This window comes from Equus przewalskii, chromosome 12 (genome assembly GCF_037783145.1).
Source record: "Equus przewalskii isolate Varuska chromosome 12, EquPr2, whole genome shotgun sequence".
In the NCBI taxonomy this organism is placed as follows: Eukaryota; Metazoa; Chordata; class Mammalia; order Perissodactyla; family Equidae; genus Equus; species Equus przewalskii.
Window position 1 is genome coordinate 9,138,806 of NC_091842.1, and position 64,153 is coordinate 9,202,958.

General features: G+C 53.4%; 4 protein-coding genes across 6 annotated transcripts; 2 read left to right on the top strand and 2 right to left on the bottom strand.

Moving 5' to 3' along the window:
• Positions 1–9,195: 9,195 nt before the first annotated feature.
• Positions 9,196–16,883, top strand: SERPINE1 (serpin family E member 1). The gene is made up of 10 exons (XM_008507923.2): positions 9,196–9,350; positions 9,644–9,799; positions 10,458–10,729; positions 11,372–11,605; positions 12,140–12,334; positions 12,936–13,134; positions 14,178–14,278; positions 14,396–14,482; positions 14,830–14,913; positions 15,220–16,883. The coding sequence occupies exons 3-10, from the start codon at positions 10,459–10,461 to the stop codon at positions 15,255–15,257; spliced, it is 1,209 nt and encodes a 402-aa protein (XP_008506145.2). The 5' UTR covers positions 9,196–9,350; positions 9,644–9,799; position 10,458; the 3' UTR covers positions 15,258–16,883.
• A 7,909-nt stretch (positions 16,884–24,792) lies between these two features.
• On the top strand, positions 24,793–30,909 carry AP1S1 (adaptor related protein complex 1 subunit sigma 1). Its single transcript, XM_008507924.2, has 5 exons — positions 24,793–25,017; positions 26,853–27,031; positions 27,646–27,754; positions 28,739–28,876; positions 30,138–30,909. The coding sequence occupies exons 1-5, from the start codon at positions 24,817–24,819 to the stop codon at positions 30,183–30,185; spliced, it is 675 nt and encodes a 224-aa protein (XP_008506146.2). The 5' UTR covers positions 24,793–24,816; the 3' UTR covers positions 30,186–30,909.
• A 903-nt stretch (positions 30,910–31,812) lies between these two features.
• Positions 31,813–34,919, bottom strand: VGF (VGF nerve growth factor inducible). Of its 2 annotated transcripts, none has more exons than XM_070566346.1 (2): positions 34,704–34,919; positions 31,813–34,199 (listed from the first exon to the last, which is right to left on the bottom strand). In XM_070566346.1, exon 2 carries the CDS (start codon positions 34,177–34,179, stop codon positions 32,329–32,331), a length of 1,851 nt encoding a protein of 616 aa, XP_070422447.1. In that variant the 5' UTR covers positions 34,180–34,199; positions 34,704–34,919; the 3' UTR covers positions 31,813–32,328. The 2 variants fall into 2 exon arrangements, with proteins under 2 accessions (XP_070422447.1, XP_070422446.1); XM_070566345.1 differs by lacking the exon at positions 34,704–34,919 and adding an exon at positions 34,329–34,469.
• A 5,116-nt stretch (positions 34,920–40,035) lies between these two features.
• Positions 40,036–48,155, bottom strand: NAT16 (N-acetyltransferase 16 (putative)). 2 transcript variants are annotated; one of them, XM_070566348.1, is made up of 2 exons: positions 47,886–48,155; positions 40,036–44,108 (listed from the first exon to the last, which is right to left on the bottom strand). In XM_070566348.1, exon 2 carries the CDS (start codon positions 42,142–42,144, stop codon positions 41,653–41,655), a length of 492 nt encoding a protein of 163 aa, XP_070422449.1. In that variant the 5' UTR covers positions 42,145–44,108; positions 47,886–48,155; the 3' UTR covers positions 40,036–41,652. The 2 variants fall into 2 exon arrangements, with proteins under 2 accessions (XP_070422449.1, XP_070422450.1); XM_070566349.1 differs by lacking the exon at positions 47,886–48,155 and adding an exon at positions 47,018–47,322.
• Positions 48,156–64,153: the final 15,998 nt, after the last annotated feature.

Consider the following 64,153-nt stretch of genomic DNA (forward strand, 5'->3'; position numbering starts at 1 on the left):
AACTCCTTATCTTTATATACGCCTGTCTTTCTCCAGAACAGGGCCCTAAAACCCTCCTGGCCTGGAGTCCTATATCCCCCTGACCCCACGGCACCTTTACGTGCCCCACGGGCAGAAAACCCAATGAAAACGGCTCTCCAAGAATGCTTGCAGACGGCAATGCTGAGAACGAGCATCATTCTTCCAGGCCTGTCTCACAGGCCAGCTCCCCGGGGAGCCTTCCTGAACCTTCCACGGGTGGCTCTTTCAAGGCATTCCAGGCGTATTCTGGCTCCTCACGCCCTGAAGGTGAAGACCCTCTGTGCTCTGGACCAGCTTCTCCTCTCCTTTCTGCCTTCTCTACCCGTCTCAGAGTCGGGCCTAACATCCAAGGTCAGCAGAAAACCAGCCCGGAGACGTGAACAGGGCTCAGTGAGCAAATGGGTGAAAGGGCAGCCTGGCAAGTCCCCCTCCGCCTCCCATCTCCAGAGGCTGCAGCTCCCTGTCACTGAGTGACCCAGGCTCAGGGCCTCGGGAAGGCTGACCAGCCTCGGCCTGTCAGGTAGCCTCCTTCTAGTGTGATGAGAAGACCCTGCCTCCAACAGCCGCCCCAGGGCAGCAGGTGCCTCGAATTCCACGTCGTTCATTCATGTGGTCTGAGATCATTATCTCAATCCTAGAAGCACCTGAAAAACTAGTAAAACAAAACACCCCAGTAGCCTAGGATTCTGACTCAAGATTCAGATCATCAGAGGTGGGCCTGGGTCTCAGGACTTTTCAAAAGCTCCTGGTTGAGACTAATGTGCACCTGGGGCTGATGAACCACTGGACCATGTCACAGAACGTCACGATTCCAAAGCAGATGTAACTCGGGGGGTTAAAACAGGCGATCGTCAGGACCTGAATTGGAATCAGTTCCTCGCTTAGCAGCAGATTTGAGGAGAGGGGGGATAAGAGCTACGTCAGTCTGAAGCAGAGACGCAAGGAAGGGCAGGGGAGCAATGGGACACACGGTGAGGGAGGGGCCTGGACCTGTCCTGGGTTGGGGGGTTAGGGGACAGGCATGCAGGGGGGCAGATGGGGGACAGCTGAGCCACTGAAAAACAGAATGGAGGCTGTTTAAGAGCTGGGGGCACTGGAACTGGCTCCTCTTGTTGGCTGGGTGACCTTGAGCAACAGACCCAACCTATCTGTCAGTTTCGTCATCTGTACAGCGCTACTTGGACAGAATGACTAAGGCAAGGAGTGGCAAACTCGGCCTGGCAGGCAGCAGCTGCCCCGCATACCTTTGCCAACCGTACTGCTGCAGTTTGGGGCTGGGAGCTCTTCCTAAAACTCTAATGAAAAGGCATGCAGACCCCAATACCTTAGAAAAGAATGGATCTGCAGATCAGAATCCGCCTAAAGAAATTAACAGGGGCAGTCACAAACCCAGACGCTCGGCCTCCATCCCTCCTCCAGCCTCAGCAGCGTAGGGAGCTGGCATGGGGGTCCTGGGGCACTGCAGCCCTGTTGGGGGTGTTTCTTTCTGTCCCTTCCAGATGCAGGCTGCTTCTCCAGGACTGAGATTTGCCTCAGTTTTGCTCTCACAGGTTCCAGCTTCTGCAAATCCTGCCCTAGACCCTAGAGTTGTCTTTCTTGGTTTCCAGCAGCCAACTGGCCATTCGGGGGCTGTGGCTGTCCCAGCCTCAGCGTAGCTGGGCTTCTTTGCCAGATGTCACTTTGGCTCTGCTCTTGGCCTCCCTGTGATCCTCCTGACCTTGGCAGGGGACGCTGCTGTCCCCCCATAGGAGCTCATCTGCCTTAGAAGGTGAGAAAAGTGTAGGAGACCATTTCTCCCAGTTGTTCCAAAGCGGGACCCCAACCTCCAACCTTCCACTCCAGCATCCATACCTGGGAGACTGGTCACAGTGGGGCTTCCCCAGGCCGGGAGTTGTTTACCTGCTTGGCGCAGGAAGGCCCTGTCTCATTCTTGCCCCCCTTGTACCCTGGTGGGTGAGTCTGTCCCGTGTATATTGTTTTCTTTCCGGTGGAATTTCTGCTCCTGAGGACTCAGTGTTCCGCATTACTCCCGCTGCCGCTGCCATTTCTCACATTCCGGTTTCCTCCTGGCCAGACAGGACTGGCCACCAGCCAGGACTTCTGCCATTTGTGGAGAGGACAGGAGCTGTGGACAGCAAAAGGTGGAAGCAGGAAGTGGGAAGATGATGCTCCTCCTTGGTCTGAGTGTGTCCACCATGGACGGGGTGTCCACTATGGATGGGGTGTCCACCATGGACGGGGTGTCCACCATGGACGGGGTGTCCACCATGGATGGGGTGTCCACCATGGGTGGGCAAGTCCTGCCCCCTTCAGTGGGCTTTGTGGGCCCAGGGAGCAAGCTTGAAGTGGACACATGACAAGCTTCCACGCGGATGGGGACACACCCTACAACCTTGGACTTCACACTCCCAAATTGGTTTCTCCCTAGGTTTGATGCAAGACACTCCTGGGCTCTAAGAAAGGCAAGGAGCCCAGAGAGACAGGCCAAGACTGAGGCCAATCTCCAATGTGGTCACAGGGCTGGGGGGTGGGGAAGGGGGGGTGTTGGGCAGGACTGCCCAACCTGTGCCAAATCCCCTGCTCACCGCACTTTCTGTAGGGTCGTACGAGGTGGGGAGAAGGAAGAGGTGCAGAGGGGGCTGGATCACGCGTCCCTCTCCTGTCCTGGACCCTAGTCCACACGCCACTCTGCCCTGCCAGCCCCGGAGCCCTTTGTCAGGTCTGAACTGCTTCATATCTGCCATCTCAGCTCCCCTCACCCCACAGCCCCAGCCCCCTCCCCTGCTCCCTACCCCAAGGGAGAGCCGCAATGTGAATAACAGTTACTCGCTCCGCCTACATCAGCCCTTACTCACACAGCCCTATTAGTTCCTGACACAGATGGGTGGGGGGCATGTCATGGCCCCCCAGGCAAGAGACTCAGGAGGAGGCCATGCTAGAATTCTAGGTCCTGGGAGTAGAAGGCACAGCAGCCGTTGGCAGCCTGGAGCATCTGCTTTAGATCCAAGTTCATAACTGGGTAATAATGTCGTTGTCAGGCATCCGCACCAGGCCTGGTCGTGCCCTGCCAGCGCCAGACATGGGCCAGAGCCCTTGGTGGCCTCTCTAGCCCAGTGAGGGCCTTGCCTGGTGCACCTGCTGAGCCTTTGGCGTTCCTCACTTGAGGACCCAGTTAGCTAACCCCCTTCTAGCACCAGAGACCGCGTCTCTACCCTCAGGAAACCAGGGGAAACCAGAGAGGACACACAAGAGAAAAAAAAGATGCAACTCTTAGAGTCAACAGAAATCTACGCTCGTGTCTTTCTATGGAGAGATGCAGTTGGTCATTTCATCCGTGTCATCTTTTTAATCCTAACAACACTGTTACAGAAGTGGCATCGTTCTCCCCACTCTGCAGAAAACCGAAGCTCTGGGGAGTAAAAGAAGTTGCTCGGAGTTTCCTGCTAGTCCTCGGGCCACATCTGCGTCCTTTTGCAGAACGCATCTGGTTAGGACCCATGGTGTCTGTCTGACCGAGGCTCTAGGAAGGGAACATGATTTGCTCACGACCACCGGGGTAACTGATCCAGGACTGCCTGGTCCCAGTGGCACCCATCAGAGAACCCCGTGTCGAGAGCACACACATCTGGCTCAGGAAGCGGGTCTAGCTGAACACTTGGCAGGGAGGAAAGGGGAATCTCCTGGTGGCGGTGGGTCTCCTGGGGCTGCCTTTCCTAAGCAGGGTGGGCTCTCTGAGGTCAGGAGAAAGGGGCAACAGTGGGGATCCAGAGAGGGAAGGCAGGACTCGGAAGGGACCTACAGGGCAGGGGCAGTGGCACGGAGGATCAGGGTGTTCTGTAGAAAGGAGCGGGCACGAGAAACTGGGATGAGGAGGCTGGTGTGGGCAGAAGTGGAAACTCCCGTGTGGCCTCAGGCCTGCGCAGGAGGCAGAGGGTGCTGCTCAGGACAGCAACTACAGTGCAAGCTCCTTGAAGACGGGACCGTGCTCAGGCGCGACATCTCTGAATGTCACATCAAACCCATCCTGGAAGAGATCCAAAGAAGCTGCTCCATGAACAGCTGTGCTGGAGGATGAAAGGAAGGCAGCCGTCCCTGGGACCTCCCCAATCAGGAGGTCTGCTCCCCCTCCTTCTCACACTGCACCCACCCTCCCCACCCTTACAGCCACAAAACTCCACAGGGAGTCTGGGAAGGGTTCTAGGCCCCCATCGATCCAAGGAAGCCAGCAGCCTGACTGCGTTACTGCTCACCCAGCCAGATGAAGAAGCCCAGGGTGACTCAGAGAAGACATGCAGAGAGGGTCTGCTTCCATACGGTGAGGAAGTAAGGCAGAAGGAATGGCCAGTGACTCGGGATGTCCTTAGCTCTCCAGTGGCAAATTCCATCTGTGCTGTATCACCCAGGCTGCTTTGTCTCTCGGTCCTCCACCACCCACAGGTTCCCCCGACCCGGGGTCACCATCTCTCTGAGAATCTGCTTAGTAAAAAGTCGTGTCCAGATCCAGGATCCAGACTAGGACAAGAACGTCTATTTCCAGGAGATGGGAGCAGGATACACAAAGAGCAGAGACCTACAACATGAAAGCCCACAAGGAGAGCAGGACAGAGACAGCACACCACAGGCAGAAAGGAAAAAGATTGCTCTCTAGAGATGAAGACCTGTGGAGAGAGCCTGGGAGCGTTTTCCTCCCTTCCCCCACAGGGCTCTGTGCCTCCCTGCCCCACCCCATCTATATTGCCCTCTGTTTCTCTGCCTCTCCCTAATAACCCAGCACCCCCTTCCTCCAGGAAGCCTTCCTTCCACACCCTGATAGCTTAGGTCTTACAGCTTAGCATACAGATGGTTTTATGTTTTTATCTAATTATTGCATGTATGTTAATCTGCTCTCCCAGGAATCGTGTCCGTTCCTTCAGGGAGGGGAGAAGTGTATATTTCTCTGAATCACACCATTGGGCGTTGATTGTCAATAAATATTTGGACATTCTGGGGAGGTCAAGATGCACACAACTGCCAGGGTAAAATAAAACAGGATATGTCCAGAGAAAGTTGTAAAGGGAGATTCAGGAATGTAGAGAATGAGGAACGACTTCTGCAAAAGAGGAAAGAAGTGAATCAGAGTTAGAAAATCCACATATGTGGGCAAAGAGAAGTGGAAGGAGAGAGAGAATCCAGCCAGGGTGCCCGGGGGCCCTGCAGGCCTGCGCCGCCTCATTCTGGCTGACGCCGTCGGGCTCTGTGGTCATATCTACCCCAGAAATTGCACACTCCACCCTTCCCTGACAATCAAACTTCCCCTTGTGGCCACCCTGGACCCCGTTCACTACTTCCGCCTCTTTCTTCCAAGAGAGGAGGTTCATTCTTGCCGGGGGGCCATGCGGGCCTTTGGTGCTCATTGGACACTGACATTATGAGAGGCCCCCCAAGGGGATACTGTCCCCCTACCTCCCCTTGGAAATAAGGATAAATGAGACCTGGTGATGGATGGCCCAGTAAGTTTAAGGATAAGTACAGAAATGACTAAGTCAAGGGATGTGCTTTAAAGTGGTTAAAGCGTGATGAGGTTTTACAGGGAAATCAATGAGAGACAGGGGAGGTGAGTGGCAGACCGAAGTGTAGACCAAGCTCAGCTCAATTTCTACTGTTGGTGAAACAAGCCCCTGCTTCCTGGCAGGCTCCAGGGATCGGGACATGGACCGAACGTCGGTGGGGTCCATTGTGGGACTGTCCCGGCTCCTCCCTGGCTCTGCCCCAGCCAAGAGTGGCTGCCAGTTCGTGAGAGCCTAGAAAATACCAGACATTTACACACAATATTTCATTTAATCCTCTCAACAACCCTGAAGAACGGAAACCATTATCTACCTACCTATAAATTCCTGTGTATACAAATAAGAACACTAGGGCTCCCAAAGGTTAAATCTTGTCTACACACATAACCAGCTACGTGACAGACCCCTGACCAGGCCGGTCTGCCTGTTTTAATGAGCACTGTTCTCTCATTTGCAGTACGTCATTGTGTGGCCTCAGACGCATCACGTAGCCTCTCTGGGCCTCAGATCCCTTGCCTGCAAATTCAAAGGACTGGAGTAAATGGTTCTAGAGTTCTCCTGCTCTGAAACTCCGTGATATAATAGCAGAAAAAAGCAACCGTGGACAAGGGGGCTTTGTCAGGGGAGGCAGGTTTTAGTGTTACAGGAGTTTAAGGAGAGACGGCTGGCGGAGGCTGGAAAAGGCGGAAGGGAGGGGTCGTGGAGGTAGAGGAGGGGGAAGTCAGGATGGTGCCCCTGTGAGAGGGACCCTGGACAGGCTGTCCCAGGGCCGTGATCTTAAACGAGAAGAGGCTGCGGCACAGAGCACTCGCCCTAGCTCACACCCGAGAGAGGGGCAGAGCCAGCCCAGCCCAAACACAGGCTATTTTTGGTGTTGTGTTGTTTGGAGAGTCACCAGACCAGAAATAGTGCTGTGAGTGAGCAGGACCCCATCCTTCTCCAGCTCTCCCAGTGAAATCACTGACTCCCCCAGCTCTCCCAGTGAAATCACCAAGAATCAGGAGGCCGGGTCCAACATTCCAGGAGCCTGTGTAACTGATAGCAGGCCAGCACTCTCTTCCCCACAGGAAGCCGTGGAGCAGAGCATTTGACTGTAAAAGGGATTCTGGAAGAAGAGAGGAGAGGGAAAGAGGGACTGAGTCACAGAGAGCAGAAAAGAGAGAGAATGAGAAAATTGGGAGAGAGCTCACATGGCCAGACTAGGGAGCCGGAAGGGAAGGAATGTGAGAAGACACAGAAGAGAGCAAGAAGAGGGAGCCTCAGAGAGAGAAAGGGAGAGTGAAAAAGAGAGCGGCAGGCGGCTGTTGCTGGAGAGCAACCCAGAAGCAAAGAGGAAGAGCAGAGGGCAAGAGGGCAGCTGGAAGGCAGGAAGTGAAAGCTGGAAGCCACACGGAGACCCAAACTGAACGAGGGTTCCGGGGGTGCAGGCGGGGCTGGGGGACAGTCACGGAAAGCGTGAGTCTGGTCTAGTCACAAACCACCTGTGGAGGTGCAGATGGAAACATCTTCTCAGTTAGCTGCAACTGGAACTTCCCCCAGAAACCCACGGCGCTGTAACTCATCCTCTTATCTCTGACCCTCCCGGAATCAGAGGTCCAGCTATTTCAACAGCAGGGACTTTTCTCTTTCTGTCCATTTGACCCCTTACAAAAGAGCCCAAGCTTGAAAGAGGTGATTAGGTCAAGGCTGTTAGTTTGGGGTTCAGGGGAAGGAGACAAAGTGACAGCCCCTTGAGTCAGGCCAGCTTCTGAGAAGGGCATTGTAGGGGGATCTGCTGGGGGACAGCAGGCCATTGACCTGCGCCCTGGTGTGTGGAAGGCCTCCAGAGGACAGACAAGGCGGACGTGAGGCCGTTTCTTGGAAAGGAGGGACAGGGACTGAGGTCAAGTCTGCGTTTAGATCATCTAGCGTCCCCAGCTCATCAGAAAGTCAAAGGAAGGGTCAGAAACACGTGCCTGGGCCCCAGTTACACTAGGCTGTGCCTCAGTTTCGAATACACACCCCCCAGATGCCTACAAGTCCGCTCCAGTTTGGGAAAAGACCCCTTAGTTAGTCAGCCCTTCTGTTTCCGAAGTAAAGAACCCCCCAGGCCCACCACCCCCAACAGGACACAGAGCCTCCTGTGCCCGAGAACCAAGTGTCTTTCTGGAATGGCCTCAGGATCATCCATCATGGCCAGGAGTGGGGACGGAATTGGTCACTGCCCTGGCAGGGCCCAGGCCGTCCACAGAAAACAGCAGGGGCTTTTACAGCTGAGGCCTGGCAAGGAGGGGGACAGCGGCTCCTGGAATAGCCATGGAGGAGGGGAAGGAGGCCGCTGAAGTGGCTGGAGAGGCTGCCCAGCAGGGTGCCTCGAAGAAGCCACTTTCACCCCATCTCCACCGGCTGCCCCTCCAACTCGGGGCTGGGCATTCTGAAACCGGACTCCCATATCCCTGTCCCCCTCTGACCCCCAAGGTGGAGGGCAAGGCATTGGGGGCACTTCTGGGGGTAGGAGATGGATGGATTGGGGGATGTACTCTGTCCTCTCCACCTGAGAGAAGTCAGGGGTCAGTGCCTTCTCCCCACGACTAATGCTCTCTCAGGGACTCCAAACCACAGCTAGGAAAAGGACAAGGACATAAACAAGAAGAGTCGCATGGGAACAGTCCCATAAGGGTCGGTGATCTGAACTTTCCAACCCAGGTTTCCCCCCTTTCCTAGACACCCCACACCCACACCTGACTCCCGGGGGCAACTGAGACAGCACAGGCGGAGGCAGAGAAAACTCAAAACAGCCATCCAGCTGTGGTTGCCCTTGGTATCTGTTTACTGAAAAAATCCAAAACAAATATCCCGACACTTCCACCCACTTAAACTTCCTGTGATTCTGCCCTCAGCTGTCTCCATGGTTACTCCCAGCCGAAACCCACCACCAACACAGAGCAAGACAGCGTGTGGACCCCCGGGTCAAGTGCACCATCCCCCTCCCACCGCAGGACCCCTCTGGCAGCACCTCAGTCACCACTCTGTCCGCAACATCCTGGCCACACGGCCAAGGGTGCCTGACCCTGCCAAGCCCCCAAGTGCACTGGTCTGGTCCCACACACTCGCCCCTAGCCGATTTCTACCCTCTACAGAATTCCTGGGTCACTCTTCCACTGCTAAGCAAAATGCCCTAGAAGCATATCCCACAAGCCCACCATGAATTGACACCCTCACTCCTATCCCTACTCCCGCCGCTACCGCCCTCCGAGTGTCTGCGTCTGCAGGAAAAGGATAAGGCATAATTGTCCCCATCATAGCCTCGGCTCAGAGAAATGAAACTTACACATGGGCCCTTGATTCCTTGCCAAGGCTTTGCCCTGGTCCCTTTCAGCCTCCAGCACCCCACCCAGCACACCTCAAACCCCAGCCAGACAGGGCTGTTGACACCAAAGAGAGGCCTGGGGGCACCTCAAGAGTCTGGACACGTGGGGGAGTCAGCCCCGCATCATCTGAGGACGGGCAGGCACTTGACAGGGAAGAGGGAAAGACGGAAGGGGAGCCCTCTGCCAGGCCCCTGTCCTAGACAGTCAAACCCAGACAATCACAGGGCATGCTCCCTGCCCTCTGGCCACTGGGATGTGGCCAAGAGGAGGGAGGGATGTTCTTCGTCGCTTGGCCAGCGCACGGGGTAGACGGCGCTGGTGGACAAAAGTCCACACGATCGCTAGCTTCTTTGACAACTCCACGGTGATCCGTTTCTCCAAAGGAAAAGGAGAAAATGTGAACTGTTCTTCCCCAAGCTGAACACTGGGAAAGGTAATCCCAAACACTGGGCATTTGGGGCCGTCTGGCACTGCCAGGGGTCAAGCTGGCATAGCAGGGAGGGACACAGGCAGAGTGGGGGGAAATCGGGGAAACCCCTGGGCCAAGACAATAGGTGTTTGCCCAATTGTCCTTGAGCCCTCTCACACGTACACACAGAGCAGCACGCACACACACAGGCCTCAGGGAGGTGCTGAGGGGCCCGGCTGTTCAGACTTCCAGAGCCAGAAAGTGGGTGGGGCTGAACCATGAGTTCATCTATTTCCTGCCCACATCTGGTATAAAAGGGAGGCAGCAGCGTCCCAAGGAGCACAGCTACATCTGGCTGCAGGACCGGGAGCACCGCCAGGAGCCACACCTCCTCCTCCTCCAGCAGCCAGATCGCCACAATCGCCAGAGCAGCAGGACAGACCTCCAGTCACAAGGCACCTTGAGAACTTCAGGTAAGAGGAAAGCAAACTTTCTCCAACTCTCGCCTTGGAGGAAGGCGGAGAGCGCCTCTCGGCAGCATCTCCTGCGCCCTAGATCCCCACTTCTCCCCTGCTTTCCCTCCACGGGGGAGACCTGCAGCGTTGAGTTGACTTCATCATAGCAAGGATCACGGAGGGAGCAGGGAAGGAGGTCAGGCCCCACCAACTACCCCGCCACCAGGAACAAGGGCCTCGACTGCTCAGTCACTCTCCATCAAGATCCTCCCCCCTTTCCCGCCTCAGGAAAGGGATTTTTCAGGCCTGCTAAGTTGAATGAAACAACAGCTGTGAAAGCATTATAAGAGAATTTAAGCATCACGCAAGTCAGAGATGTTACTATAATTTAGCCTTTCATCTCCTGGAGGGGAAGGGAGACATACTGGAGGGTGGTGCCAGCAGTTTCCAAGATTCCCAAAGGCGGAAACTCGCTTAAGATGCCCTGGCACTGAGACAGAGGGGGAAAGCCTCAGAATCTGAACTCATCATGCTCTTAATGAATTTTGCCCTCGTGTTCATTTATCACCTGCCAGTGACAGGCGAGCCTGGCCCCTGGCTGGGATGCCATCTCCTCTCCCCGCTTGCCAGTCTTCCAGAACTATTCCCTCACGAGTTCCTTTTTCATTTGCTCCAGGATGGGGATGTCTCCAGTCTTCGCCTGCCTAGCCCTGGGCCTGGCCCTCATCTTTGGTGAAGGGTCCGCTTCCTACAATCCCGAGTCCCAGGCGGCCCATCTGGCCACAGACTTTGGAGTGAAGGTGTTTCGGCAGGTGGTGGAGGCCTCCCAGGACCACAACGTGGTTTTCTCACCTTACGGGGTGGCCTCGGTGCTGGCCATGTTGCAGCTGACAACGGGAGGAGAGACTCGGAAGCAGATCCAAGAGGCAATGCAGTTCAAGATTGACGGTGAGAGTTGGCGTGGGGGCGGGGAGGCGGGGAATCTTCACAGGACAGGGGTCTACCCAACCAGGGGCCGGGGAAGGGCTGACTCCAGCTTAACGGAGCCAACTCCTGTACCACCACGCCTCAGGGACCACCGCCTCTTCTCCCCGCCACACCCCATGTCACTGGGCCCTTGACTAGTCCCAAGCATACAGGCCAATGGGTCTGGTGTAATACAGCCTTGCCTTACCACTTACTGACCGTGTAACCTTATCCCCTCTGAACCTCAGTTTCCTCGTCTACAAAATGGGGACAACCAAGGTACCTACCACGCAGGGCTGCTGGAAGGACTCAATAGAATTCCACGTGTGTAATGCTTGGTAGCTATTATTATTATAAGAAAAAGTTTAGGATTTGTGACTTGTAAACAGAGAAAAATATTCTAACGCAAAGAAAGGGTTAGGACCTGAGATTTTTGAGGAAAAAAGAGGGAAATGCAGAAGAGATTGAGGTTTGGGACAAAATCTCCCTCCAGAGAGCCCAGGGAGAGCAGAAGAGCCCCAAACACGTGGGCAGGGTTGGGCCTCTCATGGAGGAAGTCGGCCGGGCCGGGAGACCCTGGCTCAACATGAGCCTAACGTGTCCTTTCCTCCTGTCTTGGCACAGAGAAGGGCATGGCGCCCGCCCTCCGCCAACTGTACAAGGAGCTCATGGGCCCGTGGAACAAGGACGAGATCACCACCGCCGACGCCATCTTTGTCCAGCGGGATCTGAAGCTGGTCAAGGGATTCATGCCCCGCTTCTTCAAGCTGTTCCACACCACAGTCAAGCAGGTGGACTTTTCAGAGGTGGAGAGAGCCAGGTTCATCATCAATGACTGGGTGAAGAAATACACAAAAGGTGAGCAGGCAGGGAACGGAGGCCAGTCCCAAGGGCCTGCCGAGAAAGGGGACTTACAAGTCCCAAATATCCCAACCTCTCCCCTGCGGCATCCTCTTCTCCATAGACAGAAGGTCAAGTGCTTTAAGCATCAAACTGTCATATTTTTCACAGTTAGGCCTCCTCATGAACCAACTGTAAAGATATACCTAAAAAGTGTTGAGAGATTTTACAACAGTAGGAACCATGACATAGAACACACACAGTCCTTCAAGACTGCAGCTTAGGGAGCAATGTAACAGAAGATTTAAGTTTCCGGGTCTGATCCTGGACGGGATCCCAGGGCCAAGAAACGGTGCTGAGCTGGAAGGCTGTCTGAGACCCCTAGGAAGACAGAACAGGTTGAAAGCAGGTAGAGAGTTCACTAAACCCAGAGTCTGTCTTCTGACTAGATCCCTTCACCAGACACACACCCATTTGAGGACAGGGAGCTAAAGGGCACCATCTAGAGGATTCCAAAATATCTAGCCTCCTGATCACCTGGCTTTCCCACAGGCATGATCAGCGACTTACTTGACGAAGGGGCCGTGGACGAGCTGACGCGCCTGGTGCTGGTGAATGCCCTCTACTTCAACGGCCAGTGGAAGACACCCTTCCCAGAGTCGGGCACCCACCACCGCCTCTTCCACAAGTCCGACGGCAGCACCGCCTCTGTGTCCATGATGGCTCAGACCAACAAGTTCAACTATGGTAAGAGCAAGACCCCCTTCCCCAAGTCCCACAACTATGGCCCCTCATCCCCGAGGTGTTCCCCTCTCAGGGAGGGGAACCCTAGAACGCACCCCAGCTTTGACAAAGACCTCCCAAGTAGGAGACTCTGGGATAGTTGGAGCAGCAGAAAGCAGCTTTATTTCATGCAAGATGAAGCTGAAATCCAGAAATTCCCTCAGGCCCACATTTGACCACATGACTCCTGTCTCTTGTCCTCAGGTGTTTCTCGTGTCATTACTTGAGGCCCACGAATCCTGCTAGGGGAAGGGCTATGGGGAAGTCGAGATTCAGGAGACGAGGACTGGAATGAATTAGCGGCTGGGAGTGGGGAGTGAAGGTAGAGAAGGCCAAAACGAGACAGAGAAACCACAAGACACTGTGAATTGGCAAAAGAGAAGAGAAATGGGAATAAAAACATTGAACAGAGGAGCAGTGGGTGGGGGAGCCTCAAAAGCCAGGATGGAGAGCTGGCTTCCAGAAGGAGTGGAGGGGACAGGAGGACTAGATGAAAACCCAGCGCTGGGTCAGAATCAATAAGAGCTGAAGCCATTTGCAATGCGCCATCTTGGTGTCTCCACAGCTGAGTTTACCACCCCTGACGGCCATTACTACGACATCCTGGAATTGCCCTACCACGGGGACACCCTCAGCATGTTCATTGCCGCTCCCTATGAAAAAGAGGTGCCTCTCTCTGCCCTCACCAACATTCTGGATGCCCAGCTCATCAGCCAGTGGAAAAGGAGTATGACCAGAGTGGTCCGCCTCCTGGTTCTGCCCAAGTAAGCCACTCTTGCTCTCATCACTCTGTTCAAGATCCTAAGCCCCTCTGTTTCCCCCTCCCCTCTCTCCTGAATGCACCACCCCCATATTGAGTTTCCCACATGTGACGTATGCAGGGCAGGGAAGTGTGTGGGAGGCTGATGGGAAACACCCTGGCCTGGGTTTGATTAGATTCCTCTCATCCACCCTCCTCCGGTGTCTGCTGGAGGGCGGCGGGGAGCTTTTCTAGACCATGCCCCACATTTCCAACACTCAGAATATCCAGCAAAAGCCACCAAAAGAAGAGCCAGAGGAATGATGGAAGTGGGGGGCTAAAGCGGTCTACACCTTTTTATGAACGCCCTCCACTCCCACCCCTACCGCCTCAAGTCACAATGGAGACAATAGGGATCACGTCTGCAGACGGAGCAGCTTTAGCTGGGCTTCCAGCAAAGCAGATTTTTAAATCCTTCTGCAGAAGCAAAGAGGGTGGAATCGGCTGAGGTTGAGTAATTCCAGAATTGTAGGGAAGCCTCCTACCACACGTCCCCCAAATTTCCAGATGCGGTAATGCCAGGCTCTGGGAAAGATGAGAATTCCATTGGTTAGCGTGCTCTCTCTCTCTCTCTCTCAAATATCGAGGTAATTAGTGGTGCCCTGATGGGAAGCAGAGAGCCCCAAAGCCAAGGCCACTTGAGTCCTCCTCAGGAACACAGAAACACAGTGTACAGACCGGATTTTGTTCAAACACCCTTGCAAGAGAATTTGCCCTTGGTCTCCCAGCCAGACTGGCTAAATTTATGCTGCAACTACTGCCTTATTTGAGGAAAGTAATTAGTCATAGGTTTGAGGGGGTGGGGAGATTGCAAAAAGATGTTCATTGATGTTAGAAACCTCCAGCAAGGAGAGCGACCTGCAAACAGATCTGAAAGAGCCAGTCTCTCTCTTCTACTTTCATGCCAGTCCCCATCCTGTTGGGCTGCTGGGGGGATACAGGATAAGGGACCGGGATAGGCGGCCTGAGCTTGACTGAGCTTGAGCTGTTCCCTGCTCCTGCCTACAGGTTCTCCCTGGAGAGTGAAGTGGACCTCAGGAGGCCCCTGGAGAACTTGGGGATGACCGACATGTTCAGGCCAAACCAGGCGGACTTCACGAGCATTTCCAGTAAGGGGCTGTCCTTGCACATTCTTATCCTGGTGAACCGTGGGGCTCCGAAGAGGACAAAGGAGCTTTGCCCCGAGAAACCTGGCTGATCTACTCTGGTATCCGCCTCTGTTTCAGATCAAGAGCTTCTCCATGTATCGCAGGCCCTGCAAAAAGTGAAGATCGAGGTGACCGAGAGTGGCACGGTGGCGTCCTCCTCTACAGGTGGGTCAGGCTCAGGTGAGGCCCCACGAGGCTGAGCCCAAGGCGTCCCAAAGGAAAGGCCAGGTTGTTCTCACAGTGGCTAGTCAACTTAAGGAACCTGCTATCCATACGCCCTAAAAGGGTTTAGATAAATGTATGTTTGTGAGCGAGACCAAACTCCTGAGAAAGCCAGGCCTCCAAGGACTCCGCTAAGCTTTGAAGGTTCACGTCCAGGAGAGCAACTGAGCCTCCTAAATCCACGCCTGGGCTGCAGCCAGACAGAGGCTGGTGTTAATGATTGCTTGTGATCAATCCAGGCACCAGTGCCGACGTCCCTCTGTTCTAAAACGTTGTCCCTTCTCTTCCAGGCTTCGTAGCCTCAGCCCGAATGGCCCCAGAGGAGATCATCATGGACAGACCGTTCCTCTTTGTGGTGCGGCACAACCCCACAGGTGAGCCGGGGGCCTGTGACACCCCATGGTGCTCCCCCCAATTCTCCTCGTCCCGGGCACCAGTCTAGACAGGTGTAGACAGCCCCTCCGACCCCAAGAGGACTCCAGACAAGAAGTCCATCTCTGTTCCACTTTCTCTCCCCAAAGGCAGCACCCTGTCGTAGACAGAGCACTGTGCCAGGACCCCAGTCCTAGCTGTCACTAAGGCAGCTGCGACTCAGGCCTCTCACATCTCAGTTCACCCAGAAGCACGGAGCTTGGGGAACTGCGCTGCTCCTCTCATCTCCCATGATTCTTCATCCTCAGGAACAGTCCTTTTCCTGGGTCAAGTGATGGAGCCCTGACCGGAGGAAAAGAAGCCTGCAGAACTGAAGATGTCTCAGAAAAGAAGAAACTCTGGAGAAACAAGAATTTTATTTTAATTAATCTCTTTGGAGAAAGAGAAGAAATTTGCTTTTTTTTTTTTTTTTTTTTATGGGAAATCTTTCTGAATCTGCCTCCTAGACCTCAGCCTCTCCCAGGAGTAGGAAAGAGGACCTTCAGGAAAAACTCCCACAGTGTGGAGACCCGGGGAGAGACCTCGGAAGCACATGCCCCTAAAGGTCTCCAAACCAGACTGGAAAACTCACAGAACCACCTGCGCAGCTGCTTCTGCTCGTGGCTCTGCCCAGCCGGGTCTTCAGACCCGGATCCCACAGAGACCCTGGCGGGAGGGCCCTCCAAGGCTTACAGGAGCTTTTGTGTGCTTGGTAGGAACGATTTGTGTTCCAGTCACATTGCCATCTCTCCCGCACTGTCTGCTACTGCTGAGGAGGCTGGCAGCAGGCCAAAGAAGGCCAACGGGAGAGACACACTTTCATTTCCAGGTCCGTCCTTCCCCAGCTCAGAGGTACCCACCCTGACCTGGCCATCTCGCTCCCTAGAAAGAGTGTGCATATATTATTTTGGAGTGTAGGTGACTTGTTTACTCATAGAAGCAGGTTTTTGCTTCCTACAAACTTTGTTTTATAGGAATAGAGGAAGAAAGAATGAGCTGTGTGCCTGGTTCTTGGCTCCAATCTCCTGGTGGGGAGCGGGGCATGCCAGGGGTGTGCCTGAATATTTATCATATCCTTGTCCTTGTGTGGTTGTTAGAGAGAAAGAACACTACGAAGAAAAATGTCTTATTTAAACTTGCTTTTAGTGTTTGTGGTCTGTCTCGTTGCATCTCAGGAGTCTGGCCACTTGACTGTCATACCCCTCTGGGCGGGGAGCATGGCGGGGCCCACACTGCCACCTTGTGGCTGCCCAACCCCCAACACCCTCTCGCCTTTCCACTTGCTGTATTAGCACCGCTGCCAAGACCATCCAACTTCAGCCCACTTTAGGGACCAAAAGGATGCGGTGGGTGAGAGAGACTAGAGCGAGGATGGAGTGGTTTCAAAATTTTCCAATATATTTAGGAGCAGGAGTGCAAGGGGCTGCGCGACCTAGCAGGACAGAACTTTCCCCAATTACAGGGTGACTCACACCCGCATTGGTGACTCACTTCAATGTGTCATTTCCGGCTGCTGTGTGTGAGCAGTGGACACGTGAGAGAGAGAGAGGGGGAGAGAAAATGAAAGAGAATGAGAGAGAATGAGAGGCAGCGAACTCGGGCTCAACTACCCTAGTTAGATCATCTTTCTGAAAACCAAGAAGCTGGGGGGTATGGCATGCAGGCCAAATTTATTGAGGAATCGCACAGAGGTGTCGAATGAATGTAATCCAATCCCCCCACCATGCTCTGCAGTGAAAAACCTTCGTTCTTTGTTGTTTTTAAATATTTTTTCATTATGCACTGGACAGTGACAGCCACACGCAGTACCCACAAGGAGACCCATATGGGGAGTCCACCATTTTTGTGTTGGATTATATGCCTTTTCACTTCTGATACATTAACAAGTAAAAATGTTAAGAAATAATAATAAATAAATAAGAATATTCCAAAACAGTCCCTGCCTTTACTTTCCACGTCTCACCCAGTACAAAATCCCAATCCTGTCGGTTCCCAGACCTCTCAGTGAAAGGGATCTTTAGGAAACATACACCCACAGGCCCAGGCATGCTGACCTGCCATGGGTGAGTCCACAGGACTGGCCCCCAGGGCTCTGCAAGCATGATTCTCCCCGTGAGCATCACCCTCAAAAAAGAGGAGAGGGCTCCCCCAAACACCTTGCACCCACTCAGATGGGCTGGCTGACTCACGCTCACCATCCCTGTGGGTTCCCATCTCTCTTCAAGCCTTTTCCTTCTGCTGCCAAACGCCCCCATCCCCTGGGCCTAGTCCCCCTCCCCGCTTCTCAGAACCCAACCGAGTCCAGTTCCTCCAACCAGCATTCCCCATGGAGCCAGGCAACATCATCTCTCTCGATCTGGTATTTACCGGTTTTTCTTTTTCCTGGTACATAACAAGCTTGTGTTCTCATATGCTCTTTATCTCTGAGTCTGCGTGTGACCCTCCCAACCCCCATCCACATATCAGGTTCCTTGAAGACAGGCTCTTTTGTTACATAGACTCTTCATATCCTCCTGAAAACGGTGGCCTGAAAAGTCGTTTATTCTCTTCCTCTAGTATCTTAGAGGCTCTTGCCAGAAGACATACTTTTCCCAATTCGTTTCTGTTCACATATTCCAAAAAAAAATTTAACTGAAAAAATACCAGGAACTAGCTGTCAAAACTGTGTGCTGTCCAGCTCCAGAAACCTAAAGATAAGATTGACAGATCTCCGGAAACCTAAATAATATCTTAGGAACTAATTATCATCTGGGGGTTCTTAGTCAAAACACTGTCTGACAGTTAAGAGGTAGTGAGTTCTCCATCACTGGAAGTGTTCAAGGACAGCCAGGATGACTGCTTGGTGGCGATGCTTCAGCAGTCAGGGTATAAGACGAAGTGACTTTTTCAAATGATAAAGAACACATGCTCATAGTAAGACATTCAAACAGTTTGAAAGGGCAAAAGCGGGAACTGAACAGGCCCCCGGTTTCTTGGGTGTTCTTTAGAACTTTGCTAAGCACTTATAAGCATATTTAAAATATTCTTTACTCTCACACAAATAAGATCATTTTATATAGAGTGTTCTGCAGCTTGCTTTATTTAGCTAATGACGCATCCTGCACACCTGTCCCTAATTCCTTTTACCAGCTACATATATAGATGTACTACAATTCCTTGACCACCGCTGATGGACATTTTGGTTGTTTCATGGCTTTTTACATTGTCATTGTTGTTACCAACGATGCTCAGATGGACATCTTCCCATATTTATCCCAGTGCACAGGTGCTCGTGTATCCATGGGATAACTCGCTAGCAACGGGACTAAGTATCTTTCGAGAATCTCCTAGCCCTGCTATTATGTGATTCTGGTAACACAAACATTTTCAAACGAAACAAAACAATCACAAGTGATCATTTTGCCTGGTTAGAATCTTATCTTTCCTCCAGCTTAAATAAGCCTTCACAACTTTCCTAAATAAGCCCAGTGTGGTGAATAAAGATAGATTTTAGACCTTGAACCAAAAGAACCTTCACATTATCATTTTCTCTAAAATTATGTTAGACTTCCCTGGAGCAAATTTTAATTATGATGTTTTTGAGAGTAAATCCAGAAAAGGTATTCATTCATTTACTCACTCCTCAGTCATTCCACATATACTAATGGCTGCCTCACTGCCCTTCCCTCCCATTCCTGTCTCCGTCTCCAGGGGTCAGTCCAGGGGCATCTTGGCACCTCCAATGAGATGTGCTGAGATGTTCAAAGGAGATGCGGCTGTTTGACGCCTCCTCCTAATGGATTCCTCTCTTTATATTCGACTTCTTCAAGATTTCTCTTCTCCCAGGAGGCTGATGAGGGGTCCCAAGTCCAATCAAGCCTGCAAGGAAGGTCTTCCTCCCTCCTTAGAAGGCCAGTGGGAACCAGGGCAAGACCCAGAGGAAAGGAGGCCGGGCACAGGCAGCTCACTAACACTACCCTCAGCGTTAGAGAGATGCTCTCTTTTCACCTCGGTCAGTTTTTCCTCTTTCCTTTCCTACTCTCACTGTGCAACTGGAAAGCTTTGTCAAACCAAGATACAGTTTTAGAACTAGAGAAAAATGGCCATTTGGCCTGCTTCTAACTGGCTTAGATCACAGATGCAAAAACCAGAAGTGGCCTGATCCAGTTCACAAGATAGGTCTACACTGAGATTTGTGGCCAAACTATTCCTCTTCCTGCTGGAATATTTCCTTCCTGTCGTACAGATCCCCCTTTGGGCTCTGGGGTAGCTGGGTCAGGAAGGCAACAGTCCAAGAATTCAGGATCACCAGGATCCAGATAGATCCTCCTTATACCCTGAAAATCTGACCAGTTCCAGGCACGGGGCTAGTTTCTTGAGAAATTATCCATCTGTAACAGATTTGCTTAGAAACGAAAAGAGTCTCCTTTTGCACAAGATGATTCAAAAAGCAGAACAAGTTAGCCTTAATTCTGCAGTTTACAGTTCAAAAACTGTCCACACATGCTGAGAAAGCTCAGAAGAAAAGAGTTCTCCAGAAGGCCTCATCACCGCAGAGGGAGCTGCTCCAGGAAGTGCCCCATTTAACAGCATTCCCAGCTTTTCCCAGATATTTTGAGGACAAAGATGATGATACATCACAGTGCGAAGCCTGCCCAGCCCTGCTTGGCTCGGGGGCCCCTCCTTGGTCATCCCGAGGCATTCTTCCTCTCTCTATTTCTTTAAAAATAAAAAATGAGCAAGCTCTGCCTCCCACCACCATTACTGCAGATTTCTTGCAAACCTCACACCACGGAATTATTTATCCGCCCACGTGTGGGCGGGGAGTATGAATTTTTGTAAATCCCTCAACGGTAAGAATACTCGATCAGAGTGAAACTGTCAGAGAGACGTTTCCAAACCATCCTTTTGGGTGGTTCCTCAAGTTAGTTTCATTGTGCGAATAGCAGCCAAACACTTATGTAGAGACGAAGTCACAAGACACTGAGAGGTTGAGTAACTTGCTGTTGTTATTATGATTACTCAACAGGCCCAGGCAGTGGGGCACGGCTGCGCTCCTCGCCACTACACTGTGTCACCCAGAACATAGGTCTCCCTCAACACAGAGAAGGGCTTCAGACAATGCTACCCTCACGCGCCGGTCACCAGCGCCGACACCTTCGCTTCACCAGCCCGAACACCAGCATTTTGATTGTAGCCTTTTATCCCGTAGCCACCAGAGGTCGCTTTGACTCCAGTGGAAAGCTCCTCTTGATGCAAAGCAGCTGTGGCTTCAAGCAAAAGCTGGCCAGGTTTGAACTCTATTCAATTTAACACTCATGTAAAAGCTTCACTTTATACCAGGTACCATGAAGCACTTTTAGAGAAGCGTGAGCGACGTTGCTTACTAGGAAGTACCTAAGGAGAAGACACACCAAAAAGCTAAAACGCTATGCAAGTCACTGCAAAAACAATTGGAAGGAACATTGTAGAAATTGTGACTAGAGTCTGGAGTGTAGAGGCTCATCAGGACCGGCCGCTTGATTGAAATTTAAAAGATGAATAAGGGCCCGCCCGGTGGCATAGTGGTTAAGTTCGTGCACTCCCCTTCAGCGGCCTGGGGTTCACAGGTTCAGATCCCAGGTGCGGACCTAGCACTGCTCGTCAAGCCACACTGTGGCAGTGTCCCACATAAAATGGAGGAAGACTGGCACAGATGTTAGCTCAGGAACAATCTTCCTCAAGCAAAAAGAGGAAAATTGGCAACAGATGTTAGCTCAGGGCCAATCTTCCTCACCAAAAAATAAATAAATAAAAATAAAGGATGACTAAGATGGATTTGGGTCTGTGGGGAGGGAATGGCAACATCTTCCAGAAAACAGTGTGAACAAAATCACAAAGGAAGAATAATAGCAAGGCAGGTTCAAGGGGCATACCTGAGGATGAAGTCCCAAGTCCCAGGTTGGTTTCCAGACTGTTCCCTCCCTCCTCTGATAACCCAGCCAGTCGACTCTTCCTTTTCCATATGGCCTTCTAGTCCAGTTGGGCAAGTCTGATCTATGTCCCTGGAATAAGCTATGCTTTTATGTTATCCTTCACACCTCGGGCTGACAGGCTACAAGCCTAGAAAAGGCGGTGACATTGACCACGATGGGAAACCAGGCGATGGGCTGGTTTCAGGGGAGAGAGAAGGAAGGAACTCATTTTCGGCAAGTGAAGTTTGAGATGACAATGTTCAACTTGAGGATCTAATACACATTTATTCAGCCAAGATCGGGTATCTGTATGTCTCAGGCACTGTGCTAGCCATGGTAGAAACAGCAAAGAGAAGACAGGGTTTTTTGGGGGATTTTTTGGGGTTTTTTTTCTGCTTTATCTCCCCAAATCCCCCTGGTACATAGTTGTAAATCTTAGTTGCAGGTCCTTCTAGTTGTGGTATGTGGGACGCTGCCTCAACGTGGCCTGACGAGCGGTGCCATGTCTGTGCCCAGGATCCAAACTAGCGAAACCCTGGGCCGCCGCAGCAGAGCACATGAACTTAACCACTCGGCTACGGGGTGGGTCCAGACAGTTTATCCTCTAGAAGGAAAAATAGATATTAAAAAATGTATTGTTATATGCAAAATTAGAATTGAGCATATTTTGGAGGAGAAGTAAGATTAAAATATCTTGAGTTGTTAAGCATGCATACCGATCATAATTGAAGCCAATGGACCAGCACTGTGCTGGGTGCTGTGGAGAAACAAAAAGCTGAACAAGACACCGTTCCATGAAGAGTTTACACTCCAGCTGGAGAGACGAGGCCGACTGACATGTGCAGGCGATGGACAATACGTGATAACCAAGTTTACCAGTCAGAATTCTTAGTTCTGTTCTACCAGGGACAGAAACCAACTGTGGCTAACCGAAGGAAACTGGGGAGCTCAGGGAATTGCCAGGAGTGCCAGAGATCCAGACGGAGGTCTCACACTTAGAGACAGCAGCCTGAATCACACCGGCGCCCCGGCCCCACCCCTCACTGGGCACAGGACGCTGGCATTGGTGCCACTCCTCTGGCACCCTAGGCTTTGATCCTCTGACCCTCTGCCAGAGTTTTATCCACCTTCCATCACCCCATCCGCACCTAATTCCCTCCTGAACCAAAGTCTGGGCGGGTGCCTGGATTGGCTGAGTCCAGCAGACAGGCCCATGCTGTGGGCGCAAAAGTCGCTGTGAAAGTGAATATCTGGGAATTTCAAATGCTACACTGGAGGTTGTGCTACCTCCTGCTAGACTCATAAGGTGGGGATTCCCAAACTCTAGAAAAGGGGGCTGGGGCCTGGGAGATGAAAAAGAATGGCAAATATCTACCACAGAAAGTATTCTAACTGTCAGAACTGTTAGGAACAGGATATGATAAGGTCCCAATTGCTCAGTAAAAGAAAGAAGTTAAAAAAAAAAAAAAACAGAGATGGGGCCGGCCCCTGGCCGAGTGGTTAAGTTCGTGCGCTCTGCTTCGGCGGTCCTGGGTTCGCCAGTTTGGATCCTGGTTGTGGAGCTACGCACTACCCATCAAGCCATACTGTGGCAGCATCCCACAGAGAAGAGCTAGGGTGGTCTACAACTAGGATATACAACTATGCATTGAGGCTTTGGGGAGGGAAAAAAAAAAGAGGAAGATTAGCAACAGATGTTAGCTCAGGGCCAATCTTCCTCACACACACACAAAAAACAGAGATGACCACAAATGACATCATCAGGGAACTTAAAGAATGTGCAAAAAATGGGTGCAGAGAGCATCACAAGAGGGAGAGGCACAGATCATAGAGATGAGAGGCTTCAGAGGCCATCTGGGCCAGCCCTCCAGCCACCGCCAGAACCACCGCCTCAACCAGAAGAGGGAAGGCTCGGGAGGTGTCAGCATGGTTTGTATCGTGACAGTACAAACACCATCCACACCTGTGAAAGAGAATTCACCTCTTCCTTTTCTACTTTTATATAAATGGCGACACTAATCCTCCAGGCTCATCTTCTTCTCTACTTCGATGAGATCTCCATGCCAGTGGATTGGCCCATTACAGGTCTCTCTTCAATTTATCCGTCTCCATTTCATCTTTGTTCCTAGATTCCCAAAATTGCCTCCTAAACGATCTCCCAGCTTTCCATTTGTCCTTTCAAATTGTTCCCGATATTACTATAAGATTAACTTTCTTAAAACTGTTTTTCACCAAGTCATCCCCCAGCTCAGACAACCATAACGACTCCCAATCGCCCACTTCATCAAATCTGAACTCATCTGCAGACACAGGCTGTACTGGACCCACTAACTCAGAGACTCTCTAAGTTCACTAACACTGAAGAAATCCAATTCACCGTCTTCTAACTAGATTAAACCACTTGAATTTTGCTATGATTCTCCATGAGCAAAACCCATATTTCTAACAATTCTCACATGCATCTTATCTTTCTTGCAGCGAGGCGTACCATGTTGAGACAGGGAATTCTAGAAAGTGTCAGCTTTCCAAGGAGTGTAGGAGTTTACATCTCAAGCTTCCAGACTTCCGCAGGCTGTTGCCTAGCTCTCTGCTTTAGAGCTGTACCTCACTGCTCAGTACTTCCTTATGCACAACCTTCTCCTCTCCCCCCTGAGCAGATTTCTTTTCACTTGTTTTGTTTCCTGCCCTTCTTACACACTTCCATTCCTTCTTTTCATTCCATAATGATTTACCCTTTCCAACTCTAACAACTTGTTTTATTGATATTATTCTTGACCTTAAAAATAACACCGAGGTGGTTCAGCCAATGTCTATGCCATTGGCAACCTAAGGTATAGGTAGAGGAGAAAGAGAAATGAAAAAGAAAGGAAGAAGAGAAAGTGGCAGAGGAAAGAAGTTGGGAAAGGGAAATAATGATAATCGGTACTATTATCCAGGGTGTACAGTGTGCCAGATACTTTCTATACATCCTCGGAACAACCTTGCAAGGTCGGTATTGCTACCCTCAATTTTAAAATGAAGAAATAGAGGGTTACATGGCCCACCTGAGGCTATACATAAAGGTCAGAGACCAGATTGCATCCTAGGTGAATCAGGCCCACCCTCTTGCAACTACAGCCTATTACCTCCACAACAAAGAGTAAGAAAAAAAGAACATAGAGACAGGTAAGGCCGTACCAACGATTGCTTCAAGTGCGACTCAATAACAACAGCATCATTTATTACCAACAATTATCTAGAAATAGCCATTACATTTTCAGCATGACAATTTTTTTTCTCTTATCTTTCTATGCAAATCCCTCTCCTCTACAACACGGACATACACACAGGCATACCCACTCACACACGCACATCCTTAGCCAAAAAGCTCATATTACAATTTACGTCCTCTTCGTCCTTACACTCGTGTCTGGGTTACATGAGTCCCTTTTTAGTTTTGACCCATGCTAACCTTTTAAGATTATCTTTACTTCTTCCACTTTTGCTTTAATTCATGCTTCTCCCCCTTTTCCTTACATCAGCCCCTCCTTTTCTCTTTTATTTCTCATCTCCCTCATTACCTACACATTTCTCTTACTTTAAGAGTGTTGCATCTAGCAGGTTCTCAGTAGATATCTATTTTGAGCTCCATACTGTTCTCATGTCTGCCCCCCCTTGTCTTCGTCTTCCTCATCATTCCTCCTTCCCTACATCCGATTCCCACCCCGATTGCTCTCGATGGCCCACGCCCCTTCCATTAGTCCTCTCTGCTCCTCACAAACTCCACTGGTCATCCTATCCACCTCTCACCCCTTTTCCCGCCTTTTTCCCCCAAGATTCCAAAGCGCGAGGACCTCATTGTCCTCCTCCCCCCATCCTCCAACCGGCCCTCAAGGCTGCCTTGTTACCATGACGACAAAGCTACTCAAAGCTGAAGTCAAGGACCTGGTTGCCATGGCTTCCGCTTCTCCGCCTCCAGCCCCGCCCGCGCGCCTGGCAGCGTTGCGCCTGCGCAGTACGCAACGCGAAGGGCCTCGGGGCCGGGGCGGGGCTTCAAGGGAGAGGGAGGGAAGCCGGAGAAAGGATAAAAAAGGGAGCGGAGCTGGCGCCTACGGTGGCCGAAGAGGGACGCGCCGAGCCGGAGGCTGCAGGATGGTAGGCTGTGCGAAGGAGGGAGGGGAGGGGGAAGCGAGGGGCGTGGGCTGCACCTGCGGGGGTCCTTGGGGGCCGCCCTCGGTGGGCGCCGCTCTCTCTTCCTCCGGTCCGCAGAGGCCCTCACTTACCTGGGCGGGTGGGCGAGCCGGTCTCGGAGGGAAGAGCAGCTGGAAGTGGCTTTAGGGAGAAGGGGCGGGAGGGGGCGCATTTGTGGGGCGAAAGCGGGGGACTAGGGGGCCGGGGGACCGTCCCGAGCCGGGGAGAGCGCGCGGGATGAGATCCAGGGGGTCCCGACCACTGCCGCAGGGAAGTCGCCCCAGGAATCGGGGCGCGGGGGCCTGCTGGCCGAGGGAGGCAGCGAGGTCGCGGGTCAGCAAGACCCTCTGTCCCCCTCCAGCCCTGAGTGGAGCGGCGGCCTGCGGGGAGAGCGGCGTGTGGGAGGGGATAGTTTCCAGGTCCGAGAGTGGATGTCCCGCCTCGGGCTGTCGCCCTGCTCTCTCAGAGGCTGGGCTGAGGTGGGAGAGCCAGGTGGGCTCGAGGTCTCGCTCTCGGGGAGCTCGGCTTTGGATCCCCTGCTCCGGTGCTCTTCACTCTCCGCCCCCCATCCCATTCTCTTTCCGGAACCCAGGCCTTCCGTCTTCCTGCTTGCCCCCGCCCCCATCTTAGACAAGCCGGGCTCCTAGGCGCCCCTCTGTTGCCCTCCCGCCAAGCTAGGAGAGCTTCCCCTTCCCCGCCACCGAAAAACCCAAGAATTCTGATCTTTACTAAATTAGTACTGTTCCACACACCCAGGGAGTCCAGCCCTGGTCGTGTCTATGGAGAGGAGAGCTGCAGGGACAAGGAGATCACTCCGGGACGTGTCCTGGACCCCCTGGAACGGGGAAGCTGGGCTGCGCAGGGTAGAGAGGGCTCTGCACGCCTCCCCTCTCTACCCAGCTTGCGCTTTGTCCCACAGACATTCTCTGGGGGAGCCACCGTGGATGGCCGTGTCCTAACTGAGGAACTGAAAGGGAAATTGGGCACCTGGTATCTGAGGAGGAGTGTGTGCCTAGCAGGAGGCACCCTAAAAGGAAGAAAAGAGAGAAATATCAGTGGCCAAATGCCTAGATGGCTGAGGAGAGAGGAGGGTGAAATCTGGGGGTCCCAATACCGTGTACTAAAGTGAAGGATACCCCTGGGCATAGGACTCGCATTGGAGGGCACTGTATTGGGGACATCAGCAAGGGTGTATGGCTAGGATGGGGCAGAGAATTGAGGTAGCTTCTTAAGCAACAAATATTCGATTTCGGTGTGTCAGATAGAGGGAGCATGAAAGGAAGCAGACATCTCTTTGACATCAGCTATGGCTGCTTGTCGCTGTTGGAGGCATTTTACTTAGCTTTGGAAAACAGGGTCAGGAAACAGGAGGTCAGGGAATCGTAATAGTGATACCTAATGTGTTACAGTGCCAGGCGCTGTTGCATATATCGACTCATTTAGTCCCTCCTAACAACGTTGTAAGGTGGGTGCTTGTATTATCTCCATCTTACAGACCAGGAAACCGAGGCCCAGAGACATAAAGTAATTGCCCAAGTCAGATTACTCAATAGTAGAGCCAGGATTTGAACCCAAATGACAGACTCAGAAGCTCTGACACCCCCCAGAAGGTAGGGCACCTGTTGGTGGGAATACTCAGAGTTGACAGCAAGGGCTGATTCTGGAAGAAAGTAGGAGCTTTGAGTAGAGAGGAGTTAGATGGGACAAGTCTGGGGCTCTGTGTTTATGGAGGAAACAAACCCAGAGAACCAAATCTCTGACCCTCGGCTCTGTCTCTCCACCCCCCGCCCCCACCCCAGATGCGATTCATGCTGCTGTTCAGCCGGCAGGGGAAGCTGCGGCTGCAAAAATGGTACCTGGCCACATCGGACAAGGAGCGAAAGAAGATGGTTCGGGAGCTTATGCAGGTGGTTCTGGCTCGAAAGCCCAAGATGTGCAGCTTCCTGGAGTGGAGGGACCTCAAAGTTGTCTATAAGAGGTGACTCAGACCTGCCTGGATGCTGCTCGAGTGGGGTCTGGCAGTGGGTTCAAATGGCTGAGTGATAAGCGGTCCCCTGGGGCGGGGAGAGCTGGGAGCTAAGGACGTCTGGAGGGCTGTGAACTCCAGCTTCCTGTACTTTCCAAACTCGCCTTGAAAAAACTCTGTTCCCACCTGGTTCTGCTCAAGCCTGACACCCACTTCATGCACATACCTCTGTCCCAAAGGCCCTGTCTTGTCCCTTGTACATGTTCCTTGCTTCGATAGTCATGGATCCTGTGCTGCTTTTCCCAACACACACGCACACCCTTTCCATTTCCTTCTCTGAGCAGGTGAATTAGTTGGCTCAGGTTTTTGCTGAGTCAAACCGAACAGGTCAGAGGGCAAGAGGGAAAGCGCTTGCGTCTTTGCCTGTGTTTGGGAGAGGCCCTGAGAGGCAGAGTGAGTTACTGTTTACTATTTGCATGCCCTGGGGCCACCTGGCCTCTGTCCAATAGGGGCCCAGACCCTGAGCTGGGAATGAGGAGAAATGGGAGGTTTGAGCCCAGAAAGCCTGGGTCCTGAAGCAGGCCCAGCAGCCCTCCCAGCTGTCCCTCATGTGCCGCTGTCTTCAGATATGCCAGCCTCTACTTCTGCTGCGCCATCGAGGGCCAAGACAATGAGCTCATCACGCTGGAGCTGATCCATCGATATGTGGAGCTCCTGGACAAATACTTTGGCAGCGTAAGTCTCCCCACCCACCATACTCGGCAATCCCCTCTTTGTCCAAACTCTGGGCCCTTCGAGTCTCTGCCTGGAAGACTCAGGGGAGAGGTGAAGTTGGAGCAATGAGAGCAGTAATTAATCTCCCTCTTTAAGCCTTAAGCCTATTAGCCATGCCCCTTAATCAGCCCTGGGGAGGAGAGTGGGGACCAGAATCTGCCACTCAATCAGTCCATCTAGAACTCAGCTCAGACTTCACAAGAACAGAGGCCGAGTTGACATTTTATCAGTGGTTCCTGACCTTGACTTTGCATTGGAATCTTCTGGAGAGTTTTTTAAAAATAGCAATGCCAGATCCCACCCCCGGAGCTTCTATGTTAACTGATCTGCGATACAGCCGGGGCATTGGCAGTCAGCTCAGATCTTAGCTGAGGATTAGTAATAACTCCATAATTTGTATTCCACTGAGCAATTTACAGAGTGTTTTCAGGTTCTTTTGTTCGTTCCTCATTCTGTCCTGTGAGTAGGTGTTGGTATCTCCATTTTTGGACGAGAAAACTGAGACTCAGAGAAATTGAATGACGTGTACATCTTGCTGGTTAGTGGTAGAGCCCTGCTTGGAAGTCAGGTCTTTTACCCCATGATCCAAAATCTCCTCATTCTCTGTCCCACAGTGCCTAGGGAGGGAGGCTAGCCCAGCCTCTGGTCGGAACAATGTCACAGATTTGGGGGCTGAAGACAACAGGAGCTACAATCAAGGGTAGATTAGAGCAACTGATATTTCATGATTAAAGAGAAAGAGGCTAGAGAAGGAAAAGGAAAAGCTGAGCCATGCAGTAATGCCTAGGAGTTGGGAGGACATAGACCTGGGACAAGAGCCTGACGTGGGAGGAGTAGTCATAAGAAGACCGTGTTGCCTTGATGAGAAAAGAGGTGGGGCGGCTGGGGTGCAGGTGGGGCGGGAATGCACCTCGACGCTCAACTGCCTTCCCCGCCTCCGCCCAGGTGTGCGAGCTGGACATCATCTTCAACTTTGAGAAGGCCTACTTCATCCTGGATGAGTTCTTGATGGGGGGTGATGTCCAGGACACCTCCAAGAAGAGTGTGCTGAAGGCTATTGAGCAGGCAGACCTGCTCCAGGAGGTATGGGCCCGGGACAGGGAGGAGGAAGAGGACCCAGGCAGAGGGTGCCCTCTCTACCCTGGACACCTTGCCTGCCGGCCCCAGCTGCCCCCTTCTTGCCGACAAAGGGGCCCCCCTCCCTGTGTTATCTGGCCCCCATGGCGCCCCGTTGACCAGCTTGCCCTCCAGCCCTGACTGCTCAGGGTGGGAGGTCGGGGTGACCAGTTCTCCCTCCTTCTCCTGAGACCCAAGGGATCTCGTCTCCCTTGTCACACATTTCTCTTGGCATCTAGGATTGCCCAGAGAATTGGAGAAGGGGCACCTGACAGATAATTCTTTTCTTCCCTGGTATCTTCCCCTCTTTTTTTTTTTTTTGTTAACACACACATACTCAAAAGCCTCTGCTGCCCAGAAGCAAAAGGCTATGGGCATTTGGGGGTGGGGCAGAGGGCGCCCGGCTGTTCATTCTCCCTGCTTATCTGGTGCCCCCACCCTCGCCCCATTACTGCCTGCCCCCTCTCTGCTGTGCCACTGCTGAGACTTGGTGCAGGAAGATGAGTCACCGGAATCTGCAGTGACGAGCAAGCCGGCCTGAGCTGGCTCTGAGGAGGGGGAGAGATGGGGGACTCATCTCTGCAGTGGGAGAAAGGGCAGGATTGAACTCGCCACCTCACTGGTCCAGCTTCCCCTTCACACACACACACACACACACTCACACTCACTCACACTCACACTCTCACTCACATTCACACTCTCACTCACTCCTGTTCCTGGTGCCCTGCTCAGACCCTAATGACTCACCTTTCTGCTGTTGGGTTCACCTTCCCTCAGGGACCTGATGCCACCCTCTTACTCTCTCCCCCCTTCTGAGAAAAGGACCCAGCCATTGCCACCCCCCAGCCCTCGGAAAGCGGATGTCCCAGCCCCCAGTCCCAGCTTTACTCCCTTCCCCCTCAAGGACGGAGCTGAGCCCCCTGGTCACCAAGCTTCTGGCTTGGGATGCTCTGGGTGGTGGTAGACTCAACCTGGACCCCCCTTCTTGCTACAAGTTGGCTGTGGAGGGTGGTCCCGGGAGGCTGGGGAGCTCCTCCGAAGGGTGCCCAGCTGCTCCAGCCTCGGGCTCATGTTGACTTCTCCCCGCCCCCGTCTCTCTGTGCCTCCCCGACTCTGACCGTCCTTGTGATGACTCTCATCTTGCCCACCTTCCCCTCCCTCATCCCTCCCTCATTCCCTGCCTGCCTCTCCTGGTGTCTCTGCCTCACCCTGTCTGTCTCTGCCTTAGGAGGACGAGTCGCCGCGCAGCGTGCTGGAGGAGATGGGTCTGGCCTAGCCCTGCCCGGGCCGCGTGGAGATGCGGGGAGCCGGTGGAGAGGCAGGGCCTGAGTGGCCCTTTGCTCGGAGGGAGCCACCTGCCCCTCCTCTGCTGCCTCACCTTCTTTTGGAGCGAGCTGTGGGCTCAGGACCCTCCAACATTCCCTCCCTCCACCCCAGACCTCTTGTTTCCCCTTTTCCCACCGAAGGTTTTAGGAGCTAGGAGGTAGGAAAATGTGACCAAGACGGGGGTGCTATTTGGCTTTCATTCCCTGCCTTTGAAGAACTAATATGACCCCCAACTTCCTCCCATCCCTTAGAACTGTAAATATATAAATACATCAGGTTAAAGGGGAAAGGTTTTCAGGGCTCCTCTCTGCTCCCTGCCCCGTAACCTACCTCCACCCCTCCCCGCAGCCAGCCAGGGCAGCTTCTCTGCCCAGGAGGGGGGCTTCCGTGTAGTGAGAGGGAAGTCCTTTCCCCTTCCCGGCCCCCTCCCCTTCCTTCCTGGCTGCAATGGGGCCTCTGTCCAGTGTGGGGGAGGAACAACATAGTTAATTTTTTTCTAACCTTGCCACTCTGAGGGAAGGGAGGATTGGGGGAGGGGCAGGCTTTATGGGAGACTGGGCCCCGTGCCTCCTTCACTCCGAGTTCTGGGTGAGGCAGGAGCTAAGGGGGTGGGGTGGGGGAAGTGTCTGACTTTTTTTCCTTTCCTCTGAAATAAAAGGAAAAGCATTTCTGGACTTTGCCTGCCTTAGGCTCTGTGGAGGCAGGCAGGGCAGCTGGGATCAGCAGGGGAAGGGAACACAGCCCATTCGACTCTTCCCGGAACGAGGGTTGCCAGATTGAGCACCAAAAAACCCAGGGGACACCCAGTTCTATTTGTGTGATAACGAATCATTTTTTTAGGATGAAGGTGTCCTTTGCAAGCGGATCAGTTGTTTATCTGGAATGCAAATCTGAAATACAGGTGTCCTGTATTTTTTGTGGCAGCCCTACCCCAAATACATTGGCAAGCTCAATGCCTCTCTGACCACGGTGGTGTCTCTGGCTCCCTGAGGTGCCTTCAGCCAGTGAGGAGCAACGCCTGGGCCTGGGGACCTGGTGTCATCCTCTGAGGTTTCTTTGTGGCAGATTTCATTCACCTGGTCTAGTTTTGCTTAGGGAGGAGACTCAGGAGTTCAAGGGTATACCCCACACTCTGTGCTTAGAAAAGGGTTGACAAGTGGCTAAAACCAGGATGTTTCTGTAGCTGTCGAGCCCTGCTCCCCATATTTCTTGTGAAGTGCGTGAGGCCAGGCAATTGAGGGAGCAGTAAGGGATGCCGGTGGAAGAGGTAGAACAGGGCCCTGCGGGGAGCCACCAGCGCTGTCTACGTGGCTGGGGATCACAGAAAAAAGAACCTAGGTGGCCCAGGACTGTAGCATCTCATCCACTCGGCATCCCTCTGCCAGGCCTGGAAGTGGAATTGGGGTTTCTTCATGGTTTTGAGCCTTTCCTACCCCCAAGTACGGCCTGAAGTGCTCTGCCACTCACTCCTAGCTTTTGGGCAGATGGCCATTGGGACTGGCGCTTCCATCACCGCCCCTTGGGAAGGACCACGCAGGCCCAAGGGGACGGGTGAATAACCGAGAACACAGTCCTAATAAAATAGTCACTTTTATTTCTTAGCAAAACTATTTCCTCCGTGAGGGGTATTTACAACAGAGAAGGGAAAGGGGAGTAAATTCACAGCCATCGGGAGGCGGTGGAGAGGCTCCTGGAGGCCCAAAGGGCCGGAGACGGACACACTTCTTCACACAATTAAGTGGAACTGCTTTTTCCAGTTTCGGACAGGGACGTCCCAAGAGGGACTAGGGGGACAGGGCCCCGTTGGGGGAGGGAACTCGCACAGACCACCTGCCCGCCTGGGCTGGCCCCGGGACACCCGTGAGTGAGTTTGGGGAGTTCGGGCTTCCAACCGGGTAGACGTCTGAGAGGTCCCGGCACGGCCCGGGGGCGGGGCGGCCCGCGGGCGGAGGGGGCGGGGGCGGGGCCCGGTGGCGGCCGAGGGCGGGGCCGGGGCGCATGCAAACACCGAGAGGGGCGAGGAACGACACGGAGGGGGGTGGCGGCGCGCGCGCAGCGGCGGCGGCGGCGCGCGGGGGCGGGGCCGGGGTCGGTCACGGGCGCCGGAGCAGCACGTGCTCTATGTAATTCTCCAGCTCTTCCTGCTCCTGCAGCCGGCGTTCCTCGGCCTCCGCCTCCTCCTGCGCGCGCCGCGCCTGGGCCTCCCGCCCGGGATAGTGGTGCAAAGGCGGCAGGGCGTGGTGGTAGTGCCGGCGGCGCGAGGCAGCGGGCGGCTGCAGTGTCCGCGGCCGGATGTAATTGGGAAAAGGGTGGTAGGGCCCCGGGGGAAACCCCTCGTCCTCCTCGCGATCCCAGGGCGGGAGCACCTCGTTCCAGTCGGGCAGCTCGTCTCGAGCGGGGGCGGGGGCGGGGGGCGGGGGCTGCGGGGAGCGGACATGGGTAGGGATGGGGGCTACCCGGGGGGGTGGCACGGGCTCAGGAGGGGCGTTCTTCTTCCGCTTCCGCTTCTCCTCCACCTCCTCGATGATGCTGACCACGTCGTCCGCTGGCAGGTGGAGTTTGGTGGACAGCTCAATGAGGCTATCGATCGTCTGCGGGTCCATCTCTTCGTCGTCGTCCTCCTCCTCCCCGCCCTCCTCTGCCCCCTCGGCCTCCTTCCGTCGGTGGCCGGGTGTCTCCTCCTGGGAGCGCTTGTCCTCGGCTCCGGCTTCCCCGTCCTCCTCCTCTGCGAACAGTAGCGCGTTCTGCCGCGCCCTCTCCGCCTCCTCCGCCTCTGCCTCCGCCTCCGCCGCCTCCTCATCCTCTTCCCCCACCCTCTCCTCCCCGCCGCGTCTCTCCTGCTCCGCCTCCTCCTCCTCCCTCTCGCTTTCTCGCTCCTCCTCCTGCTGCAGCCCCCGACCCCCTAGGCCGCGCTGCCGGGCCCCGCCCTGCAGCAAATACTGGAGCAGCAGGTCGGAGGCGAGGTCGGCCAGCCGTTCTTCCTGGGCCGCGGCCTGCCGTGTGGCCTCAGCCTGCCGCCGCCCGGCCTCTACCTGCGCCAGCCCTTGCTGTAGAAGGCGCTCCCCCGCCTCGGAGCCGCCCAGGAGTGAGCTCTCCGGCCGGCGCGCCTTGGGGAAGGGGGCGCCCAGGCCTTGGTACGCCTTGGACAGGGGTGCCAATGCCTCGCCTAGGTGTGTTTTGGGGGAGGACACTCCTTCCCCGAACTGGTGGGCTTCGGGAAGGGCCCCGCTCTCGGGCATTCGCGCCTGGAATTGCGTGGAAGCTGGGGGCGGCAGGGGCGCGCGCTCCGGGACGCGCGCCTGGAACTCTCCCCAGGAAGCGCGCCACACGCGCTCTGGTCCGGGGCTCTCCAGATTGACTCGGGTCAGCGTGTGCGTGCGAGTTTCCGTCTCTGCTGCCGCCGTCTCTTGCTGGCGCTTGGCGCTGCTCGGACTGAAATCACGCAGTTCCTGGAGCAGAGAGGCTAGCGCCTCGAGCTCCTCAGAAGGGTCGCCCGCCTCAGGACCATTCTCCTGAGTCTGAGGGCGAGGCGGGCCCGCGGGCGCTTGGGTCTCTGGCGCCGGGAGGCTGTGGGTCTGGCTGCGCACGGTCTCGGTCAGCAGAGCTTCTGCTGCTTCTTCCGCTGGCCCCTGCTGGGAGCTGCCCGGCGCCGGGGGTGAGGCCGGGCGGTCGAGTGCCTGCAGCAGCACCGCGGCCAGCGCCCGGGGATCCACACCCTGGAAAAGCTCTCCCTCCTCCTGCGGCTCTGAATTTCGAGCGGCTCGGACCTCTGGGGCGCTACCATCCTTCGACCCGGGCACTGCGTCCTTAGCTACCTGCTCTTTATGCTCAGAGCTGAGAGGAGGTGGCTGCGCCTCAGGACGCCCCGGGGGCGCTGCTCCCAACCCCTTGATCAGTAGAAGGAAGCAGAAGAGGGCGGAAGCCGGCAACCTGAGCGATTTCATGACCAAGGGACTGCCGGAGACTGTGAAAAATAGAAGGGGCCAAAAAAAGAGAGGATTTCTGTAAGCATTTTCCGCTCTCTGTTTCTATATTCCCTTCCCCCACCTTGAATCAGAAAATCCGGGGCTTCCCTGATCCCCCCTAACCTTACCCAGAAGAGGGACGTGAGGAGCAAAGGAGGAAGATGTTGTGCCGATCTCTGGAGTCGTGTAAATGGGAAAACGCCCGCAACCCTCGCTCCCCCAGTGCCTCCTCGCCCCCTTCTCTGAGCCATCTAACTGCCAGCGCCCACATACTAAGCAGCAAGGATAGGGGAGAAAAATCTCTGCTCCCTCCCCACAGGACTCCCCGGATGGTGCGTGGGCGACTTCAGCAGCAAGAGAAACGCGGCGACTCCCCCATTTACCAGGGACCCTTGCCGGGGGCTCCCCGCTGTGTTTTCAACACCCCCATCTGGGAGGAGAGAGAACCCTCCCTCACGCCCAAGACTGCCGACGGTTTGAGGGACGGACATCAGAGTATTTACCAGCTGGTGTCACGACGCGGGAGGTGGAGAGGAGGGTCGGGGTGGGGGGGTAGGGACAGGGGAAGATCGGGATGCGTCCGCCTCGGTTCCGAGCGGTGGCTAGGATTCGAGCGACGGTCGAGGTCGGCGTCCAGTGGGCTGGGCTCAGCTGGGTCGGCGCAGCTCCAGGAGGCTCGCTCGCTCCGGCTTCAGCACGCTGGACAGCGCCCGCGTCGCTGCCTCTTTATAAAGGAGAGCGCGCGCGGTCACGTGGGCTCGCCCCGCCCCATTGACGTCAATGTTCATTCATGGGGAAGCGGGCGGGCGCCTAGAGGCGGGAGGACGCCCAGCGATTGGAGGACGCCTTTCTCTCCCGGCCCGCGCCTGCGCGCTGGGGTCTTCGGCTGGAGGGGCGTGCGCTAGCCGAGCACCGGGAAACGAATGAATGAATGAATGAATGAAATGCCAAGGCGGGAGGGGCAGGGGGCTACGAATGAATGAAGGAGGGACAAGGAGAAAAGGATGAATGAATGAATGGGAGAATGAATGGAAGGGTGGATGCAGAGGCGCTGGAAGGCGGGAGGGTGGGTTACAGAGCAACTTGCAGCGGCGGGAGACCGTCGCTGAGCGGAATAGGATGGGGGCATTCCCAGCGTCTGACTGGGCACCAGCAGGAGATCCATACTGGGGAGGGGGTCGGGTTCCTCATCCCCTGACCTCACGGTCCATGGGGAACACGCCCAAGGACAGCGTGAACCTGAGAGGAGGGACCGGCGCCTGCGGGCGCTGTCGTGGATCTGCGGTGCGGGGTGCCGGCCCTGGGCCGGGGCAGATGGGTGGATCGTGCGGTTTTGCTAATCCCATCGGAAAGGGTCCAAGTCAGAAGAGAAAGGGGAAAGATTGAGGATGTGTGTGCTTCTGTGTCTTGTCTGTTCACGGTCACTGCGTGACTGGAGAAAAAGGTGTGTCTGTCCTTCTGTCCAGCTGACTCTGTAGCGTATGTTGGTGCCCCCGCTGTGCCCCTTTTCAGTTCACCTCTCCCCATCCTCCTGCTTCTTTCCTTACTGCTGCTTCCCCCCCAAAGGACATTTGGAGGGCAAGAGCAAACCAGGTGGGGAGGGGGTTGTGCAGGTGGGGAGGGTGACAACTCCAGCTCTCTCCGCCGCTTAAAGGGAAGGTTTGACAGAGATGCGGGGGGGTGGGGAGTGAAGGGGAAGCGGTGGGTTTGCAGCATCAGTGATTGCCCCTCTCTGACACCAGACCCCTCCTCCGTATCTCCTGCCAGAAGGTTGGGGCTGGGGGCTTGGACAGCTAGAGGTTCTGGGGGTGGGGTGGGGGGAGATGACGCACAGATTGCGCAAAGAGAATCCATCAACGAGCCGGGTCCAGTGAAGGGAGACCAGCCGTGGGCGGGGGGTTGGGGGAGGACGGAAATGGGGAGGGGGCAGGGGAGAGGAGAGAGAGGCAAGGGGAGCAGCCACTGCAGGAATGAAGGGGAGGGAGGGAAGCTGGAGGGGGCTGCGGTGCAGGCAGAGAGCTGTGCGGGGGCGTGGGCAGGGAAAGGGGGGAGTGACAATGACACACGCCAGACACACAAGAACTGCGGACACAGAGGTGCCCGTGGGCACACGCAGGGCACCCGCACCCTAAGGCTCTGGAAACCGGGATCAGGGCTGATTGTCAGGGGCTCAGAGACTCGTTCAGAGCCAGTGCTCAACCCCCTCCTCATCTCTTCCTAGCACTGACCCTCATTCTCCCCCATCTCTCTTCTCTCTCTCTCTCTCTCTCTCTCTCTCTCTCTCTCTCTCTCTCTCTCTCTCTCTCTCACACACACACACACACACACACACACAGACTCACGTGCTTTCCCTCTACAGCCAGCAGTGGCTTCTCGGTTCCATCAGTGGCTCGACTTTCCCAGAAGAAAGCCCATCAGCTCTGCGGGGAAAGAGGTGGGGAGGAGTGGAGAGAGGCAAGAGAGAAGAGCTGGGGGCAGGAGAGGGAGGAAAGAAGGAAGGAATCTGGAACAGGTAGAAGGAACAGGCTAAAGGAGAAAGATAAAAAACTGAGAACCAAGGGGACTGGAGATGCCAAAGAAGGGAAGGAAAAGACAGGGCAGCAGACCCCTCAGCAGTGCCTCACCACCCGCCCCCCCCAACTATCTAGACCTTCTCCTGGCCATGTGGGCTCCCTTCATTTCTCTTCCTCCCCCTCCCCATCTCCCCTGCATCTTCCCAGTCGGGTTACCAAGAGCAGTGGAATGAGGAGGGGGTCACGTTACCTTCCTGAGGAGGATGAATCAGAGAGAGATGGCTCAGACATCTGGAGAGGGGGAGGGGAAGCCGTCCAAGAGAGAAGGCAGCGGAGAGGGAGGGCAGGCTGAGCGGCTGATGGGGCTAAGAGACCAAGTGTGAGATGAGGGAAGATAGACACATAGAAAAACTGTTTGTGTTCCTGTGGGCTTGTGTGTGTGCACACGCACCTGTGTGTGCATGTACATGCATGTGCATGTGTGTTTGTGTGTGTACAGAGATTAATGATACATATGGGGGAAAGAAAAAGAAAAGGAATTGAGAAGACTGTTTATTTAATCAGATTGAGAGTGGATGGGCACGGGAGTGTTCCAATTTAAATATGTAATCTTCTCTTCCACTCTGTGTGGCTGTGTTTTTGCCTATTTCCAGGTGTCTGTGTGTGAGTGAGTGTGTGTGTTCTGATCCCTCCTGAGTGCCTGTATACCTGGTCGGTTGGGAGCACATCCAGTCCAGGCATCTGCTGGTGTCTGAAAAATGTGCCCAGCTTGGCGTGACAATAATGTGTGTGTGTGTGTATGTCTTTGTGGGTCCTTCCATGCCTGTTGGTATATGTTAGAGATTATGTGGACTTCTGTGTACTTTGATCTTTCCTGCCCCTCCCCCACATCCACCTTTTTCTTTAGATTTCTGTGCCCTAAAGCCTCAAGATCCAAGTCACTCATCCGCAGCCCCCAAGTTTGGGTCTTTGCCCTTGTTTTCAGAGAGTTCCCCCATTTCTCCATTCTTCCCCAGCTCCCCACCCCTTCCTTCCTCTGCTCTAGCCCAGAAGCCCAAGGGAGCTTCTCAGAAAGTGACATCCCAAGAGTCTCAATATCATGGAGTAGGGGAGGGGGCAGCAAGGTGGAGGCCGGGTTCCAAGGGCAACGGGCTTGGTGATTCCCCAGTCTGGATCTTGACCTCTCTTGTCTGCATAGTCTCTGAATCTCTGGGTCTGTTTTTGCCTCTCTCCATCCCAGTTCCCTACCTGGGGCATCTCATTCACACACATCCCACCTCTCGGAGATATGCTGTGCCCCTTATACCCTGCTGCCTCTAGGGGCTTCTGGAAAACAGCTGGACTGGGGACAGGTTCCTGGGACTGGGGAGAGAAGGGAGATGGCAGGAAAGAAAGAGAAATGGAGAGACAGAGCTGGAAAAGGCAGAGCTGAGCTGGGGAGCTGGAGGGGATGCCTGGTGTTTGCTCTGAGTTGTTTGTATAAATCCATCTCTCTTTGTCTTTGTTTCTGAATCTCCCATACTCTCCAGGAGGATGGCAGGAGGAGGTGGGTTCCAGCAGAGTAGTGATCTAAGCTGAGATTTGGGAAACCAGGGGAGGGGGGCAGAGCACTGGGTCTTTTCCCCGAGGAGGTTTAGGAGAAAAAAAGAGGGCAGGGGCTTGGAGCCCCTGCAGCTCACCATCCCCCCTTTTCCTCCCCTCCCCCCCGACCGGTGACTCACCTCTGCAGCCTTTCATTGCGTCAGCGATGGGGGACAGACAAGGAGGGGGACACTTTATGAGAGGGGCAGGGGTCTCCACTTTGAACTGAAAGAAGATGCTGAAAGCCCCCCTGAAAATGGCCCCATTAGAATGCATTATTGCCCTATCTCCTGCCCACCCCAGCTCAGTAGGGTGGGGAGCCCTCGGAAGGGGACTGGGAGAGGGCTGGGGGCCACTGGTGGGCCTGGGAATAATGAGTACTAGGAAGGGAGCGCTCACCCTGATTTTCAGTCCCAGGGTCCCATTCCCTCATACCCCCACCCATCCCTGAGTGGGGGAAGGGAGACCCAGCAATCCGGGGGAGGGCAAAGCCGCAGAGATGAGTCACCAAGACAGGGAGAGAGAGAGAGAGACAGAGATGAGGAGAGACACAAAGAGAGACAGCTACTGGAGAGACCCAGAAAGGAAAACACACACACACACACCTTGAAGGTGGTACCCACAAACTAGCAAGAGTAAAGAAATTGTGTACTTCCATAGCCCAAAACCAGCCTTCTCCAGCATCCTCCTGTCACACACACACAACACACTATCATTCAGAGTTACACTGATGTTCTGAGACGCACCCACTTACACAAACACAATGTCACATCTAGTCTATCAGGGTCACGCAGACCCATGCTGAAGATGTGACCAGGGTAATGGAGAGTCACGTTGAGAGCCCTCATTCCTTTTACACAGGATGGTGGGAGGGAGTAAAAATCCTGAAGGAATGTGACTTCAAAAATTCAAGACGCGGATGAGGGACTCACAGTCTATGCGTTGCACACTCGACGATATGTACAAGTAGTGCCTGCCTCCCCGTCCACACGTACATAGTAACATATCAAACATCGTCCTCATCGAAAAGATACTTGGGAGTACCCGATTCTGGGGTACACCAGGCTCGTTGTCCCGAATTCAGCCCACCCAGACACCCCTTGACTCGTACACACATGTACAGAAACGCAGACACACAAAGACGCCCATGGACACACTCACACGGAAACCACCTTGCGCTGCCTCGCCCGCGTCCGCACACGTCCTGGCGCCCCCGCGTGTTACTTTTCGGGATCGCAGTCTCCGCCGCTCCGAAGCTCGGCTCCCGGGGGGCGGTGCCCAGGCCGCTTCCACCTCCTCCCTCTCTGCGCTGTGCCCCCCAGGAATGGGGGAAGCGAGTGCGCTGGCCACGAGAGTCGAGAGCTGGGAGTTAGACACCTGGATCCCGGGACTGAGGGAGGCTGGTCCTGGATGCCTAGGGGAACTTGGGAGAAGAGCCCATAGAATTTGGATAGCTGCCGGCTCCCGGGTCGAGGGGAAAACGAGGCTGGGGCCAGTCAAGGAGCCGCGTTGCTACCCGCCTCGGTTCCGAGCAACCTCTTCTTTCTGCCGCTTGGCTGGGGTGGGGGCGGGGGCGGGGGCGCGCAACGGCCAACAGCCCTCCCCTGCTCCCCTCCAGGAAGTCATTAGCCCCATTGCCACGGGGCTTAGAGATCCTCTCTAATACAGGCTGCTGGGGAAGGGGGGAGGATAATGCGTCTCACCCCTCCCCCCAGAGAAGAAGTGAAACAGACACAGAGGGTGGGCTAAAGGTCTGTTTTATTGCAATACAGCCATAGTTGAAGTGACAGGGAGGGTGGCAGTATGGCCGGGGTCAAGACACAGTCAAGGCAGAGCAGCACAGCAGTGAAGCGGGAACCGGGGACAGTGGCGAAGCAGCTTGGGGCCTCTGTGCCCACCTTCTTCCGCCTCCTGGCACCCTCATCTGCCCACATCTTGCATTCCATGCCCAGCGAAGCATGTGCTCGTTGTCAGTGAATCCCCAGCAAGTGTCGATTGGCCAACAAGTTCAAGCTACCAGCGTCACACAGAATGAAGTTCTGAGGCATGCTCTGGGCTCGGGGCCGCTGGGTTCTAGTCTCTGCCAGGCTCCAGGCCTCTGCGAGTGACTTGGAAGTCACTTTGATCCTTCTGAGTCTCTGTTTCCTCCCTCTGTGGTAGACGTGGGGATCCAGTACAGGAGGCAGCGCTGTGCAGATGCAGCTGTTACTACTTGCATTTAAACAGAAGACTGACAAAGCCCAAAAAGCATGAGGGAACCAGAAATCCTTGGACGTGGGGGTTCCAGCCGCCCTAGAAGGCAGCCTGGTCAGAATCGGGAGAGAGCCCTCACACCGCTGAGGAACCTGCCCTCCACGACACCAAACTCTCCATCCAGAATCCCCTGGTTCACCGACCTGGGTCAGGCCCCTGGTTGGGGGCCTGCGAAATGGAAACATCGCGCAAAGTTGGAAGAAATCTCAGTCGGAGGGGACAGGCTCAGAAAGGTGTGTCACCAGAGCATAAACAGCTGGCCAGATATGGGTGGGCATCATAAGTCTATTTCACTTACAGGGTCCCTATTGCACACAGGGCGGGTGATGACGAGGTCCTGGGTAAGGGGAATGAGGAGCAGAGGAACCGACAATGGGGAGCTAAGACTCCGGGAGTTCCAGGGAGGAGGGGGATGGGGGACAAAGAGAAAGAGAGAGAGGACACTGACCTAGAGCCACAGGAGGCTGAGGAGGCAGGAGGCGGGGAGAGCGGGGCGCGTTCTGAGTGCCTGAGAAAGGCCAGGAGGAAGAAAAGTAAGACCTATTGAGCAGCTGTGCTCCCGGCTGGGAGCTGGGCGTTGCACACACTTCTGCCCGCTTCTCGCCCGGCCCCGCCCCCCGCCGAGGAGGCAGAAAGGAAAAGCCAGGAAAGGGCAGAGTCCACTGCCAGGCCAGGGCGACGGACAGGAAAGGCTCTGAAGTCTGAGAAGGAACCCATTCCTTGGCCGGGAAGGGGAAAGGGTGGCCAATAGCACCGCAAGAGGCTCCCCCAAACCCAGCGGTGCAGATCCGGGTGTGGCGACGGCGTTTGGGGATGCTAGAGGCAACATGGCAGACAGAGAGGTGAGGGGAAAGAGAAGGGAGGGACCGGCACCAGGTGAGGGTAAGCGTCTGAGCCGACTGCGGAGGGCGGGGGGAGGGGGCGGAGCTTGCAAACAGTAGGGGCGGGGCTTGCTGGGGACCCGGGAAAGGGGGCGGGTCTAAAGCGCTTCCTCTCTCCCCTTCGATGAGAGGCCTCAGATGTCGGCCTCCAGCAGGTCCCGTTCAGTATAACCCTTGACCAGCTCTAGCCCCAAGCCGGCCTGGCGGAAGTCCGCAGGCTGTCATCACAAGTAGGGTGCTAGGGAGACCTGGCACAGGACGTTGAGGCGGGCGAGGCGCCGGGCCTGGCGCAGCAGGTGCCACAGAAGCTGGCTCTGCGCCTGCGCGCCGTCGCTGCCGAACTCATCGGTGTTGAGGTGGCGCCACGTGCCTTCGCCGCCACGCAGGATGGGGAAGGGGCGCGTGCACAGCGTGAGCACGCGCGGGCGCGCGCGGCTGTCCCCGCGCCACTCCGGGCCTGTGGCCGCCAGCAGGCACAGGTTGCTCTCGCTCGGCCGGTAGGGCTGCCGGTCCAGGATGATGGTCCCGCCCGAAAGCACGTCGCGCTGCACAGAGGGCAACAGGAGGCGCCCGCCTCCGACACGGCCTTGGTGGTGGGCAGCGGGGAGAAGGTGCCGGAGGCCTGCAGCGCCGCCGGCTGTGCGTAGAATCAGACCAAAAGGATGTCCCCCGGGGCAGGCGGCGGGAGGGCTAGTGAGCCCGGCGCTTCTCGGCATCTTCACACCCACATTCACACCCACGGGCTCCCACCCGGGCCTTTCGGGAAGACCAACTACGTGGGGCCGGGTGGAGTGGGGAACGGGAAACCCTGCGTCCCAGAGGGCAGCATGGAGGAGCCAGGGGCAAGGCCTGCGAACACCTGGATCCCCAAGGAGAGGCGAGATCAGTGTGGAGTAGCCAGGGAGCTAGGGTTGTGCGCCCCTCAGTTTCCAAGGAGAGTGGAAGCGAGGGAAGCAGATCAGTCGGTAGGATGCGGGAGGCGGAGGGGAAGGGCAAGGCTCAGATTAGGATGTTTGGGTCCCTGAAGGCAGGCAGGATCGATGTAGGGGAGACAGGGTCACGGAAGTCTGGACGGCTGGGCCCTTCAGCCTCCCGGACCGCTGGGAGGCGGAAGCTGTTTGACTTCCCCTGGGCAAAAGGCCTGAGTACCAGGACAGGGCTCAAGGGCGCCCCTACTCGGTAGTGCCGGCAGAGAAAGAAAGCCGGTGACCTGCTGGGCGTGGGGCAGGACTCTGGGAGGCCCAGAAGGACAGCCATCCGAGCTCCCTTGTCCTTCTCACCTGCTTGGTGATGAGGCGGTAGTTCTTCAGCTCCCGGGGGCCCAGCCGGTCGTCCTGGGTGAGTCGCGCTACCTTGACCCCCGGGTGCTGTCGTTTGGCCAGCTGTGAGCAGAAGCGCTGGGGCAGCCCGGCCACGCCCCTGCCGCACTCCTGGGGCGCCACGCGCAGCCCCTCCACCGGCACCATCTCCCTGACGTCCATCACATGCATGACTCCAGCGCGATCTGCTGACCGAGGCCTTTAGGGGGCCACCTCCCCGCCTCCGCCCCTGGCAGGGCTCTCGGCTTTTCGGGTTCACCTCTTCCCACTCGCTGAGCAATCCGTCGTCACCACCCCGGGCGCCAGGCCAGACCCGGGGCCTGCCCGGGGAGCTCTCCTCAGCACTTGGGCCTCAGACTCCAGAGCCGTCAGAAAGTGCATTCGCCGGAGTCTCTTCCACCTCTTGAGATGCTCCAGCTCCGCGCGCACCAGATCCCTGGCTGCTCACCACGCCCCTTTTCCTTGACCCCACCCCCAGGAGCTTGCCACACCCCCGGTATCTCCCACGCCCCGCTCGCTCTTAGCTCCGCCCGGCAGCCCGCCTCTGAGCTGGTCCTACTCGCCACATCCAGGCGCTCTTTGTTCGAGAGTTCGGTCTACTCAGGGGTCTGGGCCCGTTTCTAGCTGCTCTCACCCCCAGCCTACCCTCTCTTGCCTGCCACTCTTTTTGTGCTCCTGTCCCCAGAAACCCCTCAAAGGAATCTTCGGATATCAAAGCTGTCATCAGCCCCTTCGGTTCCTCCGCTATTCCAAGTTCTACACGTCTCCCGGCCCACCCTCCCTGGCTGGGCCCCTGGATCCGCAGGCCCTACTCTTTGGTTCTAAAGTCGACTCTCTTTCCTCAGTAACCTGACGAGGGCTGGGGGAGAGGCTTGCTGCCTCTCCTTTGTAGGATCCATGCACCCAAAGGTGGCTTCACCGCTTTTCACCTGCCCCTGCCCCCCGGGCTCTCACCACTCCTCTCTTGCGCTTGGCCAGCGCCGTGGTGCGGTTGGGATCCCGGAGCCAGCTGTGGTAGCGGGTGGGAAGGTAGTAGCCGCCACGTAGATGCCCTCTGAGATGGCCAGCACCTCCTGAAACTCCCGTTCTGTGGCCACCACGAAGTCCAATGGCTTGGCCTCGGCCTAAGGCCCGGATCCAGACCTGCCCTTGACCCCCCAAGGACTTGGCCTTGGCTCTGGACCCTGACTCGGCCCCCAGGGGCTCGCCCTTAGCCTCAAGGCCCCATCCGGACCTGGACTTGGCCCCTGCCTCTTGTGGCTGGATCTCTGAGCCCGGCTCCGCATCTGGCTGCACCTCTCCTTCGGGCTTGGGGACCTCTGAGGTGGCTACGGCCACAGCCAGCTTCCAGCTTCATCACCCTGCAGAAAAGGGAACCCAGCATCAGGGTCAGAGCCCCCTGTCTCCACACCTGGCCCCAAACACACCACAGTCCCCACAACCCCTTCCTACACAAACACCCCTTCTCTTCTGCTCTCCACACTGATCCTGGGAACAGGGAGCATCCAGCTCCCAGAGCTCCCGACCCTAGCCCGCTTCACCCACCGGGATGCTCCTCAATGGCCACCAACTCAGGACATCTTGAGCTCCCCAGAGACTAGCCCTGAATCTCTTCCATACCTTGTCACCCCCAGGGACACACTCAAAGGAGAGAAGCCCTTGGGGGTGTAAATAATGGAGGGCCACCCCCTCAAGGGCCCCACCCTTTCTCTTCAAGGACAACAGGAGACAGAAATTTCCATCATCCCCACTCCCCCTACAGGAGGACTGGGCGGGGGGGGAGGGGGGGCAAGCAGAGGGTTCAACTCCCCCCGTTTCCTGCCCCTTATCATCCCCCAGAGGGTGGGGGATATAGACCCCAGATCACCTCCATATTGCTGCCCCAGTGCCCTCCACCCCCCAACACACATGGGTTTTTTTCTGCTTTTTTCCCCCAAATCCCCCCCAGTACATAGTTGTACATTTTAGTTGTGGGTCCCTCTAGTTGTGGCATGTGGGATGCCACCTCAGCATGGCCTGATGAGAAGTGCCATGTCCGCGCCCAGGATCTGAACCGGTGAAACCCTGGGCCACTGAAGAGGAGCGCATGAACTTAACCACTCAGCCACGGGGCCGGCCCGACACACATATTTAAACATAAGCCAAAGGAGTGGACAGAGGAACAGCTCCATTAGAAAATTTCAAGCTGTCCCTCCCAGGCTAATCAAAAGCCCCCTTTCCTTCCTCCTTGAGTCTGCTCCCTCCTCCACAGGGAGACTGGTCTCCACTCCAGGGCGAGGGGATCATTGTGAAAAGGGTTCTGTTGGAGCTCCAGCAAACCAGATGTCCACCGAGGTCAGCCATGCCCCCCTCCCCATATACCTCCGCTCCAAAGAAGGAGTTGCTCCCCTTCTCCCTCTGTTCTCCTTCTTTTCAAATTTCTTCCCGTAATCCTTGCCCCATCTCCCACTCAGGCCTTTCCTGCCCCTCTCACTCCTCAAAGTCTCCTTTTTGGGTCCATTCCCTGTGGATCTGGCACCGCTTTGGTCTCAGTCTCTTCTCTTTTCCCTGCCCAGAGAGGGCCAAAGAGAAAGCCCCCTCCTCAAGTCTGGATGACTCATTTCCGGACCTCTCTCCTCCAGACCAACCAAATGAACCAATCAAATGCTGCTCCTCTTTCAGCCAATTATAATTCTCCCCTCACATAACCAACATTAATCTAATAAGCCTCATTAACCAACATCCCAGGGGACACGCATACCAGTTACTTTGTGTGGGATGATATTGGCGTGGTTGGACCTTTTTTTTTTTTTTTTACAAGAACACCACCTACGTTTGGGAGATGGGACCAGCAGGGGCCCCAGAGGTGGTTTGGGGATGATTTTAGCTTCTATGCCATAAACATAACTTACATAAACACGGCGTGGTTGCTATACAAACAAGCTTCAAAACAAGAGCTCCATCCGCCCTCTTTCTTTTCAGTCTGATGCTGATGCCTAAGGCTGTCCCAGGTAAGCCCAGGTGAGGTAAGACAGCAGAGGCCAGTACCATCAGAGTGCAGGGGAGGTGCAGGCTCTGAGGATCTGAGAGCCCCGGCTAGGGCCAGTAGAGACCACAGGTCCAACCCCTTCCTTTCACAGTGAGGAAATAGAGGCCCACGAAGTTAAGATCTTGCCTAAGGTGACTCAGCTTGAGCAGAGCCAGGCTAAAAGTTAAGTTTTCCTGGCTCCCAGCCCAGTGGGGGAGACCTCCTTTTGGTGTATCTGGATCTCCAAACCCAGCCTGAAGAGCAAGGATAGGAGTTACTGGGTCTGACAGAAGTCACAGCTCTCAAGTGGCAAGGGCTAAGCTCACTCAGAATCAGAGATGCCCCCCGCCCTGTCCTCCTGCACTGTCAGCAGGTCCTATGCCAGCAGCAAGCTCAAGGATCAGACTCCTTGCACCAAGCTCTGGGGATGATGGGCCCCAGAGGCGCCCAGGTTAGCTGGTGGCTCCCATATGCATTCCAGGCAACCTCACTAGCTGTTCATGGGTCCCTGGAAAATACTAGCTGGCAGTTCAGTGACAGCTCCAGCAATTCTGCACTGCCCCCCAAAGGAGGCAGAATGTGAGCAACTTGTAGACTGGAATACATCCAGCTAGTTCAAGATACTAGGCTCCAGTTTCCCTTCCTGGCTTTCAAGGTGGGGAGACTAATTCCAACAAGTTTCTTTCTGTCTCAGTAAGGTTGCTTTGGGGGTGGCGGGGGGGGGGGGGGTGGGGGGGGGCGGGGCAGTGCCCAGGGTCACAGGGAGGAAGGGAAAGCTTGCCAATTCATCCTCCATCTTTTCTTCCCAGGCACCACTCTACTCCTTTTCCTTTTTGGGGGGACACAAAGGTTCCAAGGTCCTTAAACCCTGGGGGAGGTGGGTGCTGGGAACAAAGCAGGTTGGGGGTTCCAGGCCAAGCCAAAGCAGCCCCCTGGCCCCACAACCCTTGCTCCACACTCTGACCCTTTCCCACCCTCCAGCACAGTGCTCTCCAACCTGTCCCCTTGAACTATGACTCCTATAAGGTGTCCAGGCAGAGGCAGCCCTGTGCCTCCAGGGCACTGTGGGAGATGTAGTTTGGGCATCTCCTGCACCAAGCTCCAGGAAGAGGGGCAGCATTTCCCTTGCCATCCACATCCCCACATCCTTGTATCCATTCTCTCAATCACATAAATGTGACTGATTACCATGGGGAGGGATGATTGTAGTCATCACTGTGGCCTGCTGGGAGCCCCCCCTCCCCACTCCACCACCCCACACACCTGAAATATTGATGCCCTTGAGGTCGCAGCTTCTTGGAACTGGAAGAGGGAGGAGAGGGAGCGGAGAGTGGAGAGGCGGAGACAAAGAGATGGCAGCTACACAAAGCGCTCGAAGAAGAGAGCGAAAAGGACAGGAATGGAGGCAGAAAGGAGACAAAGGCAATAGGGACATGCCAGGCGGGAGAGCATGGGAGAGGGGAGCAGGAGGAGGCGCGGATACCGAGTCACAGGCATGACACCTCGTGACTCAGGGCCCAGCAGATGCCCAAAAAGTCCTAGCAGGCAACCCCTGCCAGCCTCCCCTCAGGGAGACCGTAAATGGAAAGCACGACACACCCCCTTCTCTCTGGGGCGGGTGGTGGGGGAAGGGGTCAATGGGAGGAGAAAGCCGGAAAAGAGGCTAGGAGAGAACAGAGACCTCGAGAACAGAGGCAGAGGAGACAAGATGAAGTGGGGCAGGGGCTGAGGAAGATGGACCAACGAGCCGGGAAAAGGGGGTGCCCCAGAAGGCCACAACTGTGGAGGAGGGGACAGTACTGGAGGGTCTTCCCAGGTCTTCTGGGGAAGCAGGCGGGAGGGAGATTCCAAAGGAAGCTGTCTACTTGGCAGAGGTCCCCCCTGGGCACCAGACTCTGGAGACAGGTGGGAGTGAAATGGCGACGGGGTTGGGGAGAGATGACGGCAAAGCGCATCTGAACACCTGAGGCGAAGTCTGGGTCTCGTTATCTGGGTCACCCTACGGGGAGGGGCTGGGCCGTAGGGGGCGCAGCGGCTTCCTTCCCCTGGGGGGCGGTGGCCTTCTGCTGCCCCCATTCTGCGGCAGAGGAGCAAGCCAGCCTCCAGCCCCCGGGCCCGGCGGCCCCCCTACCTCGCCGGAGCCGGGGCCGGGATGCTGAGAAGCGGAGCGGGCAGGCCGCGCAGACAGCAAATGGTCCCGAGACAGGGGTCACTTCGGAGCCCCGAGGGTCAAATTCGGAGGACGCGCGGGACCCGGCCGCGCCGTCCGGTGCGGACTCAGAGCTCGGCTGCGAACGAGGGTCTGCGCTGGGGCTCGGGCGGGCACCCAGAGGCTGCGGGGCGGGCGGGGCGGGGCGGGGCGGGCGGCTCCGGCCGCGAAGCTCGGGCTCGGCCCGGCAGCGGCTCCCGGGGGCGGAGACCCCAGCGACGCGGAGGAAACCCGGCACGGATCCGGAGCGGACTCGGGTCCGGCGGGGGGCTGGCGGGGGCGGGGGTCGGTGGCGGGAGCAGCTGCCGGGGCCGTGCGGCCGGGTGGCCTCGAGTCTTGACGAGACTCCGCCCCTTGTCCCTCTGGGGAGCGGGACTGAGAGTGGAGAGGGGTCTTGAGTTTTGGTGGCGGGGGTAATTGTTGGATGAGTTACCGCCCCAAGCCCCCAGCACCTCTATGCTGCGTCCGGGAGTCCCTACCGCCCCGTCGTCCCCCTCCTCCAGGGGCCACCCCCCTCAGCGTAATCCCTTTTCTCCCACCTCTGGCCGCGGGATAAATAAGAGTGGCTGGAAGGGCCAGGGGGAGCCGATGGCCTTGGGGAGCCGGTCGGAGAAACTGACAGAGGAAAGTGGAAACCCGTGAAGATCCGGAAGAGAGGAGACACCAAGAGACGAGCAGAGAGGCTAGAAGGAGCGGAGCGAGGCCGGGACGGGTCAGACGGCCCCCACTCCTTGGGGTCCCAGAGCAGCCTCGCTCCCCGGGTGCACAGGGCCGGCTCAGCTCACACTCAGCCGCTTGTATTTCGCCGGCCGGCAAGCAGCAAGGCCCCCGCGGGGCAGCACCCAGAAAGACAGACTTCTAGGTACACCCGTGTGCACCTGAGCACACGCACACGGACCTTGGAGCACACGCAAGCGAGGGGAACTGCGCACGCGGGACTCCGGATCCGGTGCTAACCCGGGGGTGGAGAAAGAGAGGGAGGAAGAGCGAAGGACGGACCTGGTCGCCAGCGGGTGCAGCGCGGCCCTGCCTCTGGTAAGCTGGTGGCCGACGTTCCTCACTCCTGAGGGGTTCCCTCCACCCTCATAAAGTGACATAAAACCACCCGCAGTTCCATCTATAAGGAGCCAGGAAAGTGATGGAGGTGAAAGCCCTTTAGTAACTGTAATGTATGGTCTGCTGAGGATGGGACCCCCCACTACTCCTTGCCTTCACTCCAGGGGCTGCCCTGCTCCCATGCTCCCCACTCCCCACCAAAGTTGATCTCTCATATGTTCCATTTTTATGGTTTCCAAGGTGAAAACTCCGGAACCTGGTAAACTGATCCCGTTGGCTGCGCTAACATGATAAGATGGAGGATCACGTTCCTGGACCCCCACATACGTAGCCACACCGAGGGTTAAAGGGATGAGATTCATCTGTGAATTCTAGGCCCAGTGAGGCCACTAAGTAACTGGCAAGTCACTCAACCTTTTTTTTTTTTTTTTTTTGGTAATAGGACTTCTCCCCATTTCTGAATTTTGAAACTGCTAACCCACTGCGCATCTCACAAAGCTGTGCTTAATGCAGGATATGCTCAATTGTGGGAAAGCAGCTCAAAAAGTTAAAAGTGTTGGAGGAAAAAGTCGCTAACGGCAGAAGGGAGAAGCCATCATACTCTAAGCCTTCCTCTTTCACCAGAAGCCTCACCTTCTGCCACCGGAAAACCTTGGGTTGTTCCAACATTCACCCACTTCCAGCTCCCTAGACCAATCAGAATGGAAAGTTTCCCAAAGTTCCAATCCCCTCCCAGCCAAACCACTCAGAAAGGAGAACTCACCTTAAGTCCCGCCTCCAGACAGCTCACTGGGCCAACAGAAAGCCATCTGGCTCTCCGATCACCTCCTCAGACTTCCCATCCCCACCCCCCAGACGCACAGGAGCCGGTGGTGGTAAGAAACTGAAGGATGATTCATCCCTGGCTGCCCCTCCCAGTGTGAGATAGCAAGAGGCTTTAGCATCCTTAAGTGCCCTGAGGATGCAGGCAGGTGGGCCAGCACCCTGTGCTACTGTGCTTTGAAATCGGCCAAGGTCAAGGCCAGTGGGGGATGGGAGGGTGATCTGCTGGTTGAGGGGTGAGAGGGGTGAGAGACCTGGCTCCCCAGGCCTGGGTTCCAGGGCCACCCTGTACCACTACTGTGGGTGACATCAGGCGAGCCACAGAACCACCCAGAATGTGGTTCTCAGACCCTACTGCCCACTCACCCTTCAGAGGTCAAATGTACCTCATAAAAGTACTTTGCAAACTATAAAGCACGAAGCAGATGTCAGTGCTGTTAATGCTGGAGACTTCCTTTAGTCACTCTGAATTTCGTGAACGCTGTCTTGTACCTTGGGGTCCTGAGTATTGGCTTTGACCCTCGTGCTGGGCCTGTTTATTTGGGCCTTTTATTTGGGAGAGCCTACTCTAGGTCTTCTCTCGGGGCCAGGTATGCCTCAGCATACCCCTGATCCCTGTCATTCTGGTTGGGTCCACCCTCTGCTGCAGCATCCTCCCAGCCCCCTCTTCCTCTCCCACCCCTCCCCGACAGCGGACCACCTTGGATCTTCTTCCCTGGCCTTCTGCATACCTCAGCGTCCCAGGGTTCTGGTGACCAGGACTTCCTTCTCCAGAATTTTCGGTTTTGAGCATTCTCCTGTCCGACCCCTCTTCTCTCTCTCGCTCTGGCGCTGTGAGACCATGACTGAGTCCCCTGCCCTCCCCCTGATCCAGCGACCTCTCTGTCTGGGCAATTCCCTAATCTACGGGTCAAGTCTTGACCTTCCAGGCTGGCTCCAGCTGTCTGTGGAGCGTATGCTCTTGGACAAGAGCAGTGAAATCAAAGATGTGAAAGTGTCCACAGGAACTGAGCTGGACACCTCAGATGCTTTCTGTCGGACAACCTTCATGACTGGCTCATTTTGCAGATAAGGAAGGAGACCAAAGATCAAAGGGTTAAGAAATTGGCCCAAAGTCACAGAGCCAGTGAGTGCCTAAAAGCCATACTCAGAATTATAGGACTGAAAGGAATCATCCAGATCACCAGAGAAGGCAAGACATCACAGATGCCACACATTCACTGGTGGCTCACGTCTCCTCACCTGTAAAGAGGGCATAGCACCCAACTTCCAGCAATGATCGGAGAAGACAACATATGCAATGTGCCTGGCGCAGCATGGAAAGTCAGCTAATGGCAGCTACTGTGATCTAGCCATCTGGAGCAGGAATTCTCAGAGCATTACAGCTTGCATCCTGGAATTCGGACGTAACCAGAAGCCTCTCTTGTTCATTCTGCTGTCAGGACTGTCAGACTCTGGGAACTTCGTGAATCAGGGGATGGAAAGATGGAAAACCATTGAGCTTGACCATGAACGCTTTTAGAACAGGCTTGATGTCACAGTTATCTTTCTACCTCTGGTACTTAGTTCAGGTCTTGGCATTTAATAAGCATGTTATGAATGAGTGAATGACTTCAATGTGTCTCTGCAGTTGAGGAAAGTCAGACCAGACTGATTATTTATCAAGGGTCACCCCATTGGGTGGAGGTAGAACCAGACCCCTGCTATCCTAACCCCAAACCGATACACAACCAGCCTCACACCACATTTCTAAAGGTTAGGTGTGACTGCCATGGTTAGAAGTACCAGGAGCCTCACATCTTCTCTTCCCTAGTCATCAGGTTTCTCTCTCCCGTCCACATTAACCAACACTGGCTATAATGTCTGTCATTTATTGAGCAAGCGTCAGTGTCTTCTTCTAGGGACCTTGTTGATTCCACTTTTACTCTCAAGGAGCTCAATCTAGCTGGCCATCAAAAAACCACTTTTATTCTGGAGAATATCCAATATGCACAAAAATAGAGAGAACATATCCTGTCATAAGCATCAACAATTATCAACTCAGAACTAATATTGTTTCTTCTGCAAGCTACTTCCCACCTCCCCTGCTATTGTGAAACAAATTTCAGATGTCATATCGTTTCACTGGTATTTCAGCAAATTTCTTTAATATCGTTATCACATTGATATGGAGTGAATTTTGCCTTCTCCTCCATTCGTATGTCAAAGCCCTAGCCCCCAATGTGACTGTAATTGGAGATATGGCTTTTAGGAAGTAACTAAGGTTAAATGAGGTCATAAGGGTGGGGCCCGAATCCAATAGGATTAGTGTCCTTATAAGAGGAAGAGACATCAGAGATCTCTCTCTCTCTCTCCATGCACAGAGGAAAGGCCATGGGAAGAGGCAGAGAGAAGGCAGCTGTCTATAAGGCAGGAAGGGAGCTCTCACCAGAAACTGAATCCGCCAGCACCTTGATCGTGGACTTCTAGCCTCCAGAACTGAGAGAAAATAAAGGTCTGTGGTTTAAGCCCCTGAATCTGTGGTATTTTGTTCTGACAGCCTGAGCTGACTATAACACACCCTGAAATAATTCCTCTCTCTCAGCTCACTTGCTCTGGGGGGAAGCCAGCTGTCTCGTCTTGAGAAACTCAGATAGGTCTGTGGAGAGCCCCACCTGACAAAGAACTGAGGGCTCCGTCCCACCGCAAGGAATTCAGACCTGTCAACAACCACATGAGTGAACTCGAAAGCCAATCCTTCCGGCCTGCTCCATCCTTGAGATGCTGGAGTCGTGGTCAACAGCCCCCTGCCGCCTGACACCCCAAGGCCAGACTCTCCCAGCTGAGCGCCTCCCTCAGGACCTCTGTGATAATAGTCTTTGTTGTTTTAAGCTGGTAGGTTTGTCGATAATTTGCTGCTCAGTAACAGGTAACTGAATCAGGGGATATGTATGTACTTCAGATTTATTTTAATCTAGCTGTTTCTCCTCCATCTCTCTTTTTGCAACTTATTTGTTGAAGGAACAAGATTGTTTGTCCTGAAAATGTCCTTAGCGTCACGATTCTGCTGCTTACACCTCCGTGATGTTGCTCGCCGTATCCCTCCGTCCTGTTTGTCCCGTAGACCCGTCGTTGGATCCACCTGCACCATCCAATATGGCAGCCATTAGCCCTCCGTGGCTACCAGGCATCTGAAGTGTGGCTGGTACAACTGAGGAAGTGAGCTTTTTATTTCGTTTAATTTGAATTAATTTAAATTTTAAAATGGGTAATCGGTTCGGTTACAGGAAAACTTTTAAGTATGTTCAGAACAACTTTTTCTCTTGTGAATTTACTTTTTCCCTTATGAATTTCACAAGCTCTAAATACGGGTCAAGTATTTCGAGTGGATATTTAGCATCTAAATTGAAATACGTTCTAAGCATAAAATACAAACTGGATTTCAAAGACCGAGTCCAAGAAGAAAGTATGCGAAAGATCTCATTACTATTTTTATATTGATTACCTATTGAAATAATATTTTGGACATATTGGACTAAATAGAACATATTATTAAAATTCATTCCACGGTTTCTTTTTACCTTTTTAAAGTGGTTACTAGCAGGAAAGTTTAAATTATATATGTGGCTCAGTTTAAACGTCTTGCTAAGAGTCAGGTTGCACTTTTTTGGGAAGACAGTTTCCTGGGTGCTGTGGCCTCGTTCCAGCAAAGGTTCCGATCTTGTCGTCTTGTTGGGATCTTATCACACCCTGACTTAAAGCTCTATCAGTTATTAGGGATTGCAAAGTGGTGATACTTGTGTTCCGTCACTCTGTCGTTTTTTCTTTTTACTAGCTGGAATACGCCTATAAAAGGAAACTTGTTCTGCTCCAGCAAGGGTTACCCTGAGGCGTAGTTTGTGAAGGAAAGAGAGGATAAATGCTTAACATTTTCCCTTTCTTTGTTATTTTTCAAAATAACAAGTAGCTTCCTCAGCATCCTTCAGTGGTGACCAATTATTCCTTTTAGAACCTTCATGAGCTCATGTATTTTCAACATGTTTAATGTGGCACAATCCAATGCAGTTACTGTCTTTCTTGATGCTCCAGTTATCCAACTTTTTTGATAAAGTGGTGTCTTAAAGTGACGTGGAAGGGTCGTGATCTTTAGGAAGAGCTATGGGGATGCAGAGGAAGCGATGCCTTGGACCAGCCTGGCAGGTTGGCAGGTTGAGGGCGGTGTCCAGGAAGTGGGACCTGAACTGAGTTTTAAAAATTCCCCTCTAGATGATAAAGAAAAGCAGGGTCCCTCCAGCCAGAGGGGACAGCCTGAGCAAAGCCCAGAGCTGAGAAACGGCCAGCTTTGCAGGAACAAACCCAGCAGTTCTGGGTTGCACTCATCCTGCAGGCAGGGGCTGGCCAACCAGGGGAGGGTTTTAAGCAGGAGGGCCACAGATTTGCCTGTGAATAGAGGCAGCCCTCTGGTGGCCACATGGGGGATGGCAGGATGCCCCAAGAGGAGGCTGGCAACAAGCTGAGTCCATAAGGCTTCTTTAGTTCACGTTTTTATGTTAGATTCTTCCAGATAAGGAAGAGAAATCACACAGTGTTGGGGCTTATTATCCAGCTACACAGGAGGAGAAATGGCACAGGAAAGCTCCTTAACGGCTCTGTACCGTGGGCCCAGACCTCTGGAAAATAGAATAGACACATCAGGACAGTCCAGCGATCCATCTCTCTGTGCACCTGGCTTCTGCATGTCCTCAAAGAGAAGATCCCATGGCCAATGCCTACCATCACCCACCATGGAGCATCCTTTTTCTAATTTGCACAAAGACCACTTCCGGGTGGATGCAGCCCCCAGGCACAAGCAGACAGTACTTTTGTGTGAATTATAAAAGGCACCTGTTGTGGGTTGAGTTGTGTCCCCCAAAAAGATATGTTGAAATCCTATCCCCTGTACCGGTGAAAGTGACCTTATTTGGAAATCAATTCTTTGCAGGCGGAATCAAGTTAAGATGGGGTCATTCTGAGAGACGGTGGGCTCTAGTCACACATGACTGGTGTCCTATAAGAAGAGGGACATTTGGACACAGACACAAGGGGAGAATGCCACATGACAACAGAGGCAGAGATTGGGGTGATGCAGCTGTAAGCCAAGGATTGATGGCCACCAGGAGCTAGAAGACGGAAGGAAGATTCCTCCCCTTCGGGTTTCAGAGGGGGCCTAGTCTCAGTGACAGCTTGATTTTGACCTCCAGAACAGTGAGATGACAAATCTGTATTGTTTTAAGTCCCCAGGTGAGTGGCACTTTGTTATGGTAGCCCTAGGCAGCTAACACAGCCACTTTTTTCCCATGATGGACGCAGTCCCACCTCCGGCTTTGTGAAGGGAACCCCTCTTCACTCCCATGCCCAGCCGGGCATCCTAGCGCAGAGCACAACCTGTGGGCTGTGTGGCTGATTCCCTCTGCACTAGGTCCCTTGGATACACTTCATCTGTCAACACTCACCACACACCAGGCGTCACGATCACCATGACACGGTCACAATGAAACAATGAACAAGACACATGTCCTGCCCTTAACATTGGCCTTTCATATGAGAGAAAAGGTCATGAACAAGCCATATGGTGGTGTAGCAAGGCAGTGAATCACATAACGTGGTGGTTCACATGATGTAATTCTTGTAATGTGCTCGTGGATATGAAAAGACTTTGTGGCAAAGAAATGGGTGAGATCAAGTGACAAGAGCTGACATTTATCGAGCTCTCTGCCAGGCACACTGCTAAGCACTTTACATGCATCTCTCATTTAAAGCTCACAGCGATGACACTCTGGTGTAGTTGCCTAGGCTTAGAGAAGTTTCCTGAACGCGCTAAGGTTTATACCTAATACATCGCTGAATACAGAAAGCTGCACTGTGACTTGATGGTGGGAGTTCCAAGGACAGTGGGCAGAACTGTGGGTCAGAAGGAGAGATGAGTCAGAGACAGGTGGGAAGCTGGGCTGGGCTGTTTCTAGGGCACTTCCAATGCTGTGCTGAGGAGTTTCCACCTTCTAGCAATGAGGAGCCAGTGCCGGTGAGTAGGGAGAATGACGTGGTGACAACAGTGTTTTAGGAAGAGCATCTTGACAGCCTGAGAAGGTAGAAGATGGGAGATGAGAGGCAAGACCTCCGAGGAGGTGTCCCAGAGAGATGGGGGCATGGAGTAAGAGAAGAAGCTAGCAACCACTCAGAAGGAAGGCCGAAGAGGCCAGGAAGTCTGACTGGGGTTCTGGAAGGTGGAGAGAGAGGAAGGAGGCAAAGGTGATTCTGGCATCTCCAGTGTGTAACTGGGGAGTGATAATTACCTCTGGGGGCAGCAGGCAGTTCAGGATACGGAGCTCACTGGATCCGCAGATGCCATGTTCTGTCTGTAGAAGGGTTGACTTTTCAGGGCTTGAAGGATGAGCAGGGAGGACCCACAGGGGCTGGAACTCGGGAGGAGGGACCAGCAGAAGGACAAGAGAGGAGCCCACCTCTGGCATATGACTGCTGGGGTCCCAAAGCACATTAGGATCCAAATAGGTGGCAGCTGAATGGCACCAGGCATAGGGCTCAAGCCTGAGGCTAGTGGCATTCTCGCTGTCTGGGTCTGGAGCCTCCCAAACTGGGGCAATGGCGCCCTAGCCCACCCTAACCTCCTGTGGCTGTGGCCTGCTAGCTCAACTCCTCTCCTGATTTGAAGTGCTGGCCTCTCTCCTCTTTCTCCAAAAAGGCTTCCAGATGCTTCCTCCCGGCTCCATTGTGAGTGAATGGGCACTCACCCAGGAGGGAAACCCAAGAGTGGAGAGTGGCAGGAAGCTAGTGGGTGACAGTTTTCCTCAACCTAAACACAAAGACGTCCGTGCACCTGTCCCATGAACTTGAGTGCATCTCTTTCTTTTCTCAGAGTAACCCCAGTGTACACTCAGTCTGTGAAAATTCGAGCTGTGCCCTTGTCATCTGTACACTTGTCCATGTTGTGTTTTAATAAAAAATTTAAAAAACAAAACCTCTGTAAAGTAGTTGGTCCCATATTACTAGGGGGAAACTGAGGCTTGGAAAGGATAAGTGACTTGGCCAACATCACGATCAGTAGCTGGGATTCAAAGCCAGATCTGTGGAGCTCAGAGATGGGTGCCTTTCCCCCTCTGACCATGCAGTGGCCCCTTCTCCCTGCTGCTCCCCTGCTCAGATGGCTCAGGGACCACTTTGGGTCCTCAAACTCAGCTTCTGTGCCAAGCTTCCTCTGAAATACGTGCCTTCCAACTCACTGTCCTATTTCTGTTCCCAGTAAACGGCCATTGTCACAACACCAGAGTGGCTGTGCAGCACACCTCTCCTTGAGGACCTAGGACCTGGAGGCTGGAACCAGAAGGGACAGTGACCCTGAGGCCTGGGCTCCAGCTCCTCCTGCTTAGAGTCTTGATTCCTATTAGGGCCTGCAGCATGGATCAGGGTCTGAGCCTGACCCCCATTAGCCAAGCTAAACCCATTGGCCAAGTCGAAGGTTGGCTTTGGGGGACCTAGTTCCAAGCTGGATCCCATATCCTGCACAGATTGGTGGGAGGCATGTGACACGGACCTGGCACCTGGACTCTCCACTCTTCTCCATATGAGGCTCCAGCCCCTTAGACCAAGCCCCAACTAGGCCTCAGACAAATGCCTAATGAGGGAGGGCTAGAAAGCCAGATAATAAGAGGAAAATGGAACCAGAGGACCTTTACCCTCAGCGAGGCTGGGATCAGAGCCTGGCAGCAGAAGCCACCTGAGGAGCCTCAGGAAAGGGTGGGAGGCATGGTGCGGCCCCCGGAAGCCTATATCTTCCTCCTAGTCTGGGCTAGCTTCTTGGAAAGGGTCGTACACTCAGAAGAAGGTTGATGGTGGGCAGGGAGGTTGCCTTTGGCCTGTCATGGTGGAAAGAAACGATGCCAAGCTGGCATGATGAATAAGAAAGTGGTACTCATCTTGCTGAGTGGACACTGGAGGGATATTCTTGGGGAGGCAGAACTGTCATTGTCCTGGGGCTGTTTCCAACTCCCTCTGTCCCAAACAGTCTTTCTACAACCCTCAGCTGTTACAACACATTCTACTTACCGCACCCACGTGTAGACACCCAAGTCTCTCTCCTAGAGACAGAAGCCTGATCTTGACCTTCCTGTATCTTTCTGGCTCACGCTGTGGCCTCTCACCCAACCTGGATGTTTTCAATGGAGGATAATGTCCCCTCCGGATTCTTCCTCTCTACAATGGGATCAGATCTGGCCCCTTTCCTGAGAAACTTGCCCAACTGGCTTCACAGATACTGGGAGCACTTTCCCCCTTTAGAGCAGGTCTCTGCCTCCAGGGCCAAGTCCATTTCCTCACCTGGACTTCCTGTCTGCTTCTAATCCTCTCCAGACTCAGGCCAACCTTCTGCCGCCTCCCCCGCCCCCACATACACCCCACGACTTCATTTGTTTTGGATTTCAGACAGGCCCTGATGGGGAATGAAGTCCCCTCCTCTTTCCCCCTCCCGCAGTCCCGTGAAAAGGTCCTATCACTCACCTACCACCCAGCCCAACCCCACCCCCCCAGAGAGGCAACTGCTGCTCACAGGGAGAAAGAGGGCAGGGGCTTCTGGGAGGAAGGTTCACAGTGATGTCATCCCCGGACCCCCAGCTCTTGGTGGCCAGTTCTCTCTTGAAGTTGGTGCCCTCACCATGCAGGGGAAGACCCCAGAGAAAAACATATGTGATGCTAACATTGGTGTTCACGCTGAGGCATGGAGATACAATAAATAGGTCTTGTGTCCCAAAAGGGGCCAGATCAGACCACACGTAACACTTTCCAAGCAAATGGTTGAGAAGTGACTCTTGAGCCCCTTACCCAGAGAAAGATCAGAATTTGGAGACAGGGAGAGAGGAGTGAAGGTAAACCCTGACAGCTTTTATTTCTTTTTGTTATGCAAGTGTCTGACTCCCTTCAAAGATGGCTATCTCCAATAAACACATTGGCAGCCACTAGATAAGGAGCCAGGCCACCTACCCCTACTTAGGCTCCTTTGTTTTGGAGATCTTGGTTGATTTCAATAGCTGGCCATTTGTGCCACTTGGTTTTTTTCCTTTCTGTGCTTTAAATTCCCATTCTTAAGTTTAAATTCACCAATAAAAAGTGAGCCCATGAAATCCTAGCCCCCCACCCTTGATCCCAATAAAGTAGAACTCTAGCTCTTTCTTCCTACCCAGGTGTGCTGTGTAATTATCATGTCCTATAAGTAATAAACCTTTGTCTTTTCAAAGTTTCCTAATGGTTATTGCTGAAGGGCATCTTGCAATCATGATAAGAACCACAAGGGCCAGTCCAACCACAACATTGATTTATTGATAGGCTGAGACAGACACAAAACAATTGATGTAGGTAGCAGGACTGTAGGATTGCCCTTCCAGTTAACCAAGGGGAATGCCCTTTGTCTGCAACTTGCTTACTAACCATTGAACTCAGGTGGGAAAGGAGCACTACTTGCTGGGGGTCTGTCAAGCTGCTATGTGCGTTTGCATATTGCTTCTGTTGTGTGTTGTCTGTGGTATCCAACCCAAAAGGTCACAGCTGCCTAATAACCCAACAATCTCCCCAGAGCAGCATGATCAAGGCCATACGGTCTAATGAGACCATTAGACCACTAATTGTAAAGGCCTTAATTGACTATTAATGGACGTAAGGATCCTCCACACCTCAAGGCCAAGGACAGCTAAGGACGGTAGATTGGATCAGCAAGGCAACTGTCTCTGCCCAAGGAGAGGCTCTGGGCTAAATGCACAAGAAAAAGATTCTCATAGGTGAGGAGGATGGGCGACCTCTGCCTGCGACCACTGAGTTTGTGGGTTGCGCCTGGACTATGGGTTCTAACCCAGAAGAGTGAAATAGCCTTGCAACCAGAAATCAATGGCACCACCAGAGGGTAAATACAAAGTCACGGCTTCACTCACTGATGTTTCTCTTCTTCCCCTGATGGGATGGGATATTGTGGGTCCAATCCCTGGTGTGATGTTACTAAAAAAATTAATGGACAAATATAAATGTCCTGAGCATCTGATACCAGGGCCTCCTAAGAACACTGAGGAGGTACACCAGCTCCCTGATGAATGCAAACCCCATGGGGGCTTCCTGGGCGTTGCTCAGTGCCATGGCATATCAACATGTTGACAAATAGAAATGGCAAGCACTAGGAGATATTGGAGTATATGAGGAAGCCATTTGGTGTAACCCTAATTTGGCCTGACTTTGTTTTTCCAGAAGGGCCTGACATGGCCATTGAGCATGCATCATATATCTGCTTAAGCATTTGCTATGGTAAGAACAAATGCCCTTAAGATAAAGGTGCAACTTCCCCCCGCTATTGGCATTTCCTTAACAATAAGCATCTTTCCCTAGGTTAGGAGCTGATTGCTGTGCTCACCTGTGACAGCTTGAGACAACAGACCTACCACCCTGCTGTATCCACCGAGACATCAGACCTACTACCTGCTGTGTCCATCAATCGCTGTGCCGACAGAGCAGTCTCATGACTATTGTAAAAGGGACATTTCAATCATATGTGAAACATCCTCTTTGAGGGTATTTAACCACTCTGTAAACCCCACTTCTTTGGAGCCCTTCCTTCCTTCGGGAAGGAAGGCCCTGGGCTGTGGTCCTCACATTTTGGCTCAGAATAAACTCACTCAAATTTTCATTTATAGATTGGTCATGGATTATGTGCCTTGACAATGTCAACACTCTGGTATTGCACTCCAGAGGCCTAGGGGCTTTTCCCAAAGACCCTGTGTATATCATGCTAGTGGAGGCAAACCCCAAACCTGGAGAGGTCCCTTGGGACACCCTGGAAAGGAAGGGCCACCTATGAAGAGAGCTTACAGTGACATCATCCAAAACTTTCCAGTGACAACACCTAAGTTTAAGGTAATAGGAGAAAACCAAGAGGTAGAAACTGAGATCAGAAACTCTACCTCAAATGAAATTCAAACTTTTCTTAAAGATTTTATGCAGCAGGAAGGAGAAAGGGGAAGTAATTGGCTGTTGAGGGTTGGTTTGTTTGGAAGGCCTCTGAACTGTTATTCACGGCTGCCAAAATGTATCAATGAGAGCCAGTATCTCTAAAGACCCTTTCTCAAAGATCCATCCAGGCTGTATGCTTGTTGTCTCTGAGATACCACAGATCCTAAGCGCCCTCGGCTTTCCTCTTAATGGGGCAGAACTAAGAAACACACCTCATGAGGTGGCCCTGCTACGAAGGGAAAAACTGACAGGGTTATTGAGGCCTCTAGTGAGGAGGAAGAGGGCAATGGAAAGGTAAGGGCCCTCAGAGCCAGTGAAACTCACGCCAGGGTCCTTCCTCTGCTCACTTAGATATTTATGGCCTGGCACCACACCCAACCTTCCATCCCAGTGATCACTGCTAAGGCTCCCAGTGAATGGAAAACATTATGTTGAGGCCCATCTCCTGCTGTGCAAGATTGTCCTGGTCCAATGGGTTTATCATTTCCATGGCCGTACTGAACCAAGTGACACCCCCTTCATTTCCAACTCTGAAGAGACCCCATTTGACCCTGAGTCCAAAGAATTATCTTTACAGCATGACCCGCCCCCCCCCCCCCCCCCCCAAGTTACAGGATGGCACTACTACATTTTATTGGGTCTGCCAAAAACATCCAAAAGGCGCTAAAACTTCCAGGAGAAAATTTACATTCTTTTTCTGTCCCTTGAAGATGTAAATCTCATTATAGCTTTGAAATGTTAACACCCCAGGAGGTAACTAAAACTCTGTCCACAATCGCCTGAGACTGAGGGAAAAAAAGGGGCTGGGGGATGGGGGGGAAGAAACCTTTTAAAATACAAACTGCTATAAAAGCTGTCTTGCCCCAAATCTAGTCCACAGCCTCCTTAAGATTGCTTGTCAAGGACAAATACAAATCTTAAAAGTCTTCTCTGCAAATATTAGTAAAAAGCTTTAGCCTTTGGAACAGGTGACCTCGTCTTGTTCCATCTGCCTATTTGGATTCAACTGTTATTTATAAGCTGATGAGTTTTACAGTGTCGTACCTGATTCATGGCTAAAATTTTGGAACAGAAGCTATAGTGTCTGTCTGTATGTCTGTGGACGTATGTTATGTATCTGTGATTTTTTATTCTTTCAGCCTCTGGATGTTATTGCCAAAATTAATTTGGTAAAGAGCTCTGTTTAATTGGCTTAAAAATAAGCAGTTATGAATTAAATATTCCTAAAACTCAGAAATATAGAAACCAACTCTAATGTTTTTCAAGTTCACTTGATCTGGGATAATCTTTGGTGAATAAAAGCTGGTTTAGATTTCGTTTAATTAAAATAGGTATGCCTTTAGAGTTATCAACATTAAATATAATGAAGATAAATGACTTTTACTCTACCTGGTTTGCTAGTCAAATAAATTCAGGTTATCTCTATTAAAAATTTTTCCTAAGGAAAAGTAGCCTGATACAATGGCTGATTTTATCTAATGTCTAATGAAGTTTTCATGGGTAGTCAAAACACAATTGTTGGAGCAAGTGATTTAGATAACTATAGGTGGGACGAGAGTTTTTAGGTAAACTTTTCAGCAATAATTATGTGTTATGGTACATCTACTTAACAATAGTTTCCCAAATCTTTGGTAACTTTCACCCTTAGAATTTTGCCAAGTTAAACTGGATCATGGGAATTCATTGACTGTCTAGATAATTTCCAAATAAGACAACATATGGAAACATTAATTACCAAACAAGTCTAAGTTTACCTACTTTTGACCTCTTATTACAGAGGAATTAAAGACATTTGTCTACTAGGAAACATGTCTTGCACCACACTGAAAAAACTGTGCTATGAGGAAATGTATGTTTCTAGAGATTATGAAATGTGTTAATAAATTTGCCAGTCTAAGGAATGCTGAGGTAACAGATAGTTCACAGTTTCTTACTTCTTAGTTCTCACTAGAAACTAAGATTTCTAAAGGTTAATAATTGTAATTAATATATGTAATTAAAGCTACCAGAAATATTAAGGGAAAACAACTCTCTATGTAAGAAAAGTAGGATGTGAGGACTGGCCCAGTGGCATAGTGGTTAAGTTCATGTGCTCCCCTTCAGTGGCCCAGGGTTTGTAGGTTGGGGTCACAGGTGCAGATCTAACATCAAGTCACGCTGTGGTGGCATCCCACATACAAAAAATAGAGGACGATTGGCAACAGATGTTAGCTCAGGGCCAATTTTGGCTAAGAGAAGGTATGAAATATGGAGATGCACTTTTGTTAAGGGAAAAGAAAGTAAATTTGTCTTAAAGTAAAACTGGTTATTTCCAGATGGGAAAGAGGAAAATCAAGGACAAGATGTTATAGAAAGTTGGGAAGAGAGAGAGAGAAAGAGAGAATTTTACTTTGTGTGGTCAAGTTGGCCAACATTGAATTGTTCTTATAAGTTGGGTTTGTGTGTGTGTGTGTGTGTGTGTGTGTGTGAGGAAGATTCGCCCTGAGCTAACATCCATCGCCAATCCTCCTCTTTTTATTTTTGCTTGAGGAAGACTAGCCCTGAGCTAATGTCTGTGCCAATCTTCCTCTACTTTGTGAGTCACCTCCACAGCACGGCTGATGAGTGGAGTAGTTCTGCACCCGGGATCTGAACCTACAAACCCAGGCTGTCGAAGCAGAGTGTGGAACTTAAACCACTTGACTGTGGGGCCGGCCCTCCATTTTTTTTTTTTTAAATAAGCGATAGTATGCTTATGCAATTTTCTTTCACTGTTGAAAGAAGAAAGTTTTCTTGGCAGATTGGTCTGCTCCTGATAAGAGATTGTGAAAGGTTTTTCTTTACCTTTAAAGTAATTTGACTAGAAAGCAAAGATTCTGTTTTATCAAAATAATTTCCTGTGCCTCATATTGTTTTAATCAGGTCTTTGATTACTTAAGGAAAGTGAGTCTTCTTAATATCAAAAGAGTGAACTTTTGTTCATAAATATGTAACTTTCTGTATTTTCTTTAAAATCTTTTGTCACTTTAGTTAAGTAATAATTAAATATGGTTTCATAATGATCTGTGATCCTATTTAGTTAAATGTCCAAAACCTTTTGATATTTTTGACAAACTTCCCCAAATAAAATTCTAAATGAAGTCTTTTTTTACCTGGAAGTAACTTTGGGATTTTCCAGAGGGCCCCTGGAACATCTTAAAAGATTTGTTCTCTCTCCTTATAAAAAGAGAGACATTAGGGGGCTGGCCTGCTGGCACAGAAGTTAAGTGTGCACGTTCTGCTTTGGAGGCCTGGGGTTCACCAGTTTGGATCCCGGG

Bases quoted from the DNA above. Each gene is read 5' to 3' on its own strand.
- VGF (XM_070566346.1), bottom strand. From the start codon at position 34,179: ATGAAATCGCTCAGGTTGCCGGCTTCCGCCCTCTTCTGCTTCCTTCTA.
- AP1S1 (XM_008507924.2), top strand. From the start codon at position 24,817: ATGGCTTCCGCTTCTCCGCCTCCAGCCCCGCCCGCGCGCCTGGCAGCG. The intron at 27,755-28,738 runs GTAAGTCTCCCC...GCCTCCGCCCAG, and splicing joins TGGACAAATACTTTGGCAGC to GTGTGCGAGCTGGACATCAT. The intron at 28,877-30,137 runs GTATGGGCCCGG...TCTCTGCCTTAG, and splicing joins AGGCAGACCTGCTCCAGGAG to GAGGACGAGTCGCCGCGCAG.
- SERPINE1 (XM_008507923.2), top strand. From the start codon at position 10,459: ATGGGGATGTCTCCAGTCTTCGCCTGCCTAGCCCTGGGCCTGGCCCTC. The intron at 13,135-14,177 runs GTAAGCCACTCT...TCCTGCCTACAG, and splicing joins CGCCTCCTGGTTCTGCCCAA to GTTCTCCCTGGAGAGTGAAG. The intron at 14,483-14,829 runs GTGGGTCAGGCT...CTTCTCTTCCAG, and splicing joins GGTGGCGTCCTCCTCTACAG to GCTTCGTAGCCTCAGCCCGA.
- NAT16 (XM_070566348.1), bottom strand. From the start codon at position 42,144: ATGCCGAGAAGCGCCGGGCTCACTAGCCCTCCCGCCGCCTGCCCCGGG.